The sequence below is a fragment of the Peromyscus leucopus genome, chromosome 7 (assembly GCF_004664715.2).
Source record: "Peromyscus leucopus breed LL Stock chromosome 7, UCI_PerLeu_2.1, whole genome shotgun sequence".
Lineage (NCBI taxonomy): Eukaryota > Metazoa > Chordata > Mammalia > Rodentia > Cricetidae > Peromyscus > Peromyscus leucopus.
Window position 1 is genome coordinate 68,136,564 of NC_051069.1, and position 72,089 is coordinate 68,208,652.

At 39.3% G+C, this 72,089-nt stretch overlaps 1 long non-coding RNA gene across 1 annotated transcript; it reads left to right on the top strand.

The window, feature by feature from the left end:
• The first annotated feature begins 2,775 nt into the window (after positions 1 to 2,775).
• Positions 2,776 to 49,086, top strand: LOC119088351. The gene is made up of 5 exons (XR_005092008.1): positions 2,776 to 2,954; positions 6,508 to 6,648; positions 18,441 to 18,535; positions 47,991 to 48,015; positions 49,027 to 49,086. It is a non-coding gene; the product is annotated as an uncharacterized LOC119088351 (long non-coding RNA).
• Positions 49,087 to 72,089: the final 23,003 nt, after the last annotated feature.

The following is a 72,089-nucleotide window of genomic DNA, read 5'->3' on the forward strand; positions in this document are numbered from 1 at the left end:
TATTCAGGGCAAAATCGTGGGTCATAAAAATCTACACTTCAGAAGAGAAAAATCACCAGCAATGTGGGAGAAGACCCAGAACGATTCCTCACTGGAAGCCCAGGGAAAAGCAAGCAAAAGATCAAGAGGTGAGACCAGGAATGGAACAAAAGCCCATCAAGGCTTCAGCTATTTATGACTAAAGCCCCCGGAATCCATATTTGAGAGGCTTCTTGTTAGCTTGGACTTTTCTTTGTATCAGCATGTGTTAGCTACACTAATAACAGATACTGATGGAATCCAGCACTGTCTTTATGCAGGCACATAGCATGCCCAAACCGTACCCAAGTGTCTCATCCTTCCTACCTCTATTCATCACTGCTTTACTTCAGGCCAACACCGTATTTTATTCTTTTAGGAACTACGTAGGAGAGAACGTGCGGTACTGATCTTTTTTGAATCTGGCTTGTTTCACTTGATAGAGGCCTTCCAATCCTGCCAGTTTTGTTGCAAGTGATGTTATTTATGGCTAAATAATATTCAGTTGTGTCTATCTGTCACATTATCTTTATGCAATAATTTGATAGCTCTGGTGAATAGTGCCGCATTGCACATGGGCAAGGAGGCATGTTTGGGCATGCTGAATTCATCTGTGTTGTGTACTCCATACCATTCTGCATAATGGCTGTGCTAATTTACATTCCCACCCACAGTACACAACAGCTCCCTGCCAGCACTGTGAGGTGGATTAACATTATTTTTATTATGTAATAATTTAGGTAAGAATACGAAGTCGCGGGTTTCATCATGCTGTTTTCACACGTGTGTGTCCTTCCTTGCACTTTGTCCTGATTTGCTCTGCATCTCCACTGGCCTCGTCTCCTCTTTTGGTTGGTTCTCTTTCTTCTCTTAGTAAATCCCAACTTCTACCTTCTTGTCACATGTTCTATTGCCACGTTGATTTCCCAGCTCCTTCAAAATCTCCTCTGTCCCTCTCTTGATACCCTTTCAAGTTTTGCAACACACACACACACACACACACACACAAACACACACTTTTTATTTCAAGTAAGAGAAAATGTGTTATTGATCTTTTTGACTCTGGCCTATTTCATTTAACAACAATTTCCATTTGCATCTTTTCCCCCCAAATATCATGACTTGATTTTTTTATGGTTACATAATTCCATTGTGTATAATAGATTATATTAATATGAACATAAAACATTTTACCCATCCATCTATTGATGGGTATCTAGGTTTATTCCATTTTCTGGCCATTGTGAATTATGTAGCAATAAACATGGATGTCCAGGTATGTTTGTGGCATGTGAACTTAGATTTCTTCAGGTATATACTCCAGAGTGATATAACTGGGTCATATGGTGGTTCTATTTTCAGGATTCTAAGGGCCCTCCTTAGAAGTTTACATTCTCATAGTAATGGATAAACTTTTCTTTTTTTTTTTTCTTTTGGTTTTTCAAGACAGGGTTCTCTGTATAGCTTTGTGCCTTTCCTGGATCTTGCTCTGTAGACCAGGCTGGCCTTGAATTCACAAAGATCCACCTGCCTCTGCCTCCCGAGTGCTGGGATTAAAGGCCTGTGCCACCACCACCCAGCGGATAAACTTTTCTGATTGGAGTCCATGTCAGAAAACCCTGGTCTGTTCTTGTACCTTGAAGTGTTTTTCTTTCTCTCTTTCTTTCTTTCTTTCTTTCTTTCTTTCTTTCTTTCTTTCTTTCTTTCTTTCTTTCTTTCTTTCTTTCTTTCTTTCTCTCTCTCTCTCTCTCTCTCTCTCTCTCTCTCTCTTTTTTCTTTTCTTTTCTCTTCTTATTTTGGTTTTTTGAGATAGGGTTTCTCTGTGTAGCTTTGGAGCCTTTCCTGGAACTCACTTTGGAGACCAGGCTGGCTTAAAACTCACAGAGATCCGCCTGCCCCTGCCTCCCAGAGTGCTGGGATTAAAGGCGTGTGCCACCACTGCCCGGCCTTGAAGTGTTTTTCTTAAGCTTTCTCCCAGCAGTTTAAATGCTATGTCTTACATTCAGGTTTCTGATCCATTTTAAATTGATTTTCATGTGAACTGAGAGGTAAGGGTGCAGTTTTTTTCTTTTGCATGTGGGAACTCAGTTCCCCCAGCACCATTTGTTAAAGTTGTTATCTTTTCTGTGGTGTATGTTTTTGACGGCTTTGTGACAAGTGATGTGGTTGTAACTGTGTGTGTATTTTTTCCTGGGTCGTCTGCTCTATTCCATTTTTTTCTACACATCTACTTTTGTGCAGGAACATACCACTCATGTTATGAAGCCTGCCATTGAATCTGAGATCGAGTATTGTGATCCCTCCAGCATTCTTTTTCTGGTAAGGATTCCTTTGTCTATTTGGGTCCTATGCTTTCATCTGAATTTGAAAGTTGATTTCCAGTTCTGTAAAGAATGTCCTTGGGATTTTGTCAGAGATTGTATTAAATTCGTGTCCTTTATGTTTCTGCTCTTGCAGTGGGATCTATACAAGGGTCAAACTCAGAGCCTTGCATGTGCAGGACGTTCACAGAATGTCACCGAGCTGTGGTTCCTGTCCTTAGATTTATTTCCTGATGGATGTTGCCTGACTTCAGCTTCTGGGTATATGCATCACTCCTGGCACAGCCTGAAATATTTATATCGCTTAGTTAGATTTTTTTCTAACCTTGGCAACTTGTACTAAATTTTTTACTTCAACAATCCAATTGCTTTGTATAAATCCCAATTTTCAACTTTCTTATTAGTAGGTAGTTTCCTAAGGAAATTCACTGTACATTTTGTTGTTTGTTTTGTTTTGGTTTTAGAGACAGAGCCTTACAGCTTGGGCTGTGATCAAACTCATGGTCAACTGCTTCTGACTCCTGAGTGCTAAGAATAGAGAATCCTTCACCACCAGGTCTGGCAGCATGTACATGGTTTCTCACGTGCATTATCTTATTGAATCTTGCTATCAAGGTATGTAACTTTACTCTTTTATTTAGCAAGAAAGGAAACTGAGTATGAAGAGTTTAAACAATTTGTTCTACTGTACATTGTTGCTGGAGAGTTTTCTCTCCAGGTCCCACCAAGCCCCGGCAGTCCCTTAGTGCACTTATAAAATAAACATATAGACGCTTATATTATTTAAACTCCTTGGCCATTAGCTCAGGCCTATAATTGTCTAGCTCTTACTCTTATATTTACCCCATTTCTATTAATTTATACTTTGCCACGTGGCTCGTGGCTTATTGGTACCTTGCATCTTCCTTGTCCTGGCCGCGGCTGCAGTCTCTTTCTCTGTCTTCTTGTTTTCCCAAATCTCCTCTCTGTTAGTCCCACCTATACTTCCTGTCTGGCTACTGGCCAATCAGTGTTTTATTTATACAGAGCGATATCCACAGCAGTTCATGTTGGTTAAGGTATCTCTAACTTCTTGTCCTAGTCATGAATTACTTGTCTATGTTGTCTATTTTCATGTGCATCTGTATACATAGAAATACCAAAGTGATGTGTATTTGTGAGATTGCTAGGTAGAGTATTTTAGTTAAAATTGTTAGTTATCGAGTATTAAATTATTCTGCTGATAATATTTTCTGTAATTCTGAGTGCATTTTATTTCTTGGGCTTTCCTTATTTCTCCCTAATATTTTTCCATATCATATGAACCAAATGTTCATTTCAAAATGGAAAATTTGGATACATGGTGTTTTTATGATATCAAGATCTGCAAATAAGCAAGTCTGATTGTATATGACACATGGGACATTAAAAGTAAAAAAAAATCAGCTCATTAGCATGATCATTCAGAAATGTGACATCATTCTGCAATTCAAAGTCCAGAAATCTGGCACTTTGGAATCATACACACACACACACACACACACACACACACACACACACACACACACACACTATGTCAGAAACATTCTTAATCAGCTCTAAATAGCTAAGGAAACAGCCCACATCTAGCTCTAGAAAGACCTTTAGAGTGAAGAAGGAGCCAAAATTGTTTCACATTGTTAGAAACGATGAAATGTCTTTTAAAATATTTTATTGAATCTCTATTCATAACTCACTTATGAGTAGTTATCTGAATTTTGTAGTGATTTTTCATTCAAATTTATACTTTCCCATTCTTGAACCAGTGGACTTAGCCATTCTGCATGTTGAGTTGGTTGGTTATTAGGGCAAATATTCCTATCTATTTAGACACAGACATTTTGAATATGTATGACCCAGAACCCGTTCTGTTCTCTTTCTTTCTCATTAAGGGCTTCATGCACATTAAGCAATGGGTCAGCCACTCAGCTATATCCCAGCCCTTACTTCTGTCTCTTTAGCATTTCTGTTGGAGGAGAACTTTAAAAAGAGAGGATTTTTTTTTTTTGTTTTTGTTTTGGTCATCACCTCCTATATCAAAGTGATGTAAAATGCGACTCCCTTCTTTTGCATAACTACAGTATAACAATGCTATGACAATGTCTCTGTATAGCAAGCAGCACGTTAAATTTAAATTTAAATTCATACTTGTACAGTGTGATTTTTTACTTGTTTCTTTATTGCTTTGAAAATGGGATTACAGACTTATCCATTTGATATTTTTGGGAAAGATTAAAAATGGGCAGGAAAACTGTATCTCAGTCACTCACTGACAGAACACCCATCAGGTGACTGCCATATACATGGTACTATTAATTCAGAGATGAGCCTTGTCATTATTTTTGACCTTAGGTGTTCTGATCTTAATCTGACCTTAAATTCAAATACACCCCAAAATGTAATTCCATGTCTTTATGTTAATATCCTATATTACCCAGACTCCTTTCCCTGACCCACGTATTTGGCCTTAGGGTTGTAAACAGAGACTTCTACTACATGGGGTGTCCTACATGTGGATAAGAGGATGAGTGAACATCTTGAAGAAAATCTGTTTTGAATGGCATTGTCTATTAATCCATCCAACTTTACTTTAAATGGTAGACATGATTTCTTAGCTTGAATTTGGCTGTCATAACAGACATTTTTATGAGTATTCACCCTTTTCTAAAATGACTGAAGGAGCTAATTTCTGCTTTATAGTTTGGAAAAACAGATTCTGAATATTTAAAAACCTTAACAAAGTCATCTTTATGTCTGCAATACCTGGCAAATGATTGTTCATTGAGTGATTGGAGTTAAATGATCCTCTGATAATGTAAGTTATGACCAAGAAATAATAAACTAATGTGAATTTCCTTCTTTGTGAGAAATAGTTAAGATACCATGGAGATTTGTGTGTGTGTGTGTACACTGGTGATTAAATCCAGAAGTTCACATCTGATAGGCAAGTCCTCTACCATCAAGCTACTTTCCCAGTCTAAGAATTTATGGTTTTAAAGATCCTATGACCATTCCAAAATGGAATTTTATTTATTTATTTATGCCTCTTTTATTTATGCTCAAGTAATTTTTGTTCTTTTTATTTTATGAAACTATATTAAATGCTCTTTAGGAACATTTTTCAGGCTTAAGTAGAATTTCATAATTAATATAAACAATAAAACTTCCCTTAGAAAGTTTCATAGTTTTTAAAAATTCACCTAATTAATTTGTACTTTAAGATACATGACTTTTTCTTACATATATGGCTTATGGAGATGATCTAACAAAGATTGAGAATTGGATTTTATATATTGAATTATATATATAGGAAGTAATAATCCACATGGCTTTATACAATTTAGTGAAAACAATTTCAATAAACATATTATAACTTTTCTAGTAAAACTTGTAGTGGATATGGATTTGATTTCCCTTAGTGTGATGCTGTGGATACCGTTTTCCTTAGACACTTAGATGAGAGTTGAGGATGTACTAAAATATAGTTCAGAAAAGAGGCTAGCCTGAAGAACCATAGGGTAGATAATCCTTTATACCTATTTCTTTGCCTTATTTTGTTTGTATTTCTCCTTGAAAAATCATTCTGTATCTGTGTGATTTTATTTGGATGCATACATATTATTATCTGGTCCCTTGAAACACCATTTATATTGAATAAGTGAGGCTAATGAAGACATTTCTATTTTTAATAGCTAGAACATGTACGTAGCTTCTAAATGTTGTGGCCACAGCTTTGGCTTGTTCAGGAAGTCTGAGACTGTTATTTTAGTATGTATTAAATCAGATGATATCTACTTCCCAGAACAGCCAAGCATCTCTGTATTGAGTTCCATTTTAGCTAATGCTATAGCACCAGCTGTAAGTAGTGAATTGATTTTACCTTTTCTTTATGCATTTGTCTTCAGATTTGTAAGTTGCATATAAAATAGAGGTTGGAAAAAATTAATACTTGACAAAAACTACCTTTTAGAATATTGAAAAGAATTAATACTGGACAAAAACTACCTTTTAGAATAATAAAAATCTACTTGAAACTACCTGAGGTCTGATGTACTGAAAATATTACTAGGTATAATAAGTTACAACCACATGCATTAATGCTAAAGTTTCATTTCAATGGATTTTTTTCTGAGCACTTACATTATTTCAGACTGTGTTGTGTGGCTGTTCTGAAGGAGGTTCGAGAAGGTTAGAATGAGGATGGACCGGAGGAAAGCAACCATGATAGCATCAACAAGAACCACATCTGTTCCAAACGCATCAGAAAAACCCTGAGTGTGCTGACACTGAGGTGGGTGGGACCTCGGTGGATAACTACCTGGGGAGACAAGACTGAAGACATGCAGAGTAAGTTTGGAAAATAGTTTGTGGTAGAGGTCAACTGGAGGATAACATATTTGACGTGAGTTGATGCAATCAAGGCCTTCAGTATCAATGTGAGGGTTGTGAATTCAATTTGGAGCGGCAGAGAAAAGAATACAATTTATATTTAACTCATGTCAATTGTATTTTAGGCTGTGTTTCAATTCCTTTCTTCATAAAAGCACTTTAAATTATTATCATTTTTATTACTGACCATGCTGAGGCATAGGAATGAAATTACTTACTCAAGGTGTGCTGGGTAGTGTTTGTTGATTTTATACATGCTTGAGTCATTTGGGAGGAGGGACCTTCAATTGAGAAAATGTTCCAATCAGATTGGCCTGTGGGGCATTTTCTTTATTCATAATTGATGTGTGAGGGCCCAGTACATTGTGGGTGGTGCCACCAATGGACAGGTGGTCCCGGGTTGTATAAGAGAGCAGGCTGAGCAAGCCATGACTATCTAATGTTCAACATGTTGTGGCATGATAGATGGAATCCAATTAGTCTTTATCAATAACTGCAGCTGATATTTATGAAGAGTTTACTATATCAGAGAGAGTGTTAAATAGTTTATGCATAGCTAACATTTTGTTCTGATCACAAATCTACAAGGTAGGTTTAATTATTGCTTCTATTTTAGAGAGGATGCAACTTAGGTGTCACATTGTAGTAAATCTGAGTGCCAGGTTTTGAGCTTAGTTATTTCCTTTAAGTTTGAAGGGAAATGTTTTCTGCGAACTGACTAGTCTCTCAGGTAAGACAATACTGCTGTGATCTTTTCTTCTCTGTGCATGTGGCCTAATAGTGTATGAGGCTCTTCAAGTTTGTAGCGAATAACTTAGTTAGCTCATGGATCTAAAGGATGGAACATCTCTGTGGAGGTGCCAGAACATGGTGAGGGCCTGCCTTCCTGCTGTGCCACAACACTGTGGGACATTTGTGAGGAGAGACAGAGCAATATGTGTGTGCGGTATGAGCTATTTCCTGACTCTTGTGATGCTCACTAAGGAAGAATAGTATCCCCTGCATGAAGCAAATGCCTGGAGGACTTGCAGGCCCACCCTTCATGTAGGACCCAGGCCTGTAACCTGAGAAATACTTTCCTAGGTGGAGAGAATTAGTTCAGGGCCACTACTGTTGACAGGAATGGATGTGGGCTGTGGTTTAGGCTATGAAAGAGTTGAGGTATTAGGCAAGGATAAATGTCAGGGGAGTGGCAGGCTTAGGGCAACTCAAAGCTTTCCGTGTAGGGAGAACATCCAACCACTCAGGCTCAATTTCTTCCTGGAAGGTTTTCTTTCTTCTCTCTTTGGGATATTCTATATGACTGGGATTATCACGTTTTGATTTTCTTGGAATGGCTCAGAGCTCAGAACTGTGAAAACTGGAAAGCTAGTGTGGACATTACTTTCCTTTCAGTAATGTGGACTCTTATTACTGAATATTAGCTGCTTTCCATAATTTGATTTTTAATGTTGTGGCCCACCTGGAAATAAAGAACATGTAATTATCATTTTGCCTTTCTGGGATTCCCTTCAAGTTCTTGTTTAAAATGTGTAGTTGACCTACTATTTCTAAAAAAGCATTTGAATGCTTGTCCAATAGAAAATAAATATAATATAGCACAATTATAGACAACCATTTGAATTCAGTTCTATTCAACTAAAAGATGATGCATAGATATGCTGATTTTCTGGGATTGGCAAATATTTAGGAAATTTGGTTCGGAGCATCTCTGAGACTAAGGGAAGGGCATTATGGTTTTGTAGTCTTTTGAACAGAAAAGAACAGGTGAAAAATTGTTCTTGTAGACACTGTTCTCTCCCTCAGACAAAATCCTAGCAGAAAAAGAGTCTTACGTTTTTGTGTCATAGACATTCATGAAACTACACCCATACACCTCCCTTAATGCAGATACAGATATATGTTCACAAACATTACTTTTGGAATATGTGTAATACATGAAAACACAACAAATGTGTTAAGCAGAATAATGGCCACCTCATGATGTCTACAACCTAATTCCTGAAGTTTGCTAATATGTTAAGGAATTTATTTGCTAATGAGGGCTGCTAACCATCTGGCATTATAGTAGGATATTATCTGAATTGTCTAGGTTTGTCCTATGTCCTAGAAAATAGAGTAAGGAATCAGAGAGGTTGAGAAATCAGTAGATAATAATGTCAGCTTTGAAGATGGAGTATTAACATTTTTCTGATGGAAAAGGTAGGGTCGAACTTTGTAATCCTGTGAAGTGTTCCTGATTGTTTTCAAAACAATTTTAATGGATGAAAATTTTAAAAGAAGAAAGTGTTTTTTTTTTTTTGAGGAGAAAATGTTAAAAAGTTATGACAAGCTTCTCACATGAGTTCTTCCTCTGTGCTACTATTCTTATATTTTCACATTGAGCATTAAGTCCTGTTAGGATTGAATCTAGTCTGAATTATCTATGGGTTTCCAAAGAATACAGGTAGAGGAAGGTTAAGTGTACTGAGTGCATGTCAGACCTACTTGCTTGAAGGAGCAGGGAGACTCCAGCAGTGTCTGAGGCAAAAAACACTTTAGATTTCAAGATCATGGATTTCTAGAAAACTTTTTTTTTTAAATAGAAAATACTAGGATATACATTCTGAAGATTTGCATGAGTTTTGAATATTTGGTTAACCTAGTTAAGAATTTTTGTGTAAGGTGTTTTTTTTTTTTTTTTTTTTTTTTTTTTTTTTTGTGTGTGTGTGTGTGTGTGTGTGTGTGTGCTGCATTTGTTTAACGATGTAAGGATGTGTGTTTAATTATGTAAAGATATGTTGCTTCCATTTCACCTTGCCTGCCTGAGGCACCTGATTTGTCTAATAAAAAGCTAAATAGCCAATAGCTAGGCAGGAGAGGGATAGGTGGGGATGCTAGGCAGACAGAATAAGTAGGAGGAGATCTAGGCTTGAGAAGAGAAGAACTGAGAGAAGGAGGAAAGAACAAGGGAGATGCCCGGGCCCAGAAGCCAGGCAGCCATTGCCAGCCAGTGGGAAGCAGAGAAAGTAAGATATACAGAAAGAAAAGTAAAAATCCCTGAGGCAAAAGGTAGATGAAGAGAAACAAGTTAATTTAAGGTAAAAGAGGTAGCCAGAAAAGAGCTAAGATAAGGCCGAGCATTCAAAATTAATAATAATTCTCTGTGCCATGATTTGGGCTCCGGTTGATGACCCCCCCCCAAAAAAAAGAACTTTAAGAGTTCCAGGATTTATTACTATTCATGGTGCAATTTCAATTTCTAGCACTATTATTAGGTAGTAGGAGCTCAATAAATGACTGTTGAATGAACAAAGGAAAAAAATGGTCAAACTTTATACCACCACAGCGAAGAAATGTAACAATATCAGAGAAACCATAGGTTAGTGCATGCAAGACTATAAAGCACATTTGCATACAATTAAAAAATAAATATCTTCAGTTATTACCTTACCTTCAGTGAAATCATGATATTCATTCTCTGTAATGACATAGCCCACGTTTTGTAGAACATCTTGGTAGCAACTGAAATACAGTATCATTGAAAGTATATATACAAATTTTTAGAAAGAAAATTTTAATTTCATCTTGTTGAATTCAATTACTTTGGAATTTATTTGGTCTTTGCAATATTGGGCTGCATTACTTTAAGGGAGTTGATATTCTGTAGCAAGCATGAGATGAACAGGAGAAACTGTTTTATGAAAACAACCCTTACCTCTTCGCTTAGCATATTTTGCTTACAAGTGATTAGAAGGTTAGACCTTGCTAATTAATTAGATCTCAATTGCTCAGATCCAGGTGGCATCCATCATTTTCTGCTGAAACCAAACATAAATTACTGTCTGTTGACCACAGAATGCTTCCCCTGTCAACCACTGAACTGTAGATCCTTTAAAGATACATTGGTTGGAAACCAGCTGATAGCTGGCTGGGAAACAGATCTCTTTGGTTCCATGTTTAGAGAGTTTGAAAAGTAAGGAAGCATCCATTTACTTGCTGACTTTGTAGATGATGACTGTGGACTTGAAAGATTAGGTCTGGTTCCCTTTCTCATGAAGTGCTGTGACTGCCTGACAGTTTGGTGGTAAAGACCATTTCCCTCAGAAAGTCCCATAAGCCTGGAATGGAAAGTGATCTCAGGAAATCCACTTGCCAGGAACCCATGCTGACCTTTCTACATGCTGTATTCAGGCTTCCTTACCTTAAAATACCCTTGGAACAATTGTCCATGTCATAACTATTGGGCTTGACCTCTCAGAGGATTAGAAAAACTAGTTTTGCTGTTGAAGGTGGAATTTGCACTGGCGTCCACTAAACGCACAGGCAAGAGGAAGGTCTTCAAAGGTTATATAATTCATGAACTTCTGGGTGGAACTAAGGGGAGATAAGTGATGCATGTTTCCTGGTTAAAAAACAGTGGTGACTTGCCAGTCCTACACTGCAGGGTTAGGAATGGTTCAATTATCCATTACACCAGATACAGGGAAGATGATTCATTTAAGAATAAAACTAACAGCAATGCAAAGGAAAAGAATGTGTCCAATTTTTTTTCTGAATTTGAATTTTATTGGAAATGAGCTGATTGCTGGCTGAGAGATGATGCATTCTGGTAAGTATTTAGGAATTCTAAAAACTGGGATGTGTCTGTTCACATAGTCAGTGTTCAGATAATGCCTATGAGGTTAAAGCTATAAACAAATGGGAGTTGAAAATGTTAGTAAAAATCATGACTGTTGGAATGAGAGCTTAAATGACCCAAGACTCTATTAGTGAACGCTTCCATATGTAGACAAGAAGAGAGTAAGAGATAAAATCAGGTCACTTCCTTGACTTCATTCATTTATTTGTTCTGTTTGGCATTTGTTAATCTGACAGGTATTTTTTGATGCTAACTATGGTCAGGTAACAGTTGTAGGTACAGGAGAAACAGCTGGCTGTAAACAGACAGCTAATTTAAAAAATAAACAAATAAACCGAAGGTCTGTATGCACACACACATAGCAGTCACATAATGAGAAGTTCCATGACTAAGAAGTAGGAAACCAATAGGAACAGGAAGTGATATGAGAGGCCATGCCTGACAAGGTATATCAGGACATGTTTCACGTTTGATGGATCATGAGTGTAGGAAGGAAAACAGCAATGGATAGGAAGATAGTGTCTTAGTGGGGATTGCTTGTTCCTGGATGAGGTAAACTGAGGGATCGTGGGGGCAGCAGGAGAAATGTTGGTGGGAAATCAAAAGTTCATGTTGGCTATTTTAAGTTGGAAATGCCTGTTAGATATTAAGATGGGTTTACTAGGGGGCCGTTGGACAGCAAGCTTGGAACGCTGGGAAAAATCAGGGTTTCCTATAAAATTTGGGAGTTACAGGCATATTACATAGCATTCGAAGTTACAGGGTTGGATGAGATAAGCTGGGAAGTGAGAACAAGGGGAAAAGGAGAAGGCTGAGGACAGGTCAGGGTCACCCCAACATTTTCAGGTCATACAGAGAATAGACCCAGGCAGGCATGGCTGATGAAGTGCAAGAACTGTGAGCATATGGTGTTCTACAAACTAGATGGCTAAAACCAGAATGAACAACCATCCCAAGTGCTGCTGCGAGGGAGAGGAGTCCTGCGAAATGATTTAAAATCATCTGAATGGAAAGTGAGATCTGTCAGGAAGAGAGAACACATATTGAATAGCGAAGGACAGAAAAATTAATGTATTTGGATATCTGGCTGTTTCATATGGCCATGCAAATTCTCTCTACAGCATTGTGATCATGATTTAAATACTGCAGAAACATTGACTTCAGCATCTCAAAAGGAGCCTTGCTTTATAAAATAGTTATATTCAAAGTTATATTCAGAGGTGTCACTTCAATATCGTTTGATATAACTTTAAATTTCTGTTTTCTTGTATTAGATGATATGAAATACATTAATACCTGTGTGACTCGCCTGTTGTCCATATCTACTGCTAGTATCCTCCTTCAGGCTGGTGTCATCCCTTGCCTGGGCTGCAACATCTACTCTTGTGTCATTGCATTGGAGAAGCATCTATCAAGACAAGAATAGGTGTTTAAGAGATTGCAGACACCTGTGAGATATAAGGAGCACAAGTAGGCAGAAAAGCTGACGACTCTCAGTCAGTTTTGATACCTGTGCTGAAGGAGGGAGCACAGAAAATTCTTATAACATGGGTTAGCTCCAAGAAAGTTTTGACCAGAATGGTAGTGCATCCTCAAAGTTACCTTTGCAAGGAGTCCCAAATCCCCCAAATAAAGGGCCAGCAGAAGTACCACACCATACTGAGACACTGGCAGAAACGGACTGGAGATTCAGAGGAGAGGAGCTGATGGGATGGTTGGGTCACCTTCCCATTCAGTTGTAGCTCATTTCTTTTATTTGTTATTAAGAAATTTTTATTCATTTTATGTGCCAACCACAGACCAACCACAGATCCCCCTCTCTTTCCTCCTCCCGCACTCCCCCCCCCCCCCCCGCAAGCCTTTCCTCCCAGACCACCCCTATTCCTTCCTTCGGCAACGTAAGGCCTTCCATGGGGAGTCAGCAGAGCCTGGTACATTCAGTTGAGGCAGGTCCAAGCCCCTCCCTCTGCATCAAGGCTGTGCAAGGTGCCCCTCTATAGGCAGTGGGCTCCAAAAATCCATAGCTCATTCTTTTAACTCAGTGAAGATCCTCATAGCCAGTTTTGTTAGAGGAGTCTGGGCTTGATATGCCTGCAGTCACTTAGAGAAGGGACCCTGCTAGGCTGGAGCAAACCTTTATGGATGAATCTTCTGACTGATGATGGCATCTCCGAGTCAGGGTGACAGGGCCAGTGCACAGTGCTGGAAACACAGCAATTTAGATTCAGATGCCCTAGTGAAGCATTGCTTCATAAGGACTGTCATGATCTGAAGATATCTAGACCCAGATGGGACAAAAAACCCCTTGCCTGAGGGGCCTGAAACCTAACTGTGGTTTGTAGCGACCCATGCAGATAAAGAAGGATGGGATTAGGGCTGAGATGGTGATATCTTGATATCTTTGCTTCTGGGTGTACCAGAATTGAACACTGCTACCTCCTGACAAAGGTGGCTCCTATTTCTTTTGACTCATGGTTCCTGTTACTGAGTCCTGTTTCTGAGGCTGCTCCTGTCCAGCTCCCTGGGTGAAGTTTACCAAGGAGTCTCTTTCAGCTGATCTGGCCATCTCAGTTCTCCAGGCTACAAGAAAGCACCAGGAACACATGGCCTGAATTCTCCCCAGGACACCCCACATAGGGTGTGTTCACTATTGCTTGAGTTGAGAGAATGGATTCAGCAGCTCAGGACTATAGGGCTGTGTGTTGTGTGTTTATTGCTGGGCTTGACAAACCTCCCTCTTAAAGGGTCAGATAGTAAACATTTTAGTCTTTTCAGACCCAGCTGAAAAGTTGAGTTTATTAAGGGTGTATTTATATTATGGTTGGCCAATAAAGCTTTGCTTGATATACACAGACACAGACACAGACACACTGATTTAGACAGACAGACAGACAGACACACACACACCCCTCCCACATGTTATTTAGGATACACTTGTAGTTAGGAATTATTGTTGATCTAAAGTTTACCTTTAACTTAGCATCATGTATTCATAGAAATATGTCAGCTACCCTATAGAATCATTTAAAATATAGCTACTTGAAAATTGCTCTTAGATCTCATGCTACAAAAGTCATCTGGCTGTCATCTTGGGCCCAGGACTATAGTTTGTTGATGCGTCTCCTTGTATTACTCAGTTTGGTTTCAGTAGCTAGAAGCTACCTTCGAATGGGGATAGGATGTAGGGATTTAGTGCTTGTTAAATCCTTGGAACAGCTGGAGGAGGAGACTGTACACTGTGTCTCCAGTAACAACCCCCAAACCACATGCCAGAACTTTCCTGCCAAGGACACAGCCATCCCAGCGTCAGCATCTAGTATTCCGCTGCTTAGTCCCAGGGAAATCTGTTGGTTCCAGAAACACATTTTATCATCTTTCCTTTGTTGGGAGAGCCACACAACGTCTTCTCAGAGGTACCAGCTAATTGTCTCTCAAATGCTTCTCTCTCCATTTGGTTCCATCCTGTGTTGACGTGCCATGCATGAGTATCTGACGGGTAGCCACAGCTCACACGGTAGCTGCCTGGGGTCTGTGAAACAGCTTTAGCTTTCTAGTTTTGAGCACATGGAAATGAAATCTGGTTCCGAGCAAAGCAGGCCCAGTGTGGAACAACCCTGTTTATTGTGTCCACCGTCCTCCTTGCCACCCTACTCCAGTTTTCTGTCTGTTCCAGCCAGCACCATCTGGGAGATTTTTGTCTTGCCTTTCCAAAAAATACAGGTCAGGTCTATAGTGCTGAGACCACGAGCATAAATTTCCCCTCCATCCTGGATTGTTTATTTTGGTCAAAACAAGACCTTTGCTCTCAGGACTTTGTGAACTGCCCTTGGTAATCCCCTCAATCTTGCAGCTCTGTCCCTTCATCAGGGTGACTCCGGCCTCTCAGTTTAAAGTTTAAGAATATTGTGTTTCTCAACCCAATACAAATAGAGCAAAGACACAAAGCTGAACTCAAGCAGAACCAACGAAATGAAGAATTCAAGTGAAGCAGAAGATTGCTGTGTCTAATTTATTCTTGACATAGTTGATTCACCAAAAATGCCATTCATACAGATGCTGGGGTAATTTGGACTAAGTTTGAAGTTACCTCGTTTCTTAAAATATCTCAGGATTTCTTTCAAATGAATCATCTTTTTGTTGTTTTTCAGAAGTGGCCTGTGCCTCCGGACCGCAGGACTGATCCTATGCTTGGTGGTCGAATTCTTTCTGATCTCTTCGTGCCTCACTTCAGCAAACATGCTGTTTCTTTTCAGTTCTGTCCACACCTCCTTTTCTCTTGGTGTCTTTCTCTCCCCTGAAGACACCTGCATTTCCCCATGGCTTTGCATCACTCTTTCAGCTTTACACTCACTGAATTATCAATTTCTTCACCAAAGTTCTCAAATGAATGATCTATTATATAGACTATTCCCTTTTTTGTTTTCTAAAACCAACAAAAAGTGTTTTCTTCAAAGGTTCCATTTGACCTCTTAATGAATAGCCAGTGTCCCTTTCTCAAGCGTTTTTCGTGTTTTATTTTGTTTAGCATTTGCCCTGTTAGTGTTGCGGCGCTCTCTCCACTTTGCTCCTGATGGGCTGCGCTGCCCTGTGTCCTTCTGATGGGTACTGCTGTTTAATTTCTCCGAATACTTTCTCCTGGCGCCATGCCTGCCCAATTGTTTCTTTCCCTTTCTCTTGTTTTGTATTCTTATTTCCGTTTCATTTCTAGCGACCATACCAGTTGCCTGCACATGTACGTTGAACATTATATTAGGAGAGAAAAAAATCCTCCCGAACTTGGTTCCCAGAAATTTGTATCTACTTCTGTCACTACTTACATGCCAGACTTCTAGGTCAAATCCGAAAGTCTCTTATCTCACATTTTTCTGCTTTCGTTTTTCTCTCACAGGTTACAGTCTAGTAATTAATAGTCCCTGTCACCCCACCCCCTGTCAAAAGCATAGTCATTCTATTATTAACAGTATTGAAAACCGTTGGTCTTCTACTTCTCCCTCAATTCTCACGGCTATTTAGCCAACAGATTCTACCAACTCCTCACAATATTTCCTGAAAGGCTTTTGTATTTCTGATTCCACCTCTCCTCACCCCCACTCATTCACGTTTCTCTGGTTACTCGGCATTAGTTTTTCTATTTGATTGCTTCAGTGTGACTGGATATCACAGTGATAATGATGGCATTATACATTCTAGTTACTTGTTTCTAAGACGTGAAAGGCACAGAAGGCACTATTTGTGTAGGGACAGTGGATTATGAGGGATATAGAAAAGTATGTTTCCATGGTTGTTTATGGGCATGGTTCCCAGAGGTCTCCTTTGTCTTACTTAGGCTCCCTGTTGTGGGTCGAATATTTGAAATCTTAGTTCTGGTGGTGACTATTCATTCTTCATGGAATAATAGAGGGATTATCTAGAAGAAAAAAATCAAAAGTTCTACACTATTTAATTCTAATATTCCAATAAATTGCCAAAATCCTTTTATCAGCATGCTTTGGAAGTCTTCTTACCATACCAATGACACAGTAGGCCCTTTTCTACTTTTACATCTGTTAGTTTAAAGTGAGTTATTTTAAGTCGATACATAAAAATATAGAACTGTTCATACTATTGGGGTACCACATGTGGTTTTGATATAAGGATACATTGTTCAGTTTTAAAGTCAAGGCAAACATTTATCCCTTCAAGTATCTATCATCTGTTGATGATACATTGTTCAGTTTTAAAGTCAAGGCAAACATTTATCCCTTCAAGTATCTATCATCTGTTGATGACAGAAACATTTACAACAATTTTTCTTTTTTTGAAACATACATAGCTGGAAGTCACTATAGCACACCTGAACTTCTTATTCCTAAGTCTGATGCTGTACACCTTGGTGAGCCTCCCCACATTACTGCTTCTACTCTCCAGGGACATTTCACTCTGCTCCTTCAATTTCAGTGACATCCAATTTTATATTCTACATATGAATGAATCATGTGACGTTTGTCTTTTTTTTTACCTGGCTTATTTCACTTCGAACAATGATCTCCTGTTCTTTTCATTTCAAACAATGGGGCTTCATCTTCTCTGTGGTTGTGTATTATGTGGTATTCCATCACATACGTATGCTATGGTTTCCTTTTCCATTTATGAAGTGTTTTTATCTCTTGGCTATTGTGGACAGTTATGTAGTATACAACAAGTACAGGTGTATCTTCAATGTACTTTCCTTTTGATCTGTGGCCCATAGTGAAATTAAAGAGTCATAGTGTAGTTCTCTTTTTAATTTTTTTGTAGGAACTTTTATACTGTTATCTCTATGGCTGTACTCATTTATAGTCTCATTAATAGTGGAGGAAGGTTCACTTTTCTCAATATCTATTATCTTTAATCTATAGCCAGTCCTACTGAGGCATGTCAGGGACAAGGACAGAATCTCTAGTTAGTGGAAAAATACAGACCCTCCCCCCCATAAGACAGGGAACTGGATCATCTTACAGTCAGGTTGCCTAGCAACAGGACATCAGTCAGAGCCCTTGACCTACTCACCCTGTAAACATCCCACACAAACATCCTGTTAGCTTGCCCTATCTTATGCAGATGACAGCTACTTGCTCCCCACACCCTGCAGGAACTATATAAACCCTTCTGGAGAAAATTAAGTTGCACCTTGATCAGAACCTAGACTTGGTGTATTTTCCTTTGTATCTCCTGTCCCTACATTCCCTCCTTAGGGTGGTCGAGAACTCGTTGTAGCCCTGCAGGCGGGGCAGAGGCGAAGTGCTATCCTGTGTGTTTTGATTTGCATTTCCCTGGTCATTTATGACATCGAACTTTTTCTTTTAAATGTGCCTGCTGACCAAGATCTTGTGTGCCTCTTTTTGAGAAATGTTTATTTAGATCTTGTGATCTGAATGAGAATGGCTCCCATAGGCACATTTGTTTGAAAACTTGGTCCCAAGTTGCTGGAGCTATTTGGGAAGGATTAGGAGATGTAGTCTTGTTGGAGAAAGTGTGTGACTGTGGGAAGGCTTTGAGGTTTCAAAAGACGAATGAAATTCCCAATGTGCCCTTTCTGCCTCCTGCTTGTGTAGATCAAGATTTGAGCATCAAGATGTGATCAGGAGCAGCTGAGAGTTCCTGCCACATGCCTTTTCTCCACCACCATGGACTCTAACCCTCTGAAACTGTAAGTTCAGTTAAACACTTTCTTTTATAAGTTGCTTTGGTCCTGGTACTTTGTTATAGCAATAGAAACCCTAAGACAGGTCTATTGTTCTTGGGAAGGGACAATTAACAATTAAAGATGTTTGAAAAAGCCATATATAAATTTGCTATTTTTGAAGCTTCCTTTGTATATATGTCTGTCATCTGTCTATCTGATCACCTATCCACTCATATATACGTGAAATTTAAGTATTGTTAACCTATATTTGAGGTGGAGGGTAGGTTATTAAACAAAAAGCTCACTATCAGGTGTAGAGTGCCTTCTTTTTGAGTTGTTGGTCTAGGAGGTCCCATGGGCCCCCCCCCCCAAAAAAAAAACCCAATAAGTCTATTGACATTACTATTGATTACCAACCAGAACTTGATAGTAAGACCATAAAGTTGGTAAGACTATTGCTGAAACCACCACATACTTAGGTCAGAAGACACAGAAAAATCAAGACAGTACTGACCTGAAAGTTTCCCACTAGCTAGCTTCCACAGGTTGTATGTGGGCTGTTGGGGACAAAAGTTATTGACAAGTCTACTCAACTGTGAACACCACCACAACATTATCAGTTGAATTGGCAAGATATCCCCATTAATACAGTACAACTGTGAAGGTTATTCCAGTGATCAACCACTCTCTATTGGGATTTAAGGCCACTCCATATGACATAACTCATGCCCAGCACTCTAAACTTGGTCAAAACCTGTGACTAGGTAGGTCCTAGCCCCAAAGGAGCATATATTTCTATTATTTTGCTGAATGATCATAGTATCAAACTCCCTTATAAATATTTTTATATCAGTAGCTTACTGTCGTTCTTAACCCTCATCAAAAAGCCTACTTTTCAGTGGATGGCAGTTAATACAGACTTACAACTATGAATATGCAAAGAAAGGGAATGTAGAATACTCAACACTAAATAAGATATCTATGTTACACCCTCCTCTCCTTACACTTCAGGGTCCATTGCAGAGGAGGATGCAGAAAAGTTTCAGAGGTTGGGGAGACTGCTGCAAAACAGTCTTTTCCAGACATTAAAAGGCTGTTGATGTTGTTTGAATCTTAGATGGTCTTATAATAAAAAACCCAGAGTGAGATACTGGGGTAAAAGCTGAAAGATCAGAGAAGCAGAGCAGGCCACAGCCACCACCTATACCTCACCAACTCCACAAATCCTCTGGCTGAAATCCTCTGAGTCTTCCCCCCCAAAAGGGTCTCAGCTGAACTGCTTTAGTTCCTGTTTCCTCCTGCCTTATATACCTTTTCTCCACCCTGCCATCACTTCCTAGGATTAAAGCCTTGTGTGCTTCTCAGTACTGGGAATTAAAGGTGTGTGCCACCATTGCCTGGCTCTTTTCCAGTGTGGCCTTGAACTCATAGAGATCAGTCCAGATCTTTAACTCCCAAGTGATAGGATTAAGGGTGTGTGTCACCACTGTTTGGCTTCTATGTCTAATCTAGTGGCTGGCTCTGTCCTCTGATACTCACGGCAAGCTTTATTAGGGTACACAATATATCACCACAATTGCACACATGAACTCTGAGTGTCTATTGTTTCTGGCACAAGACTGATCACAAGCCAGGCAAAATTCCAGTATGGATGGGGGAGGGGCTTATGAAACCCCAATCCTAGTAGAGGGGCTATGGCTGTGATTGGCTGCTGGGGGAAGGAGAATCCGTTTTCTTCTGGATTGTGGCTCCTGGTAGGTTGCTGATATTTCAGTGAATGACCTTACATCCATGTACATACTAGTAACATCAACTGGCCTCAGTGGCCCCTCAAAAGGAGGACATGAAGATGGTTAAGAGACACAATGGAGGATGGTCATGGAGGAATTTGAGGTAGTAATCTAGGGACAGATATCAAAGTACATTGAATATTGTATGTATGTATGAAATTCTCAAAAAATAAATAAAAATACATTTAAATCAGATTGTTCTGCATAGTTGAGTTGTTTGGGGTCTTATATAGTCTGGATATTAACCCACTGTTTGCTATTTTCTTTCTTTTTTTTTTTTAGTATTCTTTACACTATTTTATCTTCTGCTTTTCTTTCTTTTTTTATTTTAGGTGGTGGTGCTTTTATTTCTTACACATTGATAGTATTGTCTAAAAATAGCCCTTGCTCAATGAAATTTCCTAGAATGTTTTCCTGTAGCAGGAATCTTAAAAGTTCTTATTAATAAAAACAAACCTGGTACCAGTTATTGGGATGAATGCTGGAAGATCAGAGAAGCAGAACAAGCAATAGCCACCTCACCTTGCCAATTCCTCAGCTGATCTCGTTTCCTCAGACTGGAAGCCACTGAGTTCTCATCTGAATGGGTCTCAGCTGAACTGCTGCTCGAAAGCCTAAAAGCTTAACCAGGCCAAAAGCTTCTAGTTTCTGGTCTTCATGACTTATATACCTTTTTGCCATCACTTCCTGGGATTAAAGGCTCACTTCCCGGGATTAAAGGTGTGAGTCACCATGCCTGGCTGTTTCCAGTGTGGCTTTAAACTCACAGAGATCTGGACGGATCTCTGCCTCCCAAGTGATAGGATGAAAGGCGTGTGTGCCACCAAATTCTGGCCTCTGTGTCTAGTGGCTGTTCTGTTCTCTGACTCTAGATAAGTTTATTAGGGTGCACAATATTTTGGGGAACACAATATCACCACATTTTCCATAGTCATTTCAGTTTTAATTTAAACCTATAGTACATGTTGGGTTAGTTTCTGTAACTGGAGAGAGGAGCCTTGTTCCATTAATTTGCATGCTGATGTCCATTTTCCCCAGCACCATTTCCTGAAGATTGTCCTTTCCCCAGTGTGCCTTATTGACATCTCCAACATCATTTGGAAGAACTCTTTATTTATTTTGACACAATGCTCATCTTCCTTCCCCATCTCCTATATGCCTGCATGCACTAAGATTGAAATTAGCTTCATTTTCAAGCATTGTCAGGATTCCCAAACCCCATCATCTTAATAAAGCACAAATGTTTATATTAATTGCAACCTTTGCCAATCATTTCCCCAAAGTTTAGTGAATTCCTTGTTACTGTGTTCAGTAATTACCGGGACACCAGGAGTACACACTTTAGTTAATTTTATCCTAAGGACCAGTTGGACATTTCAATTCCAGTTATCCTTGGAAACTCACTGTCAATGGAAGAATTTATATTGCATCATATATATTGAGGTGTGAATCACTCTAAGGTATGGAAGATCAACAAAGCATTTTCAAATCCCATTTCTGAACTGCATAATGTAAAAAATGATTTCAAAGGTACAGAGCACTACACACTCAGTATGCTTAGTTCTAAGTAGGCTGTCTATAATTTATAGCCTCCAAAGATGTTCTAGCATGAGCTAAACACATCCCCAAGTTAATTTCTGTGGAGATTCTATTACCAAAATGTCTTGGGGAAATTGGAATTTGGCAGGCTTTTCCAACTGCTCTAATAATGATTCTATGTGAGAATTATAGTCTAGTAGCATTATCTGTTTGCCCTGTTTCATTTGTTACTCAGGTTTTGTTGTAGTATTTTTCACAAGAGTTATATAGCAAAATCAATAATAAGTTTTTTGCATCCATAGTGTCTAATTTACAACCTTGTATTTACTGACACTTTATTACACTTTGGAAAATACTTGCTGAATTGTGGACATTGTGGAAAGTTCTAGAAATGCAAATATAGTATGGCTTAGTCTGTACTGGAATTTGACAGGGTTTTCCAATTGGTCTGTACTTGGAGGAGGTTATCATAGGAGCCAATTTGGAGTAGTCACAAAGGTGCATTCTAAATTTCCCCTTCAGGAAATAACTTCCTGTTCATTGCAGTCCCTCAACCACTCCCAAGAGCACCCCAAACAGCTCTTGGCCAATTACTGAGCACTGTGGAGGTACCAGGCTTGGTCATTTTCACCCAGAGTAGGACTGCTTCCAGGTCATCTTTGTGCTGGCTTCCCACTTGCCTACCTGAGACTTTCTTAGTGTTGTTCCTTGTCTGCTCAATGTGTTGGACCTGTGTCATGGTGTAGAGGCTTCTCTCACCTCCAACTGTTCCTTCTTTCTTTCTTTATGTTTCATAAATTTTAGCCCTCATTTCTTCACCCATAATACATTTCTTTTATTCTGCCTTGGCATCTGTCTGTCAGCCTACCTGAACTGACAGCACATAGATGATTATTTTAAAATGAACTAGCAGTTGAGAGTATGCTTAAGCTTTACAGAAAATGTCTATTGCCTTTCACAAAGACTTGGAAGACATTTCCTTCACATTCTTGGTCTATTCTACCTTGCGCGACTCTGACTTTGATACAGAACATCTCCTATTCCTCTAAAAGAAGGAAATTTTTATTGTGTTTACTCGTATTTCTTTAGCTTGCTTGGTAGTACCCAAAAAGGTTGTTGAAGAATGGATGAGATGTCATGACATATATCACAGAGGAGGAATAAGTACTCTGATTTTAAAATGATGAGATATTTTCTAGGTGAACGAGAGGAAAGATTATTTGATAAAAAGTCCATCATCTAAAATGATTCTCTAAGAATAGATATATGACCAAGTATTCAGGAAGCAGCACGTAATTTCTACTGACTAGAACTTACTATGATTTGGAAGTTTGAGAAATGTAAGATGATGATGAGAAAAGATGAATTAACTTTGTATAAACTAAGATTTTGCTAACTGTATATATTATTTGAATATATTATTTGAAAAAGTGTGTGTGTGTGTGTGTGTGTGTGTGTGTGTATAAAATAATAAGATGAAGTAAGTTGACTATAACAGAAATGCTATAGCTATGTCTTATCCCGCAGGAAAAAAGAAAATAATGGTGGAAAATTATCTATGACCATGCATGCTTCAATTTTTCTTTGAAAAGATCAAGAGAAAAGTCAATGTCTGTTTGTTTCTGATGCTATAGCAATGAAAATACACTTTCCCGTGTCATAACAAGAGAGCTATTTTTATTATTTATTCTTCTTTGGCACAGGAACATTAGTATATGCCAAATCCTTCTGGAGTTTCTTCTGGAATAATTCATGCGTCTTCCCTTTCTTTCCATGTCCACAGAATCACTTTTCTGTAGGCATTTTGGTTTCCAGTCCAGTCTCTATATTGAGTCTCAACACCTCTGAGTTGGACATTGCAGAGCTTTACTCATAGTTGGAAAGGATCCTGCAAGAACCATTTTTATTTTTATTTTGTGTTACTAAGGATTGAACCTAGGAAAATGCATACTGGGAAAGCACACTGCTACTACCCTATATCCCAATCCCAAGTATTACTTTTCTACTTTATTCCCTTTTCCTCCTTATTTTGTGTGTGATATGTATGTATGTATGTATGTATGTATGTGTATGTGTATGTGTATGTGTATGTGAATGTGTGGGTATATGTATGCATGTTTGTATGGAGGCCCAAAATTAATGTAGGGCATCTTATGCTATTTACTGCTTTCCAACTTAATGTTTTCTGAAAACTTATTTAATTTGTGTATGCACATTGTGACTCTCATGTGGAGGTTAGAGCCAGCTCTCTCCATCTGCTGTGGATTTGGGGGATTGAATTTAGGCCATCAATCAATTTTGTGAAGCAAGTGCTTTGACCTGCTGAGCCATCTCACTGGTCTTCCACACTAGCTTTTGAGATAGTATGTTTTCAAAGAGCCTGGAACTCATTGATTTGCTGACATTAGGTGGCCAATGAGCTTTGGGGTCTGGCTATCTCTTGAACCCAGCACCAGTGTTGCAATATGTGCCACCATGTGTGGATTTCTATGTGGGTGCATGGGATCCGAACTCAGATCCTCATGTTCTGTGCAGAAAACATTTAACCACTGAGCCATCTCTCTCCCCAGGCCCTCCCTTGGAACTTAGTTTGTTTTCCATTACTAAGTAATGGCATGTGTAAAGAATTGAGGTAGGGCTTCCGTTTCTACTTTGTATCACCATCTAATCCGCTTTACCACTTGGTACTTTCTGTGGGATGTCCTGTATGCCATGAATATATGTTGCTATTAATGATAAATAAAAACGCTGATTGGCCAGTAGATAGGAAGGAAGGATAGTGTAGGTGGGACAAGGAGAGAGGAGAATGCTGGGTGGAAGAAGGATGAGTGAGGAGATGCTGCCAGCCCCCTCCGAGAAGAGTAGTAGATGTAAGTTACTGGTACGCCATGAGCCACATGGCAAGGTATAGATTAATAGAAATGGGCTGAGTTTAAGTGTAAGAGCTAGACAATGGTAGGCCTGAGCTAATGGCTGAGCAGTTTAATTAATATGAGCTTCTGAGTGATTATTTTATAAGCAGTGGGGCAGGGCAGGACTGGAGAAAACTCCAGCTATAGTACTTCCCAACATGGCCAAAGAAATCCCTTAGTAATTTTCTATACAACTTGTTTCTTTTAGTTTTTCATAATGTAGTTACCTTATTTGGAAGTAAATCATTTATTTTCTATCCATGTATCTTCTACTTACACACTCACTTTCATTTTGAGTATGTTCACATTTGTATGTATATGCATGTGTAGAAACACAAGTGTACATGTGTATATAATATATATGCATATAGTTTACATTGTTTTTTTTTACTTCACACGTGCTTTTACTTCTTGTCTTAGATAAAAAGATCAAGTCTTTGAAGTATTTTTCAGTGTGTTTGATGCGCTTGTCTATTACATAGTTGCTGAGCCAGTAAGTACACATCTCCCTAAAACTACATATTCAATGCTTGGTTGCATTTATCTCTTTTACTTTCAATCACCTACTCAGTCCTTTCCATCCTTTATCAATGTCAGAAGCAGTAATTCTCTCCTGGGATGAGATAACAAGAAAATAATCACAAATGGCACACCCTAAGGAACCATATTTAATTAAATGAAGACACAGCTTGAGGGCACTTCTCCCAACTACAATCCGCTCTTCATACATTCCTTTTTAACCTTGCAAAACACACACACACACACACAACACACACACACACACACACACACACACACACACCCCAACAAAAACAAAAAACACTAATCACTCAGTTTTAATAGTCCTCTCATAACTCAAAAAAGATGGAGTTTGAGGTTCAATTTTATTATATTCATGGTATTTTCTCATGTAACTATATATTTAGCTAAGTTTTTAAACAGCAATTAGCTAGAATGAGCCACTGAAGGCAATTAAGCATTTAGATGTATTTGTTTTTTATTAACCACTAGACTGACACCTGACACTGAGCAGTTAGATTCCCAAGGCTGCACACCATCATGCAGCAAATGCTGTGAGATGCTGTGTTAAGAGCACAGAGACACTGTTTCTGTGGGTGTGGACTGTTCAGCCCCTTCATCTCCTCTAACACAAGGCTAATGTGCTTCACCTGCTTGTGTTTCTAACATTGTTTCATGTGTGCAAGGTGAATAATAAGCATACAGACTTCTGCTTTTTAGGCCGCCGAGTCCAAGGATAAACAGTCCCACGGGCATACACATCTGCTTTGAAAGTCATTATCTATAAAAAGTTTTAGAAATTTATGAGAAATGTAAACAAACTGTCAACAACATCCCAGAAGAGAATATCTCATTTCTAAGAAGTCAGATATATTATCTAAATTTCAAAAATTCACAAGATTAGTCATCCTGTCAAACACTAATTGTAGCTTCATTTGTAGCAGGTCAAATGCTTAATTTTTGTTTTATCAAGATGGGAAATAAAATCCTAATGCCATCATCTCCAAGAAATCTGTGCTTTCCCTTCCCTCCTCCAAGTCAGATAGATAAGCTGCTTGATTTCTGTGAGAAAGGGAGCTGAAGGGAAAATAAAGGAGGAGAGGAAGCACTTCTCTGCTTCTCCCCCACGCTGCCATGCTCAGCACCTTCAAAGCAGCATCTTAAGGGGACAGATTTTATCTTTACATTTTCATTTCTCTGGAGTTCTTACCCAAAGCTGTATACAGTGAATAATAGCTTTGCATTTCCTATGCCTTTATTATCCTTTAGGTCTATTTTAAATTATCCTACAAAGTACTAGGCATCATTGTGGCATTTTCAAGTAAAATGTGTTTTAGGTGACTCCTACATCCCCACTCATCTCCTAGTTAAGTGTTCTTGAACCCGTCCATCAAAGGGACTGAGGAATTTTTACCTCCCATTTGTCAATCAACTTCCTAAGTAATAATGTCTTAAAATATTTGATTCCTTTAGGTTTTTTTCCTTTTAATGTTTTTATTTTCTTACTAGTTCCCACATTCCATTTTGTTGTGTATTAATTTAGGGTCAACAAAGACATTTGAACAAACAACATTTAAAACACAGTAGCTAGGAGATGGTGGTTTATTCCTGCCTCATTTGGCCCAGGACATGTGCTCTAAGTTGGCAGCTGGCTTGTTTCCAAGGAAGTATCTTAGGAGTCAGGTGACAAGTGTCACTGCAGAAGTCAGTAGGCCATGCTCAAGGTTCCTCAGCTGTACAGAGAGAGCAGGAACTAGGGCCAACAAATCCTGCTTTGTCAAGTGATATCCAAGTTCAACACATACTTCCTGTTCCTGTCCAGTAGTGAAGCTATTAACCACAGGCTGTGCTCCGGCCACGGTGGCTGGCTTGATTAGCTCCACCTGGGCAGCCACATCACAACCACCTCTGTTTTATGGTAGAAGGAAAGAGCCTTCTTCTCTTTTGGTGAAGAGCTAGCCATTCCTGCCACAACTCCTTCCTTCTAGAAATTTGCCATATTATCCTTATAAACTCAGGAGCTACAACATATTTAAAGAAAACACGTGTTTCTCCCATGGACACTTATTTCCTTATCCTCACAGTTGTTTTGTTTAACATAATTTTTGCCATGGGCAATGATATTGCACATAAAAGGTATTTATATCTTGTCTTATTTACTCTTAAGTTTGGGAAACCTATTACTTATTTCTAACATCTTGGCATTGATTAATTTTATAATAAAACAGTCATAGATTTTTTAAACCAAAATTTCCACATCTGTAGTCTAACCCAAATAGCAGCAGCAGCAGCAGCAGCAAACCCAAAAAGTTTTCAAAGTAATGGGGAGAAATTGTTGGGCTAAAATCTAAGGCAAACATTGCTGCTGACTTCACATTTTGCACACAGTTTGTAACTCTGTGTTATACGACTGTCCTGCCTTTTGACATAGAGGAAGGAATTAATTATCTCTCTCAGATGTGCCCTCTTGAGTTCTTATTAATACATACATATTCCTTTTTTAAAATTAAATAATTAGGTGTGTGTGTGTGTGTGTGTGTGTGTGTGTGTGTGTGTGTGTGTGTGTGTAGGAGTGCTCTATTTGTGTGCATGCCTGCATGTTGGAAGAGGGCATCAAATCCCATTGTAGATGGTTGTGAGCCACCATGTGATTATTGGGAATTGAACTCAGGACCTTTGGAAGAGTAGCCAGTGCTCTTAACCACTGAGCCATCTCCCCTGCCCAATACATATGTGTTCTTAACTAGCTCTAAAATGAGATAGGGTTTATATCAGTGCTGGGTGTTCATAAAATGCTACTGCACAAGAATTTGTAGATATGAGATTGAGATCTATAATGAAATGCATTTTATTAACTTTTCCCTTTATGTCCTCTCATCTCAACTTTGAGATACCCAACTCCATCTCTTTGGTGAAACATTTTCAGAGAAAGTTGGAATAAAAGAGCACTGATGTCCCTACACTGCAGCCTGTCCGTAGCCGGTCTTCCATCAGTACCCACACCCACTATGTCATCAGGGAGAGCGTGAACCAGGCTTCTTGATTTGTCTTCATTTAGGGCTCTTGGAGTTATCCATTTCCAATTTAAGAGAGCCCGATGAGTGTGAACAGAGATGAAGAAGGCTTAACATTAAAACTTATGATCTTTATACATTAGGTTACAAGGAACAGAGGGGCATAAGTGGGTACAAAGTGATTTGAAGGGAGAAATAGGAAAATGGGAAGATGAGGGGGCTTTAACAAGGAGAACAGAGGTAATTATAGAAGGAGGAGAGTTAGTATCAGTTAAGGTTGTCTGAAAAGTTCATAAGGAATCACATTATTATCTATTTACCTAAAATTACAAATAATGCATATAAGTCTGTATAACACTTTATTTTTGGCCAGAAGAATGATTTTTCATCACAGAATAATAGAGTAAGACAACATGGCAATTATTTTCCACAATTATTCCATAAAGATCATTACTCAAAACTCAGGGTTTTAAACTAGAGATAGTTTGATAGGATTGATGTAGTGATGTAATTGGACCGAAGAAAGTATTTGCAGAAATTTATGTGGATTCGAAAAGCATTGAGAAGACATGATGATTGATAGGAGAGAACTTATATTCCAGATAGACTTTCTTAGCACTTTGTACCCACTGTTTACAGGAACACTGTTACAGTCCTTAACTGACCTTATACCTACGCTAATGAAATCAGGGTGGCAAGAATGATAGGACACTCCTCAATGAAATTATTTAAATTATCCCTAATTTTCTTCTAACCACATGGGCAAGTTAAAGAATCCAAGGATTTAGTCCTTACGATTTTCCCTTTGACTTTTGCCTCTTACTATTTTCATTTCATCACTCCTACAGAGACTTTTCCAAACTCTGTGTTTAAGAGTTTTAAAAACATAAGCAATGGCAGAGCAGTTATGGTTATCAGAGCAGTTCTGTACCTAACGTTTACAGTGGGAGTAATGAGGACATTTTCAGTGGGATGGTGGGAATTTTATAAGGGAAAATGCCTCGTAGGAGCGGCCATCTGTTGTCCAATCTAGGCAGTGTCTAGGAGAGGAGATTGAAGGGAGAATGTGTTCCTCATAGTGTGAGGAGACGTGTTGTCTGTACCTCTGGACTTGGGCTCTACAGTGTTTAGTCTCTGTAGTCCTGGGAAGGTGATTTGGTCTCATTCTCATATGGTGAGACACACAGGCTGCCAACCCCACTTGGGGGAGTTTGCAGGGTGTCATTTCATGTTTTATGTATGGATGGTGTCCAAAGGTAGAAATGAGCTAATACACTTTATTATAGGATGTTGCCTTTAAAAGGTTCTTATTCCTAACGCTGCAGTCCGAACAGAAGTTAGTGTGTGGAAAGACGACAAGTTCCAAGGGAAGTGGGAAGACTCACTGCCGGCTGCGTCAGGTGCTCCATGTAATCTGAGGTTTTTTCCGCCAAGAGCTTTGGAGTGGGAGAAGCTGTTCCTGGAAGGAGTAATGGCGTGGGCTTGTGGCTGCATGTACTGTTTAATTTTACTTGCAGAATGCAAACATTACTTAATGAATTAAAAGGGCACAGGAAGACCTTATGCTATTATACAAACTCCAGGTGAAGAAGGTGACATAATGATGACTTTTTTTAATATTAATAAACAGATATGTCTCTTGAGAGTTGAGGTGTGAATACTGTAGCCATTTTAGGTCTGAAGGCTCAACTTGCTACCCTGCGGTGCCCTGCTTGATAATGCTTTAGAGGGAACAGGCTGTGATTTCTTTCATAAAAAGGAGGCTTTGGTTGATGTGATGTGCTAGGAAAAGGTGAGTATTTGTTTCTGACTGGTGTTTTACTACAGAGATGCTCATTGTGAGTTAGGGATTCTTCTCATGTCAAAAAACTAGACCCAGGCCGGGCGGTGGTGGCGCACGCCTTTAATCCCAGCACTCAGGAGGCAGAGCCAGGCGGATCTCTGTGAGTTCGAGGCCAGCCTGGACTCCCAAGTGAGTTTCCGGAAAAGGCGCAAAGCTACACAGGGAAACCCTGTCTCGAAAAACCAAACAACAACAACAACAACAACAACAACAAAACTAGACCCTAACACTTCCACTGGACAGATAAAAGGCAGGGCTCCTGGTTATATTTCCAGAAGAGAGGATGCTAGGCAGGCCACACAAGGGATAGTACTGGGGATAAGGTGATGACAGTCTGGAGTCATAGGCTACTTGTAAGACAAGCAGGGTAGAAAAAGCTAGATTTCTGGGGATGGCTGTGGATTGGCTATTTTGAATAATTTTAGTTGGTTCTGAGGCACATGGACAGTCCTGAGTTGTCTAGTATCTGACACTGGGGTAATAATACACAATAGACCTGAGTGTGAGAAAATCTTAAGGAAAGTGGGTAAGCGTTTAATTATCTATGTAAGAAAGACAACTTTATCACTCAAAGACATACAATTGTATTGAGAAAACATTAAAAACCGATGACACTATTAAGTTCTGAAGGATGACTAAGAGTAGTGGCAGTAGCTGGTAAAGCTTGGAGGTCTACTGGTCCTATTGGCCAACAGCCCAAAAGAATAACCCATTCCTGGCACTGGAGCCTTTCTTTGCTTGCGTGAGCTATCTAATTGGGGTATTGTCCCCTATTGGAAAGTAGTTCCACTAAAATTCTTTTTATGTATGTTTATATGTATATATTTTAGCAAGTTTCTTTAGCAGAAGGTTTCCATATGGATTTTTCAAAAGTCCCTTAGTGTTAGTTATCCCTTTTCATAATTCCTCTTCTACCCTGCCTTCCATTTCACATCTCCAATCTATCCCTTCTTTCCCCATTAATCTCCTTTAGCCCTGTATGCCACCGTGTTTTGTCTCCCCTCCCTTGAAATCCTCTCAGAAACCTCTACTAATTTCCTCTGTGGGTACTCCAAACACAACGTGCATATTTTGAAAATCAGAGCTATAGCCACATATGAGAGAGAAAAGGTGCCATGCTTTTCTGTGCCTGGATTACCTAATTTAGATACTTGTTTCTAGTTTCATTTGTTTATCTGAGTAATCCAGAACTTAAAAGTAAGACAATACTTGTTGAAGTTACCACATAATGGACTAATGGAATATAGAGAAACCAAACAAGTACTTTCTTGGAAGCTGCATTCTTAGTGGCTAGCTTTCATAATGCTAAATGCTCCATGCTACCAGGGGAGAAAAGGAATCCTCAATCTCACCCAGCTTTGAGCACTGAAAGTTACAATGATTGGCCTGACAAGATAGATATGCCCATGGCTTCAATAGTGTTATGAGACTAATCAATCACTTTATGATCTAAGGCCTACTCTAGATGGAACCCATTTCTGGCACTATTAATGGGACTAAGAATGTGTGGCCAGATAGGTCATAGATCTAGGGGAGAACCTAATGCTATTCTGCCAGATAGACACAGTATTAAAACAACTCCTAATGACTTCTTGGTATACACATAGATCATTTTATCTCCCAATTCTCATCAAAGAAGCTTCTTCTTGCAGTAGATGATGATTAATACAGAGATCAACACAGAGTTCTTTTGTAGGCAGAGCTTCTCTGTGTCTTGGCGGTTGTTCCCAGACAACCACACAGATACTTATTATTAATTATAAATGCTTGGCCGATACCTCAGACTGGTTACTAGCTAACTCTTACATTTTAAACTAACCCATATTTCTTATCTACACTCTGTCACGTGGCGGTAACTTCTTTCCACATGACATTTTCATCTTCCTTCTTTCCATCTCTCTCTCAACTCCTGAGACTCTGTTCTTCTTCTTCCCAGAATTCCTCTGCCCTGAAAATCTTGCCTAGCTATATGCCATTAGCTCTTTATTAAACAATGAGGGTAATACATATATTCATATTATACAAAAAGATTTTTCCACAGGATTTCCCTTTTTTTGTCTAATTTAAAAGGAAGGTTTTAACTTTAACATAGTAAAATTATATACAACTAAAACAGTTATCAAGTAAGAATTACAGTTACAATATTCAGTCCATTTGTATTTGCAAAATTAGAAAAATACTTCATTATCCATCTTATTTTTGTGAGTCTGAAGTTTTATACCTTATTTACTTTTTATCATAACTAAGGAAAACTTTAAGTCTAATAATTTAGTCTTGAAGTCCATCAAAGACCCTAGAAGGGTATAATGTTACCTAATGACAGGCATATCTGCATGCCTGGATGGTCACTCACAATTTTTCTGCAATGTTGGGGCATCCATTTTTGGCCTATATTCCTATTATATCTGACAGACTTTTTTTGAGAAGCAGGGAATTTTGAAGGATTGTCCTACCCTGTCTTGGCAAAGTTTAGCAGTTTTTTTTTTTCTGTCCTGCTGGTCCAGTTTGGACAGTATACTGTCAGCAATTGAGGCAAGGGCAGTTTTTCCCCCAAATGACTAGCTTTTACCATAAAGAAAAACTCCATACAGAATTTCTTCAATGCCCATCATCTGCTCTGAAGTAGATTGGTGCTGCTAGGAGCAGATGTGTCTCACTGTCACGAAAAGCTTTAGGTTATTAATCATATTAAATGTCATATTCTGTAGGTCTTTGAAGTGTTTGAAGACCATCTATCTACCTAAATATATGTGTATGACCTTGAAAATATACCTAACATGACTGTAAGTTTGACTATTATAGGTACTATAATCTATATTTTTAAATTATACATTACATTTTTAAATGAGTTGCATAAACACAATACCCTAAACAAGAGTAGAAACATACATACTGTATAATAAAAATAATGTTTAATTTGTATCAATAAACGAAAATTCATACCAATGTGAAATATTTTGAGAGCAATAGTTATTTTTTGGATTAAAGTAGATTGAATAATCTCCCCTTTTTTTCTTTAGAAAGAGGTCTTTGAATTTAACTCTTTTGTCTAGCTTTTTTTTTCTGACTATGACCAATAATAACTTGTAACCAGCCCCCTTTAAATGATAACAAACATCCATAGCCCATCTTTTGGGAATGTGGGCATTGTTTCTTCTAGACTGCTTCCTGTTTGTCTGGGGGCACTGGCATCCTTCATATATAGGTGAAGTTTCTCTGTGTCTCAACAGTCACTCCCAAATAACCACACAGATACTTATTATTAATTATAAATGCTTGGCTGATAGCTCAGGCTGGTTACTAGCTAACTCTTACATTTTAAATTAACCCATATTTCTTATCTATCTTCTTCCACATGGTGATACTTTCTTTCAACATGGCACTTTCATCTTGCTTCTTTTCCCATCTCTCTTGACTCCCGAGACTCTGATCTTCTTCTTCCCAGCATTCCTCTGCCCTGAAAATCTGCCTAGCTACCAGCACATCAATTCTTTATTAATCAATGAGAGTAATATATATCCATACTGTACAAAAAGATTGTTCCACCATAATCCTCAACTGGTCAAAGTACAGAGAATAAAAGCCCTACGGAGGCTGTTTGTATCACACCCTTTCTCCCCAAGGCTTAGGGAACTTCCTGAAAGAGGGCATGGAAAGACTGTAAGAGGGAGAGACAGTGGTTGACTGGAACAGTCTTTTTGGACACACAGATCATGTGCATGTGTGAACTCACAGTGATTATCATGCCATGCACAAAACTTGCACAAGCTCAAGCTAGATGAAATCTCAGCATGGAGTGGGGAGGTGGGCAAAATTCTACCAGTAGCTGAGGAGCCATTGGCATTTGATAGCTTCTGGGAGAAGGAAAGTCAGATTTATTCAACAATAGGACTCCTGGTAGGTCAACCACATTCCAGGGCAGGCCCCACTCTCAAAAATAGTTGGGAAACACAAGCAGATTCAATAAGGAAACAAAAAAGAAGAAAACTCAAAACTGGGTGGGTAGGGAGGTAAGAGTAAATACAGGAGTTATAGGTAAATATAATAAAAATGTATCCTATGAAATTCTCAAAGAACTAGTAAAAATATTATTTAAAGACTAATGACATTACATTGTAAGGGATAACATACTTTATTTAAAAGTGGTATGAATTTTTTTGTGTTAGTTCAAATGAAAGGAAGTTGTATTTAATACCAACCATATACCCAGCTCTTTTCATCATAATATAAATAATCACAGAAAATATAATTTAACACCTGGGCATCTGGGCATTTATGGAAGCAGCAATGTTTAGCCCACATGAAGAATGAAGAATAACCCACATTCTTTGCTTTTGACAACTGTTTGTGTTTTATATTTTTTAAAAATATATTCAGAACAGCTTGGGTGGGAGTGTGTGTGTCTGTGTGTGTGTGTGTGTGTGTGTGTGTGTGTGTGTGTGTGTGTAAGAAGTGAAAGGAGTAATAGGCAGCAGCCTGGAAAATAATGGAGCTGCCACTGAGTTAGGAGTTTAGCTGTGCTCTAACTGTAGGCATTCGATTCCCCTCTGGTATAGTAGGAGTGGGCAAACAGGGAAAACCTAAGAAGTAAGCTCTGGTCAAATCCGTAATCAGGTCGAAAAGAAAAAAAAGATGGAATTTATCTTGTCTGAATCTGAATCTGGTCATACATGGAACTTTAGTTCAGTTTGTCCTTGGAATATGCATCAAGTGTAGGTCTCGGAAGATGTTGCTTAGATTGTGGGTAGACATTATATTTATATAAAACTTCAGGATGCTCTTTTGGACCCATAAACTACATCATAAATGCCAATATAGGGAAAGTGAGCTCACAAAATACTAATAGAAAACAACCATGTCTGCTTCGGCTGTTGCAGGCCTGAGACAACATCTAATAAAAGATTCAAGAACCAGTGTGTTCCTGATTCTCACTAAGCTCTGCTGATTGCATTTCAATGAGGAAAACATGTTTCTATGAGGATCATGGGGGCCTTCTTGAATTCAGGCCCAGATAGCCTGTTTTGCTGAGGTCAATTCATGGATTCAATGTTGTATCCTGAAAATACTGTTTTCCTTGTAGTCATCCATCACCTCTGGCTCTTACAATCTTGTCTTCTTCTTCTGCATTGATCTCTGAACCTTGGGAGGGAAAGGTCTGATACGTATGTCCAATTTAGTGCTGATCATTCTACAGTTTCTCATTCTCTGCATCTTGATGAGTTGTGACTCTGTGTTAATTTATATCTACTAAAAAAGGGAACTTCTCTGATGAGGATTGAGAGATGTACTGATCTACGGCCATAAAAATAAATCACTAGGCATCAGTTTAATATTGTGCTCATTTAACAAAGCAATAGGCTCTCCCGTAGGGCCCACAACCCACTTTCCAAGTGTATCCCGAGTTTTGTCAGAGATTGGATGTCTTTATAATAGCTGGCACCCATAACAATGGATTTTTTTTGTAGAAAATTAGGACACAGACAGACCTTTATTATAAAGGTACACATGTTTGTCAGTGACAATTGCTTATGTATTTTTTTCATCTTCTTGGAGATAGAAGTCAAAACCAATTTATAGAGTAGGAACAATATGCTTGCCCTTTTAAAAGACTTATTTGTTAGGAGTGGTTGGTATCTAAAAGTGCTTTGTGATATCCAGAAATTAATATTTTAGTATACTTCTTAATAAATATGGACCATTGTCTAGGCAGAAAAGATATCAAGGGGCTGGGGAGATGGCACAGAGATTAAGAACATTTTCTCCTCTTGTAGACCTCGATGTCTACAAGACCATATGGGGGCTTACAACCATCTGTAACTCTAGATCTTGAGGATCTGATGTCATCATTTGGCGTTTAAGGGCAACAGGGACATGTATAGTGTAGAAAAGCAGGTAAATACTTGTACCTAAACTAAACTAAACTAAAGATAAGGAAATAAAAAATATTAAAAACTTGTTTTGAGATTATAATATAATTACATAAATATTATACATACAATATTATTCCTAAATTTATAAATATAACTTGCTCAGTCCATATAACGTCATTACTTGGTATCTATGTGTATACACACACAAATATATATATATATATATATATATATATATATATATATTATATAATGTTTCAGGGTTGATAATTTGGTATTGGATAGCCAATTGTTTTGTGCTGTGGATATTGCTCTATATAAATAAAACACTGATGGCCAGTGACCAGACAGGAAGTATAAGCAGGACAAGGAGAGAGGAGAATTGGGGGAACAGGAAGAAGGAGGGAGAGACACGCAGCCACCGCCAGGACAAGCAACATGTAAAGACGCTGGTAAGCCACCAGCCACCAGCCACATGGCAAGGTATAGATTTATAGAAATGGGTTAATTTAAGATATAAGAACAGTTAGCAAGAAGCCTGCCACAGCCATACAGTTTATAAGTAATATAAGCGTTTGAGTGATTATTTTATACATGGATTGTGGGACTGTGGGGCTTGGTGGAACCTGGAGAGAAGCCCTTCAGCAACAGTTTTGCTCTCCTATAGAGAAGACACTCTCAGCACTCCTTAGTTGACTTTGGTTCTTTGTGTAGGGCTGAGGTCTTTTGGTCCTTTCCCCATACACATTAGTATGTCTATTGATATTGTACTTGTTCAGCTCATGTTTAAGCAGCTATGTTGTTGAGACGTCATGGGTATAGCTTCTCTGACATTTTTAGGGAACACAATCTCACAGCAAACTCCCTGTACCTCTGGCTCTTCCAATCTTTCTGCCCCATCTTCTGCTATGATCTCTGACCTTTGGTACAGAAGATGTATTGTAGATGTAATATTAGGGACTGGGCAGCACAATTCTGCATTTTGATTGGCTATGGCATTATGTAATGGTAATTGTTGCAAAGGGAAGTTTCCTTGATGAGGAGGGAGAGCTACACTTATCTGTGGGTATAAGGATAAATATTTAGATGATAGTTAGGGATTATGCTTGTTTAGTAAAGTGAAAGAAGTTGTAGGTTCTCCATCAACATCTATCGCATCACTAATCCTGGGTAGTTGGCTCTGTTTCCAGTACCAGGCATGGCTTCTCTTTTGTTGAATGGGCCATAAGTTCAATTAGGGAACTGATGGTTACTGCCAAGGTATGTGTGCCACTACCAAACCCTTTGTGTTTTCATGTCATTCTAGTCATTGTTGTGGTTCATAGGTGTCATATATGTGTAGGACTGTTGCTTAATTACTTCCCTTGGAAGCTTGAATGGCACCCTCTGGTACCAAGAAAGCTAGTCCTCAGGGAGGAAGCTTTTAGGTCAGATCCAGGTTGGGTTCTCTGGGCTATGTATCTGAAGTGCATGGTGTCTTCAGCAATACTTGTAATGTTCCTCCAGAGGGCAACCAAGGGCTGTAGTGACTGCCTATAAAGTTTTGGGAGTCTTTTGGATCAACAACTCAAAAGAGAGCTTCTTATGCCTGGTACTGGGGTTTATGTAGGATAGTCTACGGCTCTTGTAGGGAGAATTGCTAGCCCAGATGGGGACATTTCCTTAAATGTATATATATATAAAGGTGCTTTTAAGTAGATAGTTAATAGTATGAATCCTTGACTTTTTCAGACATCTTTAGTATTTTATTTTCTTTACTCTTCTTCTGTATTTATTCCCCTCCTCCTCCATAGTTAAAGTCCTCTGCCATGCTTTCCCCATTTCCCCTTTAAATCACTTGCACCATGCTATATTCCTCCTCCTATGCCCCTCTCTGTTGCTCCCCCAACCTTCCACCCTAGCTGTGGTTCCTATTTTCTTTCCTGATGTCTACAATTATTCCAGGTTATATTCTCACATCCTAAGATTTGGGTCTTGGAAACTCAGATAAGATAGAACATGCAACATTTTTTTTTGGGGGGGGGTTTGAATCACCCCCACTCAGTGTCATTTTTTTTCTAGTTCTATCCATTTACTTGCAAATTCATGATTTCATTTTTCTTCACAGCTGAATAGTATTCCATAGTGTATATGTACCACATTTTCATAATTTATTCATTAGTTGAAGGACATTTAGGTTGTTTCCATTTCCTAGCTATTGTGAATTGGGCAGCAATAAACATGATCGAGCATTTGTCTGTGGAGTAGGATGTTGAGTCCTTTGGACATATGCCAAAGAGTGGTATAACTGGGCCATAAGATGGTATTTATTTATTTATTTATTTATTTATTTATTTATATATTTATTTATATATTTATTTATTATCTATCTATCTATCTATCTATCTATCTATCTATCTATCTATCTATCTATCTATCTTTCTGAGGATTCTCCATACTGAGTTATGTAGTGGCTGGGTTGGTTTTCAATGCCACTAACAGCAGATGAAGGGTCCATTTCCCCCTTGTCCCCTCCAGCATTTATTATTGGTTATATGATCTTGCCATTTTTACTGTAGGAAGATGAAATCTCAAAGTTGTCTTGATTTGCATTAATTGATGGGGATGATGAACAGTTTTTGAGATATTTCTTAGCTATGTTTATTTCTTCCTTTGATAACTCTGTTCAGATTCTAGGTCCATTTTTTTGTATGAGTCATTTAAAAATCTTTATTTGATTTCCTTATACTCAGAATAACAATCCTCTGTCAGATGTTTAACTAGCATAGATTCCCTCCCATTCTATGGGCTTTCTCTTCATTTGATTGCTTCTTTAGCTGTGTAGAACTATTTTATTTTATGCGGGTCCCACCTGTCAGTTGTTGGCCTTAATTCTTGGGTACGTGGAGTGCTGTTCAGAAAGTCATTTCTTACACCTATATCCCATATGTATGGTTAATATTTTCTTCTAGTGGATTCAGTGTTCTGGAATTGGGGTATTTGATCCATTTGGAGTTAGTTTTTATTAAAGGTGATATATACAGGTCTAATTTCATTCTTCTGCATGTGGACAATCCAGTTTTCTTAGCACCATTTGTTGAAGATTATTTCTTTTCTCTAGCACACTTTTTTAGCATCTTTGTTGAATATTAAGTGGCTGTAGTTATATGCACTCATGTTTGTGTCTTTGATTTTGTTCCATTGTTCTACATGTTTATTTTGTTTTAGTATCATATTGTTTTTGTTATTTTGGCTTTGTAATATATCTTGAGATCTAGAATGGTAATCTATCCAGCATTGTTATTTAAAAAATAAGGAAATCCTCAGGAAAAAAGCATTAAAACTTTTTAATTGTAATAATGTCCTGGAAATGCCTCATTGGAACTGTTGGAATCTTTATTGGAAAATCAGAGTTGAATGTCCTTCTTCACCTGTAACTAGTCTTTCTCTGTTCTGCCAGCCAGTTCCCACATAATGACATGGAGACTACTTATTAATTATGAAAGCTCAGTTTATAGCTTAGTGTAGCTGGAGAGCTTCTCTCCAGGTCCCACCAAGCCCCGGCAGTCTGATAGCCCACTTATAAAATAAACACACAGACCCTTATATTATTTACAAATTGTATGGCTGTGGCAGGCTTCTTGCTAACTGTTCTTATATCTTAAAATAATCCATTTCTATAAGTCTACACCTTGCCACATGGCTCGTGGCTTACCAGCATCTTCATATGCTGCTTGTCATGGCGGCGGCTGGCAGTGTCTCCCTCCGCCTTCCTGTTCTCTCAGTTCTCCTCTCTGTTAGTCCCACCTATACTTCCTGCCTGGCTACTGGCCAATCAGTGTTTTATTTATTGACCAATCAGAGCAATTTGACATACAGACCATCCCACAGCAGCTTAGGCTTGTTCATAACTAGTTCTTATAACTTAAATTAACCCATTTCTATTAATCTACATCCTGCCATGTGGCTTGGCTGTTACCTTCCTCCTGCATGTCCAGCTTCCTCTGTGTCTGGCTGACAACTCCATGTTTCTTCCTCCCAGTATTCCTCTCTGCCTGGAAGTCCTGCCTATACCTCTGGCCTAGCTATTGACCATTCAGCTTTTTATTACACCAAATAACAGAAATATATCTTCACAGTGTCCAAATATCCTGCAACATTTACTTGTAATGTGGAGTGAGAGCTTCATGCAGTTATTTGTTTCCTCCTCAACATGTTGATGTGGTGAGGTAGGCACTCTCAGGAGGTGACTGCACAATGTGGGTGCAACTCTCTCATAGATGGGCATGTTGCTCTTGTAGATGTGAGTTTGTTCACCAGACCTTTCCACTATGAGCCCTGCCTACAGGGCTACATCTATGAGAGGCAGCACTTCCTGGGCACTGAATCTGTTCATGCCTTGATCTTGGAGTTCTCAGAATTAAGGGAACTACATTTTTGTTGTTTATAATCTATGAATTTTATAGGACTTTTCTGTGGCATTCTGAACATACAAAGAAAGACCTTTCCACTGTGGCACTTCAGAGAAATTACTGGTAATTTAAGGCATGTGAGATTAGGTAACTATGTTAATTGACATTCTGGAGTAAGAGAAGAAATATTTAGGGTACAGATAGTTCATCCGTAGGGCCTGTTTTAAAGGGTACTCAATGATACACTGGATTTGGGAGATCTGAGGTGTACAACTGGTATCCTGGGTAAATAAGACTCTTCCTGTGCACTGTTTTGCATTCTCTCCATCTTACAGAGGAGTCTGAACTAGTCCATGGTGGCTGACTGTGGAGAAACTGAGTATTGTAGTCTGAGCAGAAGTGTCCTGACACAGGCTCACTCCAGCCTGTTTGGTGAGCCTTCCTCTTCCTGCTTTGGGTTTAGTGGGCTGTAGGAATCATTTAATGCCCATGAGTACATAGTAAACAAGACAACTCTTGACAACTAAGGGCATCCAGGAGCCAGACAAAACTTTCTTGCTGAGATCATGAGGCTTTTTAGAGAAATTCTGTGTGTTTTGTAGGGTTGCAGCTTGCAAATTTGTCTTTATATTGGTGATTCGTTCTGCAGTCTACTCCTGGCCCTTCAACTTGATCTCTGGGGTTATGTTTCTGAAGAAAACATGCATGGATCAGTGTTTTTCTCACAAAGTACTTTCAGGTGATCTCAGGGAAAGATTACTTCAATTTTTATATAAATGAATTCTATATGACAGTTTGTACATTAAGAATGGGCAAAGGTTTTTAAGTTGGCAGTTTAACAAAAAAGAAAAATAATAATTTTTTATGTAGAAAGAAATAAAAATTAAGCATGACATTACATTTTAGATTAGAATGGCAAATTAAAAGAAAACATATAATGTTATTTATGTATGATTACTCTTTTCCAGACATTTTAAAAGTTCAGTATAATCCATTTCTAATTTAATCCTAGTCATTATTTTTTATAGATCCCATGTTACAGGTGAGAATATTTTCATGCAGAAGGCTGGAGTAACTTGCCTAAGGCCAGAAAGAAGTGGAAATGGAGAGGTGGGGTATATGGGTTTCCTGTTATACTGAATGTAACTGTTATTTCATAATATTTTCTAGTTTATTGATGTTGGTATTCAGAAGGCATTTAAGTTTGGTTATTTTGAAATCACTTCTCCTTTTTTGTATTCCTTACTTTTAAACTCCCTGTTATACTTAGAAACCTGTCTCAAGAAGTGTGCTGCAAGGGAAGTATAATATATAAATCCCAAAACAACAATGAGCAGAGTTTAAGACAAGTTAGTGTGACTCCCAGGTGAACCAAGAGGGTGAAGGGAGCCAAGGTCAGCACAGCCCAGGGAACTTCTAGCCATCTGGTTAGAGTCGTCAGAATGCCTAGTGCCTGCTACAGTGGGACAAGATTCTTATACCAGAGCTGGTCTTTGGCTGTAGAAGGCTCAGAGGCTGCGGTCTTCCCATCCCTCTTCCAATTGCACACACAGATGCTTCTGTAGAAGTGTCCCCCTGCCCCCCCCCCCCCCCCCCCCGCTGGCGCAGCAATTAGGCAGGTGCTTCTCTTGGGTTTCAGAGGGATGAGTTCTCATTCTAGAGTGAGTCTCCATAGGTCCACGTCAATCAGTTCAACTTGACTCATCCTGCCCTGATGACTGGACTGTTGACCAGTACTGTGACTGGGAAATTGTCAGTGTTTAAGATTGATTGGCTCAAGCAATGTGCAATAAAGGAGTTTCATTCTAAGGTAGGATGGAGAGAACAACCCCCCCCCCCAATGATTTTGGGTGCATACGTGGGAGAGCTGAAACAGCAGTAGACATTTGTAAAAATGGAGACAAGTTGGACTAAAGGTTAAATGAATGGTCCAATTTGAAATTGAGAGAGGAAACAGGAAAAAAAGAAGCCTGGTCAAAGAAGGTCTGAATTCCCTTTGCCTTTAAAATTATGTATGCAAACAAAGTTCTTGACTGTATATTTCAGTTTGAGTTTTCTGGTAAACAGTGAAATTTTCCTTTATTGCTAAAAGGGTTGGCTGGAAGAGGAGAAAATGGGAGGCCGATACTTTGCCTGCTTATTGGTAAATCCTCTGCTCTTTTGCCTCTCTGGGGTTCCAGCTCTCAGACAATCCCCTTTTGATAAGTATTAACCTAAATGTTGGTCAGTGGAACTGCTGCTTACAGGAATGTTCTGACTTGTGTTGGACTACATGGTGGCGGCACTGGACACTTGTCACATCTCTTAGGTGCTTTAAGTGCTACTGAGCCTGCAGAAGTAAATCTTAAATTTCACTTTAAAAATTACTTTAAGGTTAAATTTAAGGAGTGTCTTGTAGTTAGTAGTATACACACAGATTGCAGAGAATACTAGCATGTTGATTGCTGTGGCTTGAATATGCTCCTTCAAAATTCATCTGTTGAAACCCCGAGCCTCAATTTGGTGCTGCTTGGAGATGAGGGGGCGTGTTCAGGAGGTCTTTCAATTTGTAAGGAAGAGTCTTCAGGATGAAATTGGTGACCTTAAAAAAATGGGAGAGGAAAGGTGCTGTGAGGTCATGATGAAACTGTAACGCATGAAGGGCAGGAAGAGATCCCTCACCAGAGTCTGACTTTACTGGTACCCAAGCTTTGGCTTCAACTTTTAGACTGAAAAATAATTAAACATTGTGCTGTTTGAGCACAGTATGCTTTGGCAGCCTCTGGAAACCAATTTCATCACATTTTACTATCAGGTATAAATGCCTTTTCTTTGAAAATTTAAACTTGGGTTGAGAAGAACACAGATGCAGTGTATTTGATAATATGACTTCTCTTTTGACATAGATGGGTATAGATGAAATTCTAAATGGTCTTAGTAAATAAGAAACACAGAGCCAAACATGGAGTTAAAGCCTAAGAGATCAGAGCACTAGTGAAGCCCAAGACTACGTTTAGCTTACCAGTCACTGCCGTCTCTTCCCCTGAGAGAGAGACCTTCTCCTGGGTGACCCATCTTTTTATTGCCTTTCTGTTCTACCTTCTCATTGGCTCTAAACCCAACCACATGATTTCCTCATCACTGCCTGTCTATACAGACCTCCAGGTCTCTATAGATTGTACTGGGATTAAAGGTTAGGGTCACTGCTTGGCTTTGTCCTTGACTACACAGAGACTCTGCCTGCCATGTGATCGGATTAAGGGCGAGTGCCACCACCACTGGACTTCTGCTAAATGGCTTACTTTTAGCTCTGATCCCCAGGCAACTTTATTTATTAACATACAAATAAAATCACATTTCAGCACAAATAAAATATCACCATAGATAGGGTAACAAGGAGACTCAAACAGGCAATTAATTTTATCCTACTCATTGGATACCTCAACTTTCAAAGGTTTAAAAAAATTTTGTAAACTTATTTTCAAAGGAGGGGAAACAGATGCCAGTTTTTCTTCCAGGCAGCATATTTTCTCAGCTTAGTTTTACATTAGTAGATATATAAACAAAGCAGTTTAAATAAATATACCAAGAATTCTTTGTAAACGAGAAAAAGACTTGTTCTAGATGTCAATCAAACTCTAATTACAAAATAAAACTGAAGCCTTACCATTATCCTTCTCATAGTCACCCCCTTCCTCCATTCCTTTCCTTCCTTCATTTCAAACATAACTATTGGGGACTTATAGAATGAAAGGTTCTGAAGCTCTCTCTCTCTCTCTCTCTCTCTCTCTCTCTCTCTCTCTCTCTCTCTCACACACACACACACACACACACACACACATACACACACACACACACATTTCCAGATAGTCTGTGTTTTAAAAATGCCCTAGACTTGAGAATAGATAGCAAAGCTGGCAAACTAATGAAGAGCCACACAAATTTTAATGAAGAGATGCTATGGGTTGTCACAACTTGGCCTCTTGAGGGGACACAAGAGAAAGCTCTAGAAGAGGTTGATGACTTAAGAAGGCAGGGGTATCAAGTATGAGATTGAGTTAGAGATATCACCTAAGAGAATGTGAGAATAGGGTGCTGAAAAATAACTTAGGATTATGGAGAGTGGAGCAGGGAGAGAGATAGGGAGAGAGAGAGAGATAGGTACTATGAATTGGTGCTGATTCACTATCACCCTAGACTACATCCCCTAGTCTCCCCACCAGTAAGGTTCCTACTTTAACTCAGTCAGTGAGAGACATTGACAAGACCAAGAAGTCCAGGAGGGCAAAGGGATTTTTTTGACTAGGGAAGCGATAGGTGATGGGTTTCTTGAAATTTTAAGTCATAAGAATTATTCCTTGCCTGTCTACAATTTTTTTTACTTCCTATACTTTGCAGGATTTTTTTTTAGTCATTAAATGATACAAAATTCTCCTTCTGATTAAAATACCTAAAATTATTCTTATTTTCCTTACGGAATCTGACTTATAGCCACCAAGCTGAACATTCCAGCATGCTAGTTCTTAGTTTTACTAGGAGTGAGAGACTTAGCTGATTTTGCTGAATTGTACTTTATATTGGCTTAGTATTTCCCAAATTGCCAAACATCCTTCCTGAACATCATTACCCAGGATTCCCTTCCTACATTCCTCTGGCTATCATTAAACTGAATTTAACCTCCTTCCCTTCTTTCTCCTAAGCTCATTATGCACTCTCTACAACTCTCCAGCCAAGTCCAGCATGCTCTACCGTGTTCAACGTCTCCCCTGGCTGTCCTCAATGAAGTGGTCTCTTCTGGAGCCATGGACCTCAGTGCTTTCCTTGGTGTCCATTGTCCCACAGCAGTCTTCAAGTCATTCCTCTAGGTTCTTGAAGTGGTTGTTATCTGCCAATAGCCCTCCCCGTCTCACTGCTGACTTACAATCATAGCCATCTAGTTTCCAGACCATCCAACTTCCCCCACCCCGCCCTTTAAGAACTGAGATTCACCCTTCTGTGAGACCAAAATGAGCCATCTTAGAAATAAGACCAAAATGCTTTCACCCTAAAACTAAGGCCTAAGATTTCTCCTTTCAGGTACAGGCCATGAGTTACTGGAATAGGGCCATGAGTTGCTGAAACCAGTCAGTCCAGATTCCAGAAACCAGGAAGTGTAAAAGTACAGAGTCACAAGGTAGTCAGGAGATAATGACTGCCAGACTATGGAATGTCCTCTCCCTGGTTCCCTAGGTAACTGACCCTAGGTAACTAACAAAAATGTCCCCACCTGAGGGCAGCCAATGAGACCATGATTTCTAGGAAGTCCCTAGAAGTGAGCCAATTAGAATTGTACCCATACTAGCACCCCTAAATGATGTAACCTTGTGGCTTTTGCCTTTAAAAACTGAGCTTGCAGAGAGGCAGGCACTTCCTCCAGCCTCCACTGTGTTGGATGTATTTGATGAAGTCCCTGCCTAGGCTTGTATTGTTTTTGGATATGCTTTTGGATATCCCAAATTAAACCTTGCTTTTGCATTCCGGCATGCTGGTCTTCAGTAGTCTCTCTGGGGGTCGAGATCTGGGCATAACACTTCTAGTCTGGGGTTGTTTAAGATCATCATGTGAAGAAAAAAGGAGACTTGCACATATTGAATCTCTGATGGGCATTGGCATCTTCGGCACCGTTTATTTTTTTCTGCTTTCACCAGAGGAAGGGAACAGGGCTGGGGGAAACCTCACAGCCAGGACAACTGGTTTCCTTTGAATTTGGAATACTCCGAACTGATCCTCAGTCCTGCCCAGGAATCAGCACTGCTCCCTTCCGGGGGAGAGGTGATCTACTTGTACTATCTTTTTCTCCTATAGTCCTCACCTTTCAAGGTGACACTCTGAGCAAGTGTCCTTGGCTCACACGTAACCAATACGAAACAGATAGACTTGGAAGTGCTCTCTTCTTTCCTTCCAAATCATTTCTGCCCAGTGCATCTGCACTTTCTCTCCTTTTGAGTTTCATTGAGGCAATAGCTTTCTTTGGATGACAGTCCATCCTTTGGTTCTTCACCATCACATCTAATATTTCCTTGGTCTCTGCTTGGCCTCCCATGGAATTAACACACTAACAAAAGCCCCAGTGAACACAACTCCTTAAAACTCCCTGTTCTATCTCAGTCATGGTAAAACTAAAATGGCATTCCTCTATTACTGTCTCCTCATAGCTGTTACCCATTTGCTTGAAGCTCTTTCTGACCTCTTATCTGGTTCAAGAGCTCCATGAAAATCACTTATCACAAAATCACTCTGAACAAGTCAGTATGTCCCCAGGCCCTACTCAGTGCCCCACGCCTTGTCATCTTATCAGAGTCCATGGCTTCAATCTGAGCATGTCATGCTCCTCTTCTCAGAGTATTTTCTGTTTTAATTATGTGACTCAGAGCTCCTTGGCTTCAGTATTAACTTATGTTTTCAGAGTTTATCTTTACATCATTCATTAGAGGCCTGAGAATATAAGTACCTATATAAAAAGCTTGAGGATATAAGTACCTGTATGAAAAGCCTGAGAATATACGTACCTATATAAAAAGCTTGAGGATATAAGTACATGTATGAAAAGCCTGAGAATATAAGCACCTGTATAAAAGGCCTGAGAGTGTAAGCACCTGTATAAAAGCCTAAGAGTATAAGCATCCATACAAAGTGCAAGGTGGGGGAAGCATGACCCAGGAAGCCTGACTTTTTGCATAAAATCTTGGCTCTGCAACTTTCTTGAACAGCTTACTCAACCTCTCTGTTTATTTCTTTATATATAGAATGAGGGAATGGTGATTTTCTTGTAGAGTTACTGTGAGGATTATACTATTATACTGTGTTGCTTGTCCTAGGCACTTAGTAAATGTTAGGTAATATGATATTCTGAAAATTATAAAATTATTGTCTCTTGCCCAGACCTCTCACCTGCTTGTAGGGCCTGTGTACAATTGCCCAAGTGAGAGATTCATGTGGCTGATAAGCAGGAGGATTTTCTACATCCATTCAAAGCAACATCCAGAATTTGTGATTAACATTGATACTTCTACTTCTATTCTTAGTGAATAACATTATCCTTGTTCAGAAAAAAGATTATTGATGAAATTGGAGGTCCTGCTAAGCCACAATTATGTAAGAAAAATTACAGCCATTGTAGTACTTCTTAGATTAGGTAATTTTACCAACAGCCCCAAACATCTTGAGCTCCCATGATACAAATTGCCGTTTTTTTTTTTTTTTTGTGTGTGTGTGTGTGTGTGTACATTTGTGAGAGTGTGGTTGTATGTGTGAGTATGTGGGTGTATGTGTGAATGTGTGTGTATGTATGAGTGCATGTATGAGTGTGTGTGTGTGTGTGTGTGTGTGTGTGTGTGTGTGTGTGTGTTGGCAATGGTATATTGCCCAAAATGAGGAGAAAAGTAACATGTGGTATGGAAATAAAAGCTCATATCTTCCATTTTCAAATAATATCTTAAATGCACAGGCAGCTGAAGTACATAGTGTTACGGAATCTCATGTGCCTTTCAAATGTTTATAAAATAATCACATACTACCAAAGTATTATGTAAATATCTGTTATGTCCTCATGATTTTTCTTGCCTCTTTTTTTCTCCAAACAGGTGTTTTATGACATTTTTCTCTTACGTGAGTATTCACTTTCTGCAATATTCAATTTCAGTGGTCCATGATTTTATGACTCACATTTGAGTGGCTTGAAATATGGAAACAATATCCATTTCTGGCCCAGTTACCAAACAGAAGAAGTTATGGGTTTAAGAAGAAAATAAATAGCCTAAAATTCCATAGTGATCTTTTAGTGATAGATATAGCGCTTTCACAATACCATTTATTAAGCACATGTCAAATTCCAGCCATTGGACTAAACAATTTCATGCATTATGTCATTTAAATTTCTAACCAGTCTACCATGTATCAGTAGTAGTCAGTACAAATACCAGACAGAGAAGCTGCACTAAAAATGTGTTCAAGGTCACATACCTACTAAATGACAGAGTCCACGTTGAAGGTCATGTCCTTTATTTACCAGAGCCACTAATTTCATAATAATTAAATTAAGTATTTTAAATATTACAATTACAGAGAAAGTTTATTTGCTATTATGTCTTAATGTTGTATTAAGTAGCTTATTGTATTTATATTTTATGCTTTTCTACTTGATGAATTCTCATTTTTTTAGTAGATATTCACGGGTGGATTTGTTAAAATTTTTTTTTGTCACTAGACAGGAAACTTCATTACCTCATTCTTGATTATTTATCCAATGGTAACATTCAGCTTCCAAGTTCCAGCTAAGGGTTTATAAATCAATTTTTGTTGTGTGCGCATTTCTCTTAGTTCTATGGTTTCATTGTGTGATGATCATTTTGAAGGCTGAATTTTTACAAAGCTAAGACTTTCCATATATTAGTTCTCTTAAAAGTTGAGTTCGATTCCCAGATCATACTTTGGAGCTGCCAAAATGGCTTCGCAGCAACACTGGAAGCCTATGATGGATAGGGAATGTTTAGATTGAGGCTTGTGGAGCTGGGCCCTGCACTTATCTTTAGGTCCAATTTTGATGATGTATGCATTAAGATTCCTGGCAAGGAAAACACAGTTTCTACTTGATGAAATCTGTTTTTTTTTTTGAAATAGCCTCTCACAGAAACTCCCCAGGTAGCAATGAAAAGAAAACACTGAGTTCTCTGACTTTATTATTGAAGAACATAACGGGCAGTGTCTTCAACAGCAGCTTTCTGGTCATGCAGGAAATGTCTTCATATGACTCTGTCTACAGTGGTGGGGCTTGGGGAACATTTTCAATCATCGTGCAATGTCTGCCTGAACATACTCCCAGAAGAGTTGACTGACAGAGGTCAGGAAAACAACTTTCTTATGACCAGAGTCAGCCAAGAATACGAATGAAGCCATCAACGCAGAAGTATTAGGTAGAGTGGTTTTTGCTCTTTTCTTCTCTTTTTTAAATTGGTCTTAATCAACAGTACAGATCATTCTGTAAAAGATTTTGATACAACAAATATGTGGATATCAAAACCTATAAATAATTGAACAAATTTGGACAAGGGGAACAGCATGGCCAAGAATGAGTAAACTAGCACCAAGGTTGATGGCCAGAAAGACTGGCTAGAGGTGGCTGAGAATTCAACTCTAATTTCTTCACAGTGAGAAGAAAAAGAAAAAGATGATTATTATAAACAATGCTCACATGTCAAGAACCAACTGAAGATGCATGGAAGAACAAGATAATAAGATGACTCAGATGACCGAATAAACAGAAAAATATTTTGAAGTTATTTTTCCTATTTTCATGAGCAAAAGAAATAGGTTTCATCATGAATGAAGAGATGAATAATCTTGGAAGAGAAATGGAGACTGGAGAAGAGGAGCAAATAGAAACTGTAAAGATGAAATTCTATTGTCTGATATAAAATATTTGAAATGGATATGCTTAATGTAGGATTATAAACTACAAAAGAAGGAGTCGGTTAAATGAGCAGAAATCAACAGATCAGGGAAATAATTTACAGACATAGGAAGGCAGTGAAGAGTTTAACATTGTACAGTGCAAATAACTGGTACTGCAAAAACAAAAAATGAATGAAGAAGAAAAGTATTTGAGACCATTTGATTGCTTTTCCTCCCTAAAATTTTAAAAAACACAAACTGTGAGTTCAAGAAACTAAGAAATTTCCAAGGAGAAACATGTTTTAGTCACATACAGTGATTGGCATATGTGGCCTCTTCTACTTGAGATGCTGAGGCAGGAGGATCACTTTTCTATACGTTTGAGAGAAGCTTGGATAACATAGTGACATTCCATCTCAAACAGGAAAAAGATGGCGGTGGCTGCGGGGGGAGGGGGACGACGACGATGACGACCCACACCTAGGGATATCATAGGCAAACTGCAAACTGCTGAAATCAAGGATGTAGAGAAAACTTCTAAGGCAATTTGAGAAAATTCACTCAATATGTATGAATAACAATGAGGCATTTATATTTAATTGCTATCAGAAGCAAGGGACAATAGCTGATCACAAAGGCAGCATGTTCAAAGCAAACCAAAAAGACAAGAAGCTCGTTAACATTGTGTTTTGTATCCGGTGAAACCACCCTTGAAAAGGGAAGATAAAATGAAGACACTTTCAATCAAAATGAATCTAACAGATTTATGCACAGCAGACCTGCACTGCAAATAATCTTGAAGGACATTCTGAGGCTTGAGGACAAATGCTGGGTTGAGACTTGGAGTCACAGAGAAAAATGAACAGCACAAGAAACAATAAATATTAGGATAAGCATGAAAGGCATACAGTATTTTCTTCCTCTAAACAATATAAATATGTCAGGCAAACTGTAGAATACTAAATTGTGAGGTTTAAGGCTTATATGGACCATTTTTAGTTAGGATAGTTTTATTCTTGATGGGGAATAGAAGTAGATATCAAAATAAAAGCTATATGTGATTGTTTCTTTTGTTTGAGAATTTCGTACATGCATGTGTGTTGTGACTAAATCCATCCCTTCCCTTGCAATTCCTTCCCACTTTTCCCTCCCAATTTCATGTGCTTTATTTGTCCCTGGATAAACACAGAGCCCACCTGTGTGTGCATGGCTGTAAAACCATCTACCAGAAAAGGGAGCTGAAGTAAACTGACCCCTCCTCTGCTGGCAGCCATCAGTTGCCAATAGCTACTCAATAGGGATACGACTTCATGAGCCCCTCCCGCACGCATGTGTGATTTCAGCTGGCTTGATCTAATACAGGTTTGCGCATGTCTATTTTTTTTTAAAAAAAGAAATAGATTATTTATGTAATCTAAGTCTGGCAAACTGTTGTCAGTGATTAAATCCAGAAATAATTACATTTCTTCAGACTGAAAAAGACACCTTCTTAATCAAAACATATTGTAGGAAAATGGAAGGACAAGTGGGATTGGGATAAGGTAGTGATAGAACATATTTTCCCACAAGGAACTTGCATCCAGAATATACAGTAGTATACAGTATGTCACAACATGCAGAACACAATAATCAAAGTGAAGCGTATAAAAATCTGAACGATTCATCAGGAAAGATTTATCAGATGGTCAACAAACTTGCTGAAAAATGAGCTGACAGCCTTTAATTACTAGGGAACTATAAAATAAAACTGCAATGATATGGTAAGATACTGTGCAGTTATAAAATGGCCCATTCCACGTAAGTTGGTCATGCGACAAACGTACACAGTGCGTGGGGAACAAAACTGACCATGCCACTTCTGCTAAGCAATATTTAATTGTCAGTGCAAAGACCCCAGAACTCTCTGTCCCCCTCTGGTATTGACTTATAGCCTCAAACTTTGTGGCACATCTCTGGATTGCTTTTCTATTTAATGGGTTTAGAGAAAAATACCATTTATGCTGTGGGATGTTCTGTATGTTAAATGTGTTGCTCTGATTGGTTAATAAATAAAACACTGATTGGCCAGTAGCCAAGCAGGAAGTATAGGCGGGACAAGGAGAGAGGAGAATTCTGGGAAGTGGAAGGCTAAGCCGGAGGAGATGCTGTCAACCGCTACCATGAGTACCAACATGTAAGATACTGGTAAGCCACGAGCCATGTGACAAGGTATAAATTTATAGAAATGGGTTAATTTAAGATAGAAGAACTAGATAACAAGAAGCCTGCCACAGCCATACAGTTTGTAAGTAATATAAGTCTCTGTGTGTTTACTCGGTTGGGTCTGAGCAACTTTGGGACTGGTGGGTGAGAGAGATTTGTCCTGACCATGGGCCAGTAAAGACTGGAGAAAACTCTAGCTACACATTTATTTCTTTACTCCTCTGAGAGTTGAAGATTATTTGTTACTGTAGCCTAATCTAGTCTGATTCAATAGAATGACTGTAAAAACTGACTTCCATTTTCTACATTTCCTGGACTGAACATTCAGATGCGGAGCACTATCCACTTGGTGATTTGGTTCTACCATGCTTGCCAGTGTTCATCCGATGCATTGCTGACAGGTTGAATAATTGTGGCTGCATTCCCCTGAGCACTGACTTTATTGCAGATTCTGACAACGTTCATAACTATACCTGTATAGTACAGTTCTGAAATGTTGACTGCTATGTGGATATACCTGCCATGTCATTTGTTCTTTTTGCCATAAGGCCTGGGAGATAGTCTGTCCCTTGATGTCAGCCTTGATAATCTCCATGAAGAACAACCTGTTACTTCTCATTTTGGAAACACGCCATCATGCAGAGCATATGTATTGTCAGTATTATCTTAGCAACACTGAGAATGTCTTGACAAATTATGAAATTCCAAGTTTCAAATCATTTAGATAAAGCCAATTCTTACACACTATTTCCTAAGATGGCAATTACCTCTAAACTCTGTATTTCTACTTTACACACATTCCTTTTTCTTTCCTTTAGTGCTGTGGTTTGAATGATAATGTCTCCCATAGGCTCATGTATTTGAACATTTGGTCCCCAGACAGTGAAATTGTTTGAGGAGGTTTGGGAGATAAGGCCTTGTTGGAAGAAGTATGTCACTGGAGGAGGGCTTCAAGAGTTTAAAGATTGTTACTATTTCTGGTTTCTTGGTTTCTTTCTCTGATTCATTCTTGTGGTTCAAAATGTGAGCACCTAGCTTCCTGATCCTGCTGCCTGCTACCTCTGCCCTGCTATTATGGACTCTAGCCCTCCGGAACCATGAGCCAAAACAAACTCCTTTCTTCTATAAGTTGCACTGATCATTGTATTTTATCACAGCAACAGGAAATCAAGTAATGCATTTGGTTTAGTCGTCTCACCTTAGCATGTTGAATGGTACTCTGAAGAAATAATAACTGCCATTCTAAGAAGATGGTGGCTGACACTTAGATATAATCTGCCAGAATCTTCAAGAAGTAAACTGGGCAAAGCTAGATAATAGCTATAAGAAGATATGAGAGACACGGATGCTTCTAGCTTAAATAGCTAAGTGAAATAGGGGACATGACCCTTATTACCAGTGAGAGGGAGTGCCAGCAGCACACTGTATGATCTAGAGAGGCTCAGAAAAACTTCACTCTAAGTTCAATAACACATATTTTAAGACACAGAAAACGAGGGCAGACTCAGTGCTGTAGCAGCACTGACTGAAGCAGACACTGGGAAAACCCTCTTTTCATGGTGCTGGGAGGCTGGCACCCCTCACTGGCACATGACATTCAAAGGAGCATCAGCAAGATGGGATTTCAGAAAGATACCTGTGATCTCAGTGTCTCTGTATCCCACGATGCCACTATTGGGAAACTCAGAGCTTTTTCACCAGACTTCACTGACTATGTTCAAAGAAATTAGAGACTCAAATTTCATGAATTGTGGAAGAATCCAAATAGCTGATAGAAATAAGGATATCAGCACAGGATGTAGAAATTGAATTCAATGAAGATATAGAAATATAGGAAAGCATCTAGAAATAAGGGATATTAAAAATTCAATATGAAAATACAAAGCTCTGTGAAAAGTCTCACCAACAGAGTAGAGTACAGAAAACACTGACTATCAGAGTAAAGATGAGGTAGAAAGATTGGACCTCTCAGTCAGTGAAAATGATTAATTCATCAAAGTCTGTAAATGGAACACATTAGACCTATGGATCACCCTGAAAAGAACAAATCCATCATTCATTGTCATAAAAGTTTATAATTTCGTGGTAGAAGCATAGAAAACATTGTCTTTCTTTCTTTCTTTGTTTTTTTCTGGTTTCTTTCTTTTTTAGAAAACATTTTCAATAAAATCATAGTAGGAAACTTCCCATTTCTAGTGGAAGAGATGTCTGTGCAAGGATGTACAGGAGGCATTTAGACCACTAAGTAGAGAAGACAATTCAAGAAACTCCCTATGTCATATTATAGTTAAAACACAAACACTACAGAACAAAGAGTATTGAAAGCCGCAAGAGAGAAACAGCAAGTCACACATAAAGGAGGCCCATCAGATTAACAGCAGACACTTTCCCACATAATTTAGGCTCTGAAAAACAACAAACGCTAACTCAGACTACTATATTCAGAAAAACTACCTGTCACAATCGAAGAATGAAAAGCTTTCTGTGGTAGAAACCTGCTAAAAGAATTCATGATCACTAAGCTAGAAAATAGTGAAAGGAATCCACAAGGCTATAGAAAAACTACAATAGATTATAGATGGCTCTGGGTCCCCATGCGGGTGCTGAGAGTCAAATATGGGTTCTTTGCAAGAGCAAAGATAACTCAGCAATTAAACAAACAAACAAAAACCAGAGACTTATGGAAGAAGAATGTGACACGCTGCTGTCCTCTGCATGTGAGTGCATGGGTGCACCTACCTGCACACTCACATTCATGCACTCCCCACACACTACAACATACGAAACTACATTATGATTCTATCTCACCCCAGTCAGAATGTCAGTTTTTAAGAAAGCAAATAACAATAAATGGTTCAAGGATGGGAATAAAAATGAAAATGGAACCTCACATGCTGCTGGTATAAGACTGCTAAGTAGTCCACGTACTATGCGACACAGCTGTGTCGGTTTTGTGTATTTATCCAAAAGACTCCAAGCTAAACTATCACAGAGATGATTGCTCATCAGTGTTTACTGCAGCACTATTCACAACGGTTGTTATGAAACCAACACAGGTATCCAATAAGAGGGGAATGGACAGGGAAAATGTAGTGTATATACACAATGGGATTTTTTCCTACCATAAAGAAAACAAAGTCATGCCACTTGCAGGAAATTGCATGCAACTGGACATAATTATGTTAAATGAATTAAGCCAGTCTCATAAAGATAAATTGTGTAGGTTTTCTCTTATTTGTGAGCCCTACATTTTATATAGATACATAGAATTATGTATGTGTATAGGACACAAAAGTAGGAGTCAAGCTGTTCCGTAGGACACAGGGGGGCAAGCAGAAAGGGAGAGAGGCCAGAGGAAGGAGAGTGGGAGGTACGAGGGGGATGGTGTGGAACATCCAGCACTTGTTCAAAAGCCTAAATTTTTAAAAATTAAGATATATTCTATATACTAACAAGGAGCTTTCCCAGTGGATCTGGGGGAGAGTGGAGGTAGGTCCGAGAGCTAGAAGGAGTGGAGGGAGGGGAAACTGTGGTTAGGATGTATTATATGAGAGGAGAATCTATTTTCAATAAATAGAAAACAGTCTAATTCACAATACCATAATCAGGAGAGAGAGAGAGAGAGAGAGAGAGAGAGAGAGAGAGAGAGAGAGAGAGAGAGAGAGAGGAGGGAGGGAGGGAGGGAGGGAGGGAGGGAGGGAGGGAGGGAGAGAGAGAGAGAGAGAGAGAGAGAGAGAGAGAGAGAGAGAGAGAGAGAGAGAGAGAGAACAGTTTTTGGAATAAGTTTAATGAAATGAAGTGAATTTATCCAGGAGTGGTATACTAAAAACTGTAAAATGCAGATAAAAACCTTCAGCTTTGTTTAAATTGAGAGAGAGCCCCTAATTTTAAAGCTGTGTAAGGAGAGTACCTGGAAAGATAGGGAGTGAGCTGAAACTTAATAATGGTTGGGGGATACTCATCTGGGGAACTGAGGGCTTCTGATCTTCTAGGTAACTCTGTCATGTCACACTGCCTGAACAGCAGGCCAGGTCAGTCTTGAGGCCAGGCTTAGGGAGTGCCTCCACGTGGAAATGTCTTCCTTGTGGTTCTTGGTGTACATTTCTAAATTCTGAAAAAGTCTACCAAGTAATTATCAAAACTGGTAAATCATCTTTCCAGATCGGCAAGTATTAAAACATGGAGGTCAATACAGAACTATGCCTATTGATATATCTATGTTCTCTAGCATCACCCCAAAAGCAAGAGTAGGAAATATACACACAGAGAATCAAAGTCAAAGTTGACTAGTCTCTCTAAGGATCCAGAACAGAGGAGAGGTCACCATCTGATGGGTCAATGTTGCTGCCAGCTGTTGCTATGTTACCACTGAGTATTTATTCAATGCTCCAGTGGGGTTTGGTAGTGAGTCATGTCTGCAAAGAAAGTGTGTCACAGTATGCTTATAAATAGAGAAGGAAAGAGTAGCTATGTCTTTCAAAGTCTTTTTTATTGGCAAAAATTTAAATAAGATCAAATTTGTTAATTAGCATATTTGGAATAAAATTAGAATAGTTAATTTTTTTTTCTAAACACTAGGAGCTACATACAAGAAAGAAACCACAGGTACACTTTTTTTTTTTCAAGTGAAGATTTTATCTTGGAAGCTGTCTGTTCCCCTTTCCTTTCCTTTGAGACTCCCAGCACTTCCACCAGGGCTAAGCCTCTGCTGAGGATGCATTAAGAAAAGGAACTCAAGACGTTTTGCAGATAGGTAACCAACAAACTAACTAAGCCAAACAAAAGCCAACTGCACAAAGGAAAGAGAAATGTTTCCCTACTAGTAGGGACGGGTCCTTCCCAGCACCTAGGTAGTAAATGTCATTGGGGACCTTGACACTACGTTTTTCACCTGGTAATGCTTCAGGAAGCCCAGAGTCTCTAGGGCATCACTCCTGGATTCCACTTCAATAGCCGGGGATGCTGTGCTTGCTCTTGTGTGTGAATACTTTCACAGAGGTTGCTGGCTTGACTCCCAGCTCAGGCTGATCTCCGAGAAGTTCTCCTGGGTAAACTTTAAGGGCTTTGAAGTGCAGTCCATTGCTGGGGTGCTGGATGTGGTTCTTGGCTGCCTGCTCCTTGACTCTTTGAGGTCAACACACCTGCAGGATTTGTCTTCTTTCCGATATTGCTGGCCAGGAATCGTGTCATCTTCTTGAAGACACAAGCATTCATTTTCTGCAAGATATTGTGTTTGTTGAGATGAGTCATGGCCAGGTTCCAAGTGTAGTTGTTAGCCATCTTCCAAGGTGGCATACCGTAGGCTTGCTTTCTAAGAACTTCACCTTTGTCACATTGACATAAAAGCAGGAGACTCTGAAGCCTCAATCCATGCCATAGACCATGAGGACAATAAGGATAGGGTTTCAGGAAGAAGAATGGTTATACTGGGGATCATCATGGCTTAGACCCCCCCCCCCATGGTGACCCTTCCACAGATGGACAAATCCTTCTCATTTCATAGTGAGGTGGAGGCTTGTGTCCTTCATCATAGTGATGGTCTTTGTACCTACACTGAGGCTATCATGAGAGGAAGCTGCCTTTATCATTTGTTGGGATCACTGTCAGTTAGGGTTTACTGAGATTGGGGTTTCTGTACTTCCAAGTATCCTGCTCATTCTTGAATACATACAGGCTCCTAGGATTGCATATTTAGTCTTTGGCCAGCGTAGAGGCTTTCCTCAGCAAGTGAGGCACGGGCTCACTGGGTGCTTTTTCCAGAGTCTGGTTCCACCATGACCAGAGCCACAAGAATTGCAGATAGTGTATAGGGCATCCATGGTTATAGACTAGACAGGTTTCAGGATGTTCCTAGAAGCATTGCTGCAGTCTCTGGAGTCACCAGAGTCCCAGGGCAGGGGACAGTCCATCTGGCAGAGCCCCTGACAAGAGCTGGTGGCAGGCAATGGAAATTAGGTGGATGGATGCTTCGCTTACTGCACCACAGTCCAACATATCTTCAACCCCCCCAAGGTTTGTCTTTCCTTAGGCACCACCGCTGCAGAACAGATGGGGCCGAACTCTTACAAGACCTTCACAGGCTGTGGCCAGAAGTTTTCTCTGGTCCTGTGGAATCTCTCCCACCCATCCTGCAGCTGCTTGGCCCCAAATAAACATACACAGGTTTATACTATTTTTAAACTATGGCCACGGCAGGCTTCTTGCTAGTTAGCTCTTATATCTTAAATTAACCAATTTCTATAAATCTATACTTTACCACGTGACTTGTGGCTTACCGGCACTTTATATCTTGCTTCTCCTGGCGGTGGCTAGCAGCCTCTCCTCTGTTCCCTTTTTCTCCTTCCTCTCTCTTTAGTTAGAATGCCCACCTACCCTTATTTTACCTCACTATTGGCCAAACCGCTTTATTTATCAACCAATCAGAGCAACACATATTCACAGCGTAAAGAACAACATCACCCATCAACAAGGTCACCTTCCACTCCCATCAAGCAGGTGTCTGAAGTGCACAGATAGGAGGCATGAGATTTATGGAGCAATCATCTTTCCTTGACACATCCCACGACATGGTGCTTGTGGTCAGCTTGTGGTCAAATACTCTTTAACTGCTCAGGGCCCAGCCACCTCCTGCCCCTCCGTAACCTTATGCTTCTTCACCAGCTCCACACCCTCCCGCTGCTCATGTGTAGCTGACTCTGCTCCTGCCATGCACTCCACCTTCTCTAGAATGGAAATTTTTAATGTTAGCCTTATTGTATGCTTTGGATACAGCCTGTTTGTCTCAAAAACCATTCAAAGTGGTTAAATTATCCATAACAACTGAAATTTCCATCTTGATTTGCCAGAAATTAGTGTGGAGTGTTTTCCAATGAAGCCAAAACTCCTACCATAAAAATTAAAACCTTTAATAAAAAACAAGTTACATTTATCATATGAAAAAGTGATGCAACATAATTGTATGGAATTACATTTTTCACTGATTTCTTCATCATCATAACATGACACATTAAAATGATACTCTGGGGAGAAAAATCCAGCTTCTGAAATATTTTGTGATACAAACCAGTAATTGTTATGTAGCATCAGAGGGCTACTTCTGTTTGAAGACTTTGAAAATTTAAGCACCTTTTCCTTAACTTCAGAACAGTCTAGATGGAATTCTGTCACAGAGAAGCTCATGAAAGGCTAAAACAAATAAACTAAAACCAAAAAAAACCCCCAAAAACCAAAAACCAGAAACAGGACCTTAAGAGCTAGACTTTCTAGTTGTAACACTAGTTCACATTTTCCCTGATGAGAGGCTTGTGTATGAACAGGAGGATTTAGATATGGTTCCTTATACATTTTGAGTAGATGGAGTGAACAAGGGATGAGCATGTTTGTGGCTTATGTGCATGCTTTTGTAATGTGCAGGTTTGTGGCTTATGCAGGGTGCATTGTAAACACAACCTGGGGTGTAACAGGATACTGAACTCATAAGAACTTACTCAATTGTTCCACTTCTCAATCAAATCTATGATTTCTAAGTAACTGGATTATGCTTTAATCTATCAATTCACCAGGAGCTCATAACTTCTCTTATTTATTGATCCATTTATTGATGACTCCGTATATGTTTGCTTTTCTCCTCACTCAATTTTAGATTTTGAACAAGTTTCAGAAAAAGATTGATTTTGTGAGATCTACATGAGCAAACTGAACGTGTGTGGGGGTAATGAAGGGCAAGGGTCAGGGGAAAGAGAGCTTAGGGGAGCGGGAGATCCCAGCTGGATCAAGAACAGAGAGGGAGAACAAGGAAAGAGAGACCATGATAAATGAAGACCCCATGGGAATAGGAAGAAGCAAAGTGCTAGAGAGGTCCCCAGAAATCCATAAAGATACATCCACAATAGACTACTGGCAATGGTCGAGAGAAAGCCTGAACTGACCTACTCTGGTGATCGGATGGCCAAACACCCTAACTGTCATGGTAGAGCTCTCATCCAATGACTGATGGAAGCAGATGCAGAGATCCACTGCCAAGCCCCAGGTGGAGCTCCAGGAGTCCAATCAGTGAGAAAGAGGAGGGATTGTATGAGTGAGAATTGTTGAGATCAAGATTGGAAAAAGCACAGGGACAAACAGTTAAACTAGTGGAAACACATGAACTATGAACCAATAGCTGAGGAGCCCCCAACTGGATCAGGCCCTCTGGATAAGTGAGACAGTGGATTAGCTTGAACTGTTTGGAAGGCACCCAGGCAGTGGGACAGGGACCTGCCCTTAGTGCATGAGCTGGCTGTTTGGAACCTGGGGCCTATGCAGGGACACCTTGCTCTGCCTGGGAGGAGGGAACTGGACCTGCCTGGACTGAATATACCAGGCTGAGCTGAATCCCTAGGGGAGTCCTTGCCCTGGAGGAGGTGGGAATGGGAGGTGGGTTGGGGGTAGGGTGAGGGTGGGGGGAGGGAGGACAGGGGAATCCATGGCTGATATGTAAAATTAAATTGAATTATAAAATTTAAAAAAAGATTGATTTTGAAATCACTGAACAACAGGCACAATAAAAGTGATGTAGAAAGAGTGCCATGTCATCAATTAACCACAGTCATCAGAAGATCAATTCTGTGGTTCATTTTTGTGGAATTACATATGTGCATTCATTGTATTTATTTTAGGTCATGCATGCATGTGATGAAAAACTTCAAATCCATTGCTGTTGATACTGCAGCTGATGGGTTATTATTCTATTTTTTAAAATACAAACTGGATATATGCACCTGAACAATTTAATGAATCTCCCCCAAGCTTTAGCCTCTTGCTCTGGGTTGCTTAAACCTTTTAAATTAAAAGTATAGGGAGTCTGATAAGCATTGAACTGACCTTTTCTTTCTCTTTGCCAGTAACAAATGCTGTGCATGTTTTCATTTCTCTTTTTATAGGTACTCTCAACTCTCGTTCTCTCTCTAATACGCACACACACAGACACACACAGACACACACAGACACAAACACACATGTACACACACCGCTATTATCCCTTTTGCCAGAATTCCACACATTATTTAAGAAAGGAAATGTTCCAGATATATAGAAATGCTCCATTCTGCAAAGGCTTCAGAGAAGAATCCTGCATATGGAGTTGAATGAGACAATCTAAGTACTGCTTTCTTCTTGGCTTCCAACCCATTCTGAGATTGCTAGTCTTGCCTTTGTAGTCTTAAATTACACCCCAAACTATGTACTTCCTTAGCCTTCCACACCAGGGCTAGGATGTCACCCTTACCATTTGGGTGACACATCTGTTCTTTCCGGAATTAGGTTGATGAATGCCCTGCTTGGACCAGGTTAGGGATTTGATGGTTTGGAATGCCAGTTGTGGCAAGGAGAAAGAAGGTTTTGAAGCAAGGTTGTAGAATACCTTGGGAAGTAAGTAGCTGCTCAGTAGTATCAATTGAAGTGAGCACTTTGATATTTAAATGAATTGTGAAGAAGCTTCTGAAAGGCAATATAAGAGCTGTTTGTACCTTTTCTGTTCAGGAAAACATTTCCTGGGTTAGTAACATCATCATGATGAAGAGAACCCAGGAGTAATAAGACGTTAGTGAAGAGAGCAGGTGATTCTGCTTAAACAACTTTACTCCTAACTAAATACTAAAATTAGAAAAATTCAAAGGTCATTTCAATAATCTGGCAAAAGTATTGGTTTTAGCCTGTGCTGAGCAGGAATGTTCGGGTTGTACTGTGGCTGTGATCCTCAAATCTCTGTGGTTTACCATACCTGGATGCTGCATTCTCTTTTTCATTTTCTGGAGGCCCCGCCTCAGGAGAGATGGGCCAACAATCTCACCAGAATTTAGCTGACTCCTCCAAAATTCATGAAGAAGAGGGGGACAGAGAGTCTGGCACCTGCAACTCAATGCTTTGGTCAAGGATTGAAGCATGTCTGTTTACAACTGACTAGCCAGAATAGTTCCACAGCTGTGAATAATTAGCAGGGTGCTAGCACGTGTTTTCTTCCATGAACTCAGGAAGAATGGTAAGCCACAGTTGAAATTAAGTAATACTGCTTATAGAATAATCATTTAAAATATTTTTGTGCTTTTGAAGTATAGCAGAACACAGAGGGGAATAATTGGGAAGGAAGCTTACATGGAGAAAGGGATGGGAAGGTGGGGTGGAAGAAGGGATAGGAGAGGAAAAATTAACAGTAAAGTTATTTTAAAGAGCCATATGGCCAGGCAGTGGTGGCACACGCCTTTAATCCCAGCACTCGGGAGGCACAGACAAGCGGATCTCTGTGAGTCTGAGGCCAGCCTGGTCTACAAAGCGAGTTCTGGGACCGCAAGAGCTAGAAATCCTGCCTCAAACAACAAAAACAAATGAACAAACAAACAAAAAGCTATATGGAAAACTTACTATTGTATAGGCTTCCTAAACACACACACACACACACACACACACACACACTTATATAAAAGTTTAATTATTTACTCTACACAGGAGATAATGCTGCTTCAAGAAGCCATACATAGGTTGCCCCCCTTAATAGTAGGATCCCTCTGTTGCTGAGGACACCATACTTTTTTTTGCCATAGGACATGAAGAAATCAAGCTGGTGCATATCAGGAAGCTTCTTTCCTACTGGTTGGCTATTGTAGTACTAGAAGGTGCTGTGCACTATGCTGGCTACTGGGGGACAAAGTCATCAACAGTCTTACTTAGCTGTGGACTCTGGGAATCTGCATTACAGTCGATAGTGACGTGTAAGATATATCCATGGGTATAATAGCAGCACAGATGTTCCTGGTGTGTGGTGGTTTGAATGAGAATAGCCCTCGTGGGCTCATCTATTTGGCTACTTGGTCCCCAGCTGATAAACTGTTTGAAAAGATTAGGGGGGGTGTCTTTGTTGGAGGAGGTGTGTCACTGAGGGTGGGGTTGAAAGTTTTCAATGCCCATGCCAGGCAGGACCAATGTCTTTCTTTCTGCTTGTTGCCCGGGGATGAGGGTGTAAAACTTTCAGCTACTGCTCTCACACTGTGTCTGCTTCCTGCCATGATGATCATGGACTAATCCCCCCAAACTGTGAGCAAGTCCCTAATTAAATATTTTCTTTTAAGGGTTTGTCTTGTTCACACTCTCTTCAAGCAATAAAATAATAACTAAGACATGGAGTAATTAACAGCTTTGTGATCGGATTTAAGGCCTATGCTGCAGGATAAAAATATCTTTCCCATTCTGTAAATATGGCCCCAACCCCATGGTTGGGGAGCTAATAGGTCCCAGGATAGGCCTACTATTATTATATTGCTAAATGGACATAATGTCAAACTGCCCTCTAAATTCCTATCTTTATACTCATAGGTTAGTGCAGTTCTCAGACCTCATCAGAGACGTTTCTTTGCACCGTCGATGGTGGTCAGTGCAGAAACTCACAACTGGTCAAAGCTCAGAGAACAAGTGTCTGTGGAATGCTCAGCCATAAATGGGATATCTATCTACACTACATTGGTCCCCACAAGGCTCAATGCCTGGTGGGGAAAAAAGGGGGGTGGGTAGGAAGATGGTGAGAGGCAGAGGTATGGGAGGACCTGGAGGAAATAGTATCTTTTGGCAATGACAGAGCCCATTACACTCACAAACTCTCAGAAGTTGTGGTTGCCTGCACAAGTCCCGCTTAAGATCAAACCATCAACATTCCAGCATGGAGAGGCTCCTGAGCCCTGAATCCTCACCGAGGAGCTGTTAACAGTCAGCAGCTTCTTGGGGGAAGGAGAGGCAGTTTTCCCTAAGGTATGGATGGATCCTGGTAGGTGAACCATGGTCCAGGGGATTGTCTCGAACCCAGGAACATATGACAAATTGAGATCAGTGCGTTATTAAAAACAGATGATGTGCAGTTAGGAGGGCACGGGAGTGGGAGTATATATGACAGGGATTGGGGGAAAGTGGGAGATCGACTTGGTTAAAACACATTGTATACATGTATAGAATTTCCAAAAATTAATAAAATGTTACACTTTAAAACAAAAATACATAAAATGAGAATTTTTATAAAATATTCTTTTTCATTTAAAAATTTTTTTCTTCATTTTACATACCAACCACAGTTCCCCTTCCCTCCCCTCCCCTCACAATCCCCCCTCCACCCCTACTTCTCAGAGAGGGTAAGATCTCCCATGGGGAGTCAACAAGGTCTGGCACATCAAGCTGAGGCAGGCCCAAGCCCCTCCCCACTGCATCAAGGCTGAGCAAGGTATCCCACCTTAGGGAATGGGCTCCAAAAAGCCAGTTCATGCACCAGGGAATAATCCAGGCCCCACTGCCAGGAGCCCCACAAGCAGACCAAGCCACACAATTGTTACGCACATTCAGAGGGCCTGGTTTCGTCCCCTGCAGGCTCCCCAGCTGTCAGTCCAGAGTCCGTGAGCTCCAACTAGCTTGGGCCAGCTGTCTCTGTGGTTTCCCCCATCATGATCTTGATCCACCCCCCCCCCCTACGCCAGCGTTGCTGATATGATCCCTCCTCCCTCTCTTTAACTGGACTCCAGGTGCTCAGGCCCGTGCCTAGCTGCGGATCTCTGCATCTGCTTTAATCAGTCACCCGATGAAGGTTCTCTGATGACAAGTAGGGTAGTCATCGATCTGATTACAGGGGAAAGCCCATGTCAGGCACTCTCTCCACTATTGCTAGGAGTCTTAGTTGGGGTCATCCTTGTGGATTCCTAGAAATTTTCCTAGCACCAGTTTCTTCCTAACCCCATAATGGTTCTTTCTGTCAAGATATCCCTTTCATTGCTCTCCCTCAGTTCCCCTACTCAACTATCCAATTCCCTTATGTTCTCATTCCCCATCCCCTCCCCTCTCCCCAGCCCCCTCCTAGTTTACCCAGGAGATCTTATCCGTTTCCTCCTCCCAGGGCATTTCATGTGTGTCCCTCTTAGGGTCCTCCTTGTTACCTAGTTTCTTTGGGGTTGTGAATTAAAGCCTGATTATTGTTTTCTTTACATCTGTTATCCATGTATGAGTGAGTTCATACCATGTTTGTCTTCCTGGGACTGGGTTACCTCATTCAGGATGATTTTGTTTTCTAGTTCCATCCATTTGCCTGTACATTTCATGTCGTTGTTTTTTACTGCTGAGTAATACTCCACATTTTCTTTATCCATTCTTCTGTTGAAAAACATCTAGGTTGTTTCCAGGTTCTGGTTATTACAAATAATGCTGCTATGAACATGGTTGAGCAGATGTCCTTGTGGTATGATTGAGCATCCTTTGGGTATATGCCCAAGAGTGGTGTTGCTGGGTTTTGAGGTAGATTGATTTCCAATTTTCTGAGAAACCGACATACTTCTTTTTTATATAAAATATTCTTATGCTTGAAAATATTGGTCCGTGTTTTTATTGGTGTCCTACTTTTTGTGGTATGTTTTTCTTTATAAAATTCCAGTTTGGGCTTTTACAGGCGGCATCCTAAGAACTATTTACTTTCTTTTTGTGTCCTGTTGCTGGAGACACAGACGATAATGTAGAGTTGCCCCCTTATTTATTTTTAACAATACTGTCATTGTAAGGCCCAGCAAGGAGATGCTTTGCAACAATGGGAAAGGTAGAGCATAAAGCAGAGCAGCGGAACCTATGCTGCAAGACGTGCAAGCCTGGCTTGGTGTCAGGGCCCTCTCCTATCTGCCACCTGTCACCTCCCATGTTTCTGTGGTGGCATTTCCTGTACTAGGCTAGTAAATGTTTTCGTTTCCATCTGGATCCAGTTTTAGCGATGTCATTGATGACACTGTCCAGACTATAATGCAGATGGAATTAGAGCAAAGGAATGTCTATAACCACACACACAAACGAGCTTGCACAACACAAGGCCTCTAATCCAATATAGCCCCGGGTAATATGCTCCATGTGTGTGAGCAGGGTCCAGTGTGATACAGGAATGATGGAAAACTCACCTACTTGTTTTCAGAACACGCTGGACTCTGAAATCTGACTGTTAGTAGGGTATATCTTGGAATTGTAGTTTACTGAAATTTTTAATGTCTCTTTAGTCAAAACCCATGAAAACATGTAGCTTTTAAAGAAGCAGGGACAGGTAAGATGGCTCAGCCTGACACCCGGGTTTGTTGGAAGGAGAAAAACAGACTCTTCCTTAAGTTGTCTTCTGACCTCCACAGGTTCACCGTGGCAGGTGCATGCCTCCTCCACACCAAATGAGAGTGATAAAAATATTTTAATGCAGATGAATGCACAGCCATTCAGAGCACTTGTATGTTGAAGCAAATACTAAATTATTTATATGAACAACTCATTTAACTGTAAAGCAACTTGTGATGTTGAAATTATTATCATTTACCCATCCAGAGAAACAGACTCAGAGAGGCTGGTTAGCTCATCCTATGACTGGTGGGATAAGTGCTCTGACTCAGGCACCAGGACTCAGGCTCTTCTGTGCTGACTCCATACACAGCCAAGGGTGGCGTGTGCTCAGAGGGTTGTAAAATGGGGTTCGTAAAGTCTATAATTATAGATAATAGTGAATTTTTAAAATAAATTCTCAAGTTTCTATAATTTCAATATCCCACAGGAAGGTTAAGATGAATTTTTATCCCTAAATCTCATTCATAGTAAAAAAAATTATTGTTTATAAGGTCTCTCTCTCTCTCTCTCTCTCTCTCTCTCTCTCTCTCTCTCTCTCTCTCTCTCTCTCTCTCACACACACACACACACACACACACACACATTTAATTCTGGCATTACTTCTTTTAATTCTGACTTTGCTATTGTTTTCCTGCTGTATCTGGTAAGTCAAATCTATTTAGTTTTAGCTCCTTGTTTGAAAAACAAGGTTTTTTTTTTCCCCCTATGGTAACATAGCTAATAGAGTTGAGTCAACACAATGTGGATAAGCAAACATATATACATTCTCTTTGCCTATTCCATATTTTGCTTTCTTCCTCATTTTGTGTTATATCCTTATCCACCTATGAGTATTACACTCAGAACTTAGAAATAGCCTTGACTGTGTCTATGCTGTGTAAATGTAAACATTCGGCTGAAAGTATGGGATTCCTGCACATTGTTTAAAGATAACTCTGAATTAGTTTAACAGAGTTGAACAGTTATTTCCATAACGTACCTAGAAATATTTACTCTTATTAAACACAGCCTAATACATCATAGAATGAAGGAAACCCTGAGGTTATAAATAATGATAATATCTCCACGTGCCAAGCTTAGACTAGCTAGTGCTATTTGAATTCACAAAATTTGTAAATCTATTTTAAAAATATCTATTTTTTGAAATCATTTGAATTTTTCTTTATTTTTGCCAGTACCATATTGTTTTTATTTCCATGTGTCTGTAATATATCTTAAGATCTGGAATGTAGTTGGATGTTTCTCCAGTTCCACCAGGCCCCCACAGTCCCGTGACCCACTTGTAAAATAATCACTCAGAAGCTTTTATTGGTTATAACTGCTTGGCCGTTAGCTCAGGCTTTTTACTGACTAGCTCTTACACTTAAATTAACCCATAATTCTTAGCTATGTTTAGCCACGTGGCTTGGGACCTTTTCTCAGTTCTGCCTTGTCATCTTGCTTCCTCTGTGTCTGGCTGGTGACTCCTGACTCAGCCCTTCCTCTTCCCAGAATTCTTCTTGTCTGCTCACCCTGCCTATACTTCCTGCCTGGCTACTGGCCAATCAGCATTTTATTTATCAACCAATCAGAGCAACACACATTCACAGCAAACAGAATGACATCCCTCAGCATCTGGAATGATAATCTTTCCAGCACTGTTCTTTTTGATCAGAATTGTTATGACTATCCTGGGTCTTTTGTGTTTCCATATGAATCTTCAGATAGTTATTTCTGTTTCTGTGAGGAATGAGATGGAGATTTTGATTAGGATTGCACTGACTCTGTAAGTAAATGGTCATTTTAGTAAATGGTCATTTTTACAATAGTAATTCTATGAATCCATGAGCACGTCTCCCCACTTTCTAGTATCTTTATTTTCTTTCCCTCACAGGTTTAAAGTTTTCATTATAAATGTCCTGAGCCTCTTTGGTTAGGTTTATTTCTATATATTTTATTTTCATTGAGGTTATTATGAATGGGAGTGTGTGTATGATCTCTTTCTTTGTATGTTCATTGTTGGTGTATAGAAAAGCTATTGATTTGTGCAAGTTGATTTTGCATTCTGCTACATTGCTGAATTTATCACCTATGGATTTTTTTTCTGACAAGATTTTGGGAATCTCGAATGTATCATATCATTTCATCTTCAAATAGGGATTCAGCAGGATTGCTTCAAGGTTTTCTCCATTTAGGATGAAGTTGGCTACTGATTTCTCATATACAGTCTCTATTATGTTAAGGTATGTCCCCCCAGTCCTATATCCTCCAGGAGTTTTATTATTAAATTATGGGGTGATACTCAAAGTTAGTTCTTATTTCTGTGGAGTTTAATTGACTTTTTTAATAGCATTAGTGGACTTTGAGCTTAACAAAACTCAAATTATGATACATTTTAATCTATTATAAATGTACTTAAGACCCATTAAAGCGTATCTTAAGAGCAATAAATGGATTTGGAAAGTTTAACATGTTTTTCTGTTATAATATTTTATAGATTGTATTTTCAAAATTATTTTATTATTCTAAATCTTTAGCACATTTATGATTTTGAAATATGATTTACAGCAATATAAGAATTTATGAATTTCCATTTTGGAAATTCTTCTGTCACTTTATTTATAGTTATTAAACACAAAAATTTTGTAGCAGTCACAACACTGACTCTAATAATTAGTTTTTAGCTCTTCTTCACTTCTTTTTTGTTGAGCTAATATTTCAGGCTTTTATTTACATTTCCTACTTCTTATTTTCTGGATGCTGCTCCTTATAGAGAAAGCAGAAAATGAGGATTTTACTGTATTGAGCATTGTTTTAGTAACTTCTGATTTAGCTGATGGTTTTGAATTCTACTTCTGTTTCTTCCAATTTAAATCTGCTCCTCATCAGTTTTTTAGGTGGCATACACATCTATAGTAAGGTAGGAAGGCAAGGCCTTTAAAACACATTTTTGAAATTATTGTATAATTACAACATTTCCTCCCTCTCTTTCCTCCCTCCAAATCCTCTCATATGCCCCACCCTACTCTCCTTCAAATTCATGAGCTTTTTTTAAAATTAATTGTACACACACACACACACACACACACACACACACACACACATACACACATATGTATATATATTGAAACCTAACCTACTTAGTCTATACAATGTTACTTGTATGCATGTTTTCAGGGCATTGGACAACAAATTGGTATACTATTCCATGCAGAGGATCATGTCTTCTGCTCCCGGCTTTACTCAGTTCCTTATAGTTCTTTGTGTCAGGTCGAGGCCTTATAGGCTTTTCCCTGTCCAGTTTGGTGTGTTCATTGGCGTCATTTTGTTCAGCTCATGTTTGTGTAGTCATGTTGGTAAGACTTTATGGGTGTAGCAACTCCCTGCTCCTCCAGCTCTTACAGTCTTTCTGCTCCCTCTCCTGCAATGTTCCCTAAGCTTTAGGTGTGGGAGTGTTTTGTAGATGTGTCCATTAGGATGAGGCTGTACAACTCTGTGTTTTGATTGGTTGTGGTTTTCTTTACTGATCTCTGTGTATTGCACAGACAAGTTTCCTTGATGAGGGGTGATGACTACACTTTTCTATGTATATTATATCTATATCTATAATATACAAATTATATCTATAATCTATCTGTCTGTCTGTCTATCATCTCTCTATCTATGTAATTTAAGTTATACTAGTACAGTCCAAGTAGAAAGTCATTGGTTAGAATAATAATAATAATAATTATTATGTCTAATTTGTGATATGCTTTCTCAATGTGATCTGTCCTCATTTAAGAATCCCAATGACCTGGTTCAAGCTTGACAAAAATGAGGCTGAGAATTCCAAGTACTATAGTGATTGGAATCAGGTTACTGCACTAGATTCTGTTTCTTCCCATTTGTATATATTTAGCAGCACTTATTTTATTACTAGTTATTGCACAATAACCAACTATTAGCACAAATCTTTGTAGGTAAAAGCATTATTACTATAGTCCTGTGCTTATAGCCTATATGACTTGACAGACAGTTCTTCCTGGCCTCTAGCACACTGAGATCTCATGGCTGTCATTAAAATCAGAGAGCCTTACTATGCAGAATGTTCTATATTTCCTGTGGTCTACAGAATACAGAATTCACAGCATTCTCCAAGACTACCACTGTCTCCTCACTAACTAGTATATCAACAACTACTTGTACAAAAGTGTCTCTTGAAGCTATCAGGGATTGTTAGGGAACAGGGGAGTGTGCTGTGCATAGTAAATGCAGACTAAAATTCTCATGCTGCTGAGAATCTGAATTTCCTCTATGGAAGAAGGGATTTGTGATGATATTTTATCCGTGTACTCCAATAAAGCTTATCTGAGGATCAGAGGAAAAAGTCAGCCACCATAGTAAGCATAGAAGTCAGGTAATGGTAGCACATGCCTTTAATGCTAGCATTTGGGAGGCAGAGATCCATCTGGATCTCTGTGAATTCAAGGCCACACTGAACACAGAGCCAGGCATGGTGGCACATGCCTTTAATTCCAGCGCTAGTTAACCATAAAGGTCTGGAGGTCTGTACAGACAGACAGGAAGTGCTAGAGCTGGACAGAAAGAGGAAATGATGTAGCTGGGCAGAAAGAGGAAGTGAGATGGCAGGGACAGAAAGGCATATAGGCATGGATATACAGGAAGTAGGTCTTTTTGGAGACTGAGGAGTTGATAAAGTGAGGTTGGCTGTGGCTTGTCCTATTCCTCTGGTTTCTTAGTTTTAACCCCAATATCTCGCTCCAGGTTTTTTATTAATAATACCATTTAGCAATTCGTCTTACAGTGATTTAAGTTCTTTCATTTAAATATGAATGATTAGAAGCTGTGGTCAAATTCAAGCTTCAATGCAACTACTATCAGATTATTACTGACATTTGCCTAAAGCAGAACATTAAATTGTGAATTCTAGGTTGTTATTCTCTGTTAGTTTATTTGCTCTATTGTACTCCAGTATCAAAATGTATCCATCTTTATGCATGTCCCCGAGTTCTATTGCCAAGTTCTACAATATGGTTTAGATTTTTGGGCTGTTTCCCCCAGGGTCAGGCTTTTTTCTTCTCTTTGACTGGGTTGTGCTGGGATCCAACTTTCTTTGTGGAGCTGGAGGCTCTGAGGTTGTCAGGGAGTAGGTATTGTTAGTGAGCTGCCCCTGGTGTAACAGCAAAAGGTTCATTCTCCTCTGCCAGATGTGGTGGTGGTGGGCTGCTTCTGCTGGTAGGAAAAGTTAAGGGCAACATGTACTCAAAGTTCCCAACTTTACCTTGTCTTCTCTGTGTTCTCATCTAATGTCTCAAAGGTCTGGTACAGCAATCTCTTGCCTGATATGACAAGGTTACACATTTATTAGTGTTGCATCCCTGTGCTTGATGGTTGGCTGTATTGTCTCTTGTGGGTGTGTGGGGGAGATGGTCAGCAATAAAGGAGTCTTTCAAAGCTGCTATATAGTCCTCTGATTTTCGACTTGTAGTCTGTGTTGTGCATTTGAGGCTTTCATACACACACACACACACACACACATGCACATACACACACTATTTATGTACTAATGCTCTCTATAGGATTGTCAGAAGAAGCCTTGCTATGACAAAATTTATATGACAGTTATCATAGCAATTAAAAAGTCCTTTGACCTCTGAGTGTCTTACGTTCCACCTGTATACTTTTTGTGATTCACTGATAATTTGAATGATTATGATGCTAGTGGTTGCCATTGATTACTATTGACCCATCCTCTCTTGAACTAAGTTGTAAAGTTATTTATGTAATCATTAAATATGTAGCAATCTCATTGAATTTCGTTCTGTGGATGTGGTCTGGTGACAATGACATCATTTTTAGAATGAAATGCAGTATGCTATTCTGGATTGACAGCTAGACTAGAGCAATGTCATCTATAGAAGACATTATTAGAGAAATGTTAAGTAAGATCTGTGGATTGGGTA